Below are 72,089 nucleotides of genomic sequence, written 5' to 3'. Positions count from 1 at the left end.
GGATTCATATCATGTTTACGTTTCTTATCATTCAAACACAGCGTTACAATCTTTCCTCAGTAAACCCTGTCAGGACGATCAGATAGTATCACTTGGATTTATTAAATCCATTGGCAAATCACAGATATTGCTTCCGTTTCCAGGGCAACAAGAAGCTTTGCCCAGATGGGGGTTTTCTTGGGGTCAGGGACAAGCCACATCAATCAGGTCTCTTGGTACTCTTGGCAGAGACTTGTGTCGAGCAGTGACACTCGTTCCTGCAGAGCAGTGCCAAGACCCCATCCATCACAACCAAAGATTATGTGGCGTCTTTTCATTAGTGCAAAGTGCCTGAGAATTCAGCCAAAAAAGCACAAGTGTCAGACAGGATTGTTTCAACAAGAAAAGATGATAACAAAGTGTGATTAATTCATTAAGTTCTGGGAGTTAACAGGAGGTAATTAGGATTCCAATGAAATATAAATTGGGACAGGAGGAGAGTCAATACTTGTTTGACTGCCTGTTCACTGCTTGTTCTAATCACCTAGCTCTCTGTAAAGTAAGTTGCTATAAGAAATACCCCAAATAGAAGTAGAAAAAGGCTGAAACATTGACACCCGATATCATGACATACTGTAGCCCAGCATAGGCCGCTCTTTGAACAAACTTTTAATTAGGAATAGGAAGATCAATAGAATACATTACATCTTGATGGAGCTCGTTGAAAAAGGTCTGATTTTTTTTTTATTACCGTGGGCGCCTGGAAAATGCTGACCTATGCTGAGTAAGACTTTGAGAAGACGTCCGGCATTAAAAGTCATGTTTAACCTAAATAGGTGATTCATATTGCCATAATAAAATGATTCAGTCTAGCAGATTCATGGCATTTTTTTTAAAGGGACAATCTGGAATTGGCGCATACGTTTTTGGGCATTTAAATAAATGACATTTAGCCATTGATACTTTTGAAGAATATAGCCATGAAATGCCTCAGTCATGAGCTTAGATCAACTGTCTTACATCATCAGTTTTCCCACATCCAAGCTTATTTACTCCATTGTTTGAAAACAAACACCATACAGCTTCAAATCATGGTTACAACTATAATTCTGATCTCATAGATCCTCATAGAGTGACATTCCACATTGTGGCCACACCTCTCTATTGGGGTATGGAAGTATGGTTTCCAATGGGTTTTCCAATGCGTTTTCCAGTGGGGAACAATCGTCTTTAAACCATAATGCAAGTTTGCATGGTGTTGACTGCTAACTATTAACTACTAAGGACAGCCCAAACCCATGAAATTGAAACATAACAATAAAAAGTGGTAAGCTATTTGTAGGATCAATTCATAGCTTTCAGTCACGTGGTTTCTTCCCTAGCAACCACCAACCTGAAGGGCAAAAAGTATCATAGCAACATCGCTCAACATGGCTGCCTACTATTTAGACCACCTCACTCATGAAGAACTATCAAGATACACGACGGTGATAGGAGTGGAGGATTGACACCATTCAAATAGTGTTGGATTCCCTGTCTTCTACTCTATCCGGACACGTTGGAATTATTTTCCTAACCCCCGGAGAATCAAAGTTATTGACCTGCAAAGGGTGCCTCCTTGACCGGCTTTTCCCGTGAATAACACCGGTTATGGAGGTGGTACAAACATAAGACTATTATTGCTAAATTCACCATCAGTATACGGTCATTTTGAGCCCTTAACCACCGCGCTGACACCCCGAGAAGATATACTTTTAATATGAAACTCGATCAACCGGGCGTTCACCGGCTGCTGGACGAAACTCCCAACTCCAGCTGTCGGCGAGGGAATATTTATATCCGGGAATTCGCTCCTTGCTGTGTCCACGGTGATAGGAGTGGAGGATCGACTCCATTCAAATAGTGTTGGATTCCCTGTCATCTACTCTATCCGGACACGTTGGAATTATTTTCCTAACCCCCGGAGAATCAAAGTTATTGACCTGCAAAGGGTGCCTCCTTGACCGGCTTTTCCCGTGAATAACACCGGTTATGGAGGTGGTACAAACATAAGACTATTATTGCTAAATTCACCATCAGTATACGGTCATTTTGAGCCCTTAACCACCGCGCTGACACCCCGAGAAGATATACTTTTAATATGAAACTCGATCAACCGGGCGTTCACCGGCTGCTGGACGAAACTCCCAACTCCAGCTGTCGGCGAGGGAATATTTATATCCGGGAATTCGCTCCTTGCTGTGTCCACGGTGATAGGAGTGGAGGATCGACTCCATTCAAATAGTGTTGGATTCCCTGTCTTCTACTCTATCCGGACACGTTGGAATTATTTTCCTAACCCACGGGGAAAAAAAGTTATTAACCCGCAAAAAGTGGGTTTTGCCCGCAAAAAGTGCCTTTTGCCCGTCAGGTGGGCGTTTCCACTATGCTGTGACGTCACATGAAAGCTATGAATAGGGGAACCTCCGTACTTCAGTAGGGGCGTGGCTACCCCAGTAGAGAGGTGTGGCTTCAGATTTCTGCGATTTTAATTTTAATGTGAGTAACTATGGATGGTCAGTCAGTCTATGAAATTGAGAGTGATTACATTTCTGCATCTCCACACCTCAGCTGTTTATCAAAAAAGTGTTGTTGTATGATTTACAGATTGCACCTTTAATACCTGTGGAAAGATTGCCCCTAACCCTCCCAGCCCCAACTTCCCACTCCGGCCTGAATGAATATTTCCATCTTTTGAATTTCGTTTAAGGTAGGTCATGGATGCAGCTATTGCAATTTATGTTTTGTGTCGTTTTATCCTACTAAACACACTACTGAGTAATCCTATCAAAGGCAGGGAGTGTTCCAGAATAGGCATTAGTGAGGGCTTACTGAGTCAGCGAGCAAGCAAGGGAAAGTCAGGGAGCATTAGTATTCATGGAATTCCTCAGGACAGATGCTTCATTTTAGGGAAATTAAGTTGGGAAGCTTTCATGGAACAAACATACCCATCATAGTGTTAACTATGGCACACTGGATCTGGATCTCCAGGCTATTGGACGAAGACAGAATTCTCAAAGCAGTTACACAAATGTGTTCCCCAAATGTGTTCATCTCCTTTCTACCAATGTGAATTTTAAAGTAGTGAAAGTACAGAATAATGCTGTACTTTTAAGGTCAGAGTTTGTAAGTGTGTGTGTGTGTGTGTGTGTGTGTGTGTGTGTGTGTGTGTGTGTGTGTGTGTTCACCTGTCTGTCACCACAAAATCCGCTTTCTCCCCAGGCTTTCACACAACTTCCCTATAGATGCTTCCAAAAACGATTTCTATTCAGTGACGTGACATTTGAAGAAAGAGAAATTCATTAGAGTGTGTCAGTCTCCAGAAGAAGATTTTCAGACAATGCTCAGTGGAAATGAAATAAAGGCTATTACATAATTCAAGGCGTTTGATCTAAAACATGATTCAATCTTAGGGAAACTTCCTGCCAAGCAGAGCTAGAGCTGAATCTATCAAGTTTTTTTCAACGGATGCTCTAAATATCATGTATTTAATACATAATAATTAAACGTAATATTGATCCATCAAGTTAACATCCAAACAGTTGTATTGCAGCTATGTTGTGTGAAAAATGTTATGAGCTGAATCAGAGAGGGGGAGAGAGAACATAGGCATATTCATTTTACATTTGTTTTTACTTTTTTGGCATTTAGCAGACACCTTTATCCAAAGTGACCTACAACAAATACATGTAGTAAGTGAATCATCTATCCATCAGTCATTGCAAGAAAAAGTAACCGATGCTATGACCAAGGGCCATTGGCAGTTACAGTACAAGAATCAGGAATAATTATTATTATTTTATTTTTAAAATTATTATTATTATTATTTTAACTGAGAAACTGTATAGGAGGGGTAGTGGAGATGAGGTCTTTAGGAAAGACAGTTAAGATGTAGCCTGAAGAGATGGGTCTTTACAGAAGAAGATAGGCAGAGACTCCTGACAGCAGTGGGCAGCTCGTTCCACCAGCGAAACGGCAGGACAGTGAAAAGTCGTGACTGAACAGTGCGACTACTGCATCGACGTAGAGGAGAGAGAGAGAGAGGTGTATGTATATGTTGCTGAATATTCAGATCAGTTCAAAGGACCACAAATAAGAACGGATATGGCATGATGACTTGGGGTTCAGGCCTATCTAAGCTAAACCAAGAAGATAAACTACATGGGGAATGTTTGTGACTCCATACTGACATTCCTTGTGTCTTTACACACCAGGCATGAGTGAGCATGATTGCCTGCATTGATGTTTGTTTTCAACATTCCTATACCTGTGTGGGGCTGAGAGAAACAGCTGTTCTCGGTCTTTAGGGGGAAGAAAACACAGAAGATAGTGAGGAGAGTTCTTCCATCAGGACATCACACTGCTGACAGTACATGCAGGGATATTGAGCACAACTGTGACAAGCATAAGCACACTTGCAGGTTGGCTGAGCACGCACTCACGCACGCACGCACGCATGCACGCACACACGCACACACACAGTTATTATTCAATTTCCTGAAGAGGCTTATCAGATTAATTGCACAGCAATTCCAGCGAGAGTGACATTTTGGCAGTATCATTTCTGGCTTCTGGCAAAGCGTCTCAACAGTGTCATTTGTCATAAGAGTCTAACAAGCCATTGAGATGAGTTCATTAATTACTGTGCCCTTAGTTGATGACAGTCACTACATTACTCTCTTATTACAATCATAAGAGAGATGTTAGGAGCAATGACAGATCACAGTACCATAAATATACAGTGGATTGGATTTGTAAAACATGTTTTACAATGTGTTGTGAGCATACCATGTAGCCTAAACAATCCAATACATTCAATATATATCTAAAAAAGGAAGTAAGAGCATTGAAGTCATATTCAATTTACCTAGTTTTGATTTAAAATGTTGACATTATGTTCTTGTTTTAATCTGAGATGTCCATTATACTTTTCAAAAATGATTTGTCAGATACAGAGCTCAACGTTTTGTTACACTGGTCCACTAATGCTAAACTAAGACCTTCCGTTTTTCCGTTCGTGCATTTTCTTAAGGTGAACTTTTGCTTTGAGCGGAGAGGCATGAATCATTATTTTCAACCTTTCTCCACTTTCAGATACCACAAAACCACAGTTCCTTATTTCAAATATGATTGATACAGTACAAAATGAATACACATTATAGAGACAGAAATGTGTATAAAAAATAAAGAACAGCAGGTAGTACAGCAGAGGGGACTGTTTCATGCAGTGCTGATTCACTGTAATGGAAACAGCATCAACTCTAGCTCAAAGGATGATAAATGTAGGCAGAAAGAAGAACTGACTGGACAGAGGCAGACTATGGGGTGAATGTGGCATTCTCAAAACTATAAGCCTCATTCTAGAGTTATTCTATGATTGTTATTGCTTCCCCACAATCTGTATGTAGCATGTTAGCATGTATCATTGTTTGTGCATTTACACATGTGGACAGCTTTCTTATATTGGACAATTACAATGCTTTCGGCATGAAAACCCTGACCAGTTGTCTATTTACAGTGTTTTATGGTGTTTCTACACAACAAAACACAGTAGGATCAATAACCAAACACTCAATATGGACCTTGAGCCAGTGACAAATAGGTAAAATTAGGTGAAAGGGAGGTAAAGCGAAGGTAGTGATTTCTCTTCCCTAGGAATATGGGCTAGTACTACTGAATGAACTTGATGTCCAGCCTCATCAGGGAACTGTCTGAAGGAAGTGATGTAATGCTGAGAGAGACCTGGAGGTCTGAGGATCTGGCACACCACTCTCCCTGCATACCCAGTGGCGTACCGCAAAATCCCGGGGCCCTTTCGCAACGGAGGTAAAAAAAACGTGCGTTTTTTAGAGTCCGATGTGTTATTGACGTTGCGAAATTTCGCAATATGCACTCTACATTCTAAATGCTTGACTTAGCAAAAGGTACAAACAAGTGAGAGCAATAGCCTATAACTAAAACCAAATTGTAGACTACATCAGTAGAATGTATTATAAGTAGAAAAGTACAAGCTTTATTTCTTTTAACAAAGTGTGGTGTGCACAGCAGTGCGATATCTGTAAACATACAACCTGTAGTAGACTCTCCGCTAAGGGCAACCCTGTCTCCGCTGCATCAGAGTCTACTTGTTGCGCAAAATAGGCCAGGGTTTGTCAAATCCTTTGTTGGACATCTCGTTTCTTAAGTCCTGGTATATTGTGGCATTTCTTTACTGTTTGCCATCTGGTCTAGGAATACCCAGGGAGACGCAGACAGCAGAAGTAGAATAGAATAGTAGAATACAAAAAGAAACAGCTATAGCCTAACCATGCTAAATTACAGTACAGGCCAAAAGTTTGGACACACCTTCTCATTCAATGTGTTTCCTTTATTTTCATGACTATTTACATTGTAGATACTCACTGAAGGCATCAAAATTATGAATGAACACATGTGGAATGATGTACTTAACAAAAAAGTGTGAAATAATATATATATAATAACATATTATTATTAACACATATTATATTTAATATTATTATTATATATTTTATTAACAACAAAAAAGCAAAGGGTGGCTACTTTGAGGAATCTAAAATATAAGACATATTTACAGTTATTTCACACTTTATTGTTAAATACATAATTCCTATGTGTTCATTCATAGTTTTGATGCCTTCAGTGAGAATCTACAATGTACCAAATACAAATAGTCATGAAAATAAAGGAAACGCATTGAATGAGAAGGTGTGTCCAAACTTTTGGCCTGTACTGTATGTACTGACAGTCTGTGACTGTGAACCTGGCCGGACCCTACCCTTCTGCCTGAGTTTGAGTATGATGCTGCCCAAATAAATGTTATTGTTTAGTGCTGTACGCTGTCGTGGTATTATATGGAATGGAATGGAATGGACTTTATTTGTCATTGCTACAGTACAGGTACCAAACAACGAAATTTAGGAGGGGTGGCTCCCCTGGTGTTAGGAAAGGGGGAAAAAAACACATTTTAGAAAAAGCATAAAAGCATAAAATCACAAGAAGGTAAGGAGCTGGTTTACATCAATAAAGGCTATGTACACAATCCACTGTACTATACTGCACAGATAGTCAACTAGGGTTGTCATATTGCACAAAAGTATTTTTTCACGTTATTTTAAAGTGTCACAGTTTGCAGGCTTGAAAATGTACATGTTTGTGCCTCAGCACTAGCTGCCATACAATCCGTCCGGACTGTCCTGGGCCCAGAACTTAGGCCTTTTCTGTGTTCAGGGCCTTGACGGCCCTGTGGTAGAAGCAGTTCTTCAGTCTGTTTGTCTTAGCGGCCGGGGTCCTGTACCTCCTGTTCGAGGGCAGCCTGACAAAGTGTACGTGCCCAGGGTGGGTCGGGTCCCTGGAGATCTTGGAGGCCCTCCTGAGACAGCGTGTGTTGTACAGCTCCTCCAGAGAGGGGAGGGGGGCGCCGGTGATCTTCTGTGCTGTTCTCACGACTCTCTGTAGCGCGTTTCTCTCCGCTGTTGTGCAGCTGTGGAACCAGTTGCAGATGCCGTAGGTGAGGATGCTCTCCACTGCGCCGTGGTAGAAGGCCACCAGTATCTCCTGCTTGTTGTGTTCTTTCCTGAGGCATCTCAGGGTGTATAGCCGCTGTTGTGCCCTCTTGATGGTGCCTTTTGTGTTGTCCTTCCAGGCCAGGTCATCCCGCATGTGATGTCCCAGGAATCGGAGGGTTGAGACTCTCCACGCTCTCTCCGTCGATGAGCAGGGGCTGGATCTCGGACTTTTTCCTCCTGAAGTCTACGATGAATTCCTGGGTCTTTGACTTGTTCAGCAGCAGGTTGTTAACCTTGCACAGCTTGCTCAGTTGCTCTACCTCATCCCTGTACGCCGCCTCGTCCCCCCCCGAGATACATCCCACCACGGTGGTGTCGTCTGCAAACTTTACGATGTAGTTGCTGGGGTGGACGGGGGTGAAGTCGTGGGTGTAGAGGTTGTAGAGGATGGGGCTTAGCACGCAGCCCTGGGGGGACCCAGTGCTGAGGCTGAGGGCTGTGGAGGTGTGGGGGCCCACCCGCACCCTCTGGGGGCGGTCGGTCAGGAAGTCCTTGATCCACGCACATATAGAGTGTGATAGACCCAGTTCTAGTAGTTTGGTCACTAGCCTGTCTGGAAGGATGGTGTTGAAGGCGGAGCTGAAGTCCACGAAGAGCAGTCTCGCGTAGCTGTTTCCCCTCTCCAGGTGGGATAGAGTGGCGTGGAGAGTCGTCGCTATGGCGTCCTCTGTGGACCTGTGGGCTCTGTAGGCGAACTGGTATGGATCCAGGTTGGGCGGGAGGCGTGTGAGTATGTGGGCCCGGACTAGTTTCTCGAAGCACTTCATGATGATTGGTGTGAGTGCCACCGGGCGGTAGTCGTTTAGGCAGCTCACCGTGCTTTTCTTCGGGACTGGGATGATAGTTGAGGTTTTCAGGCAGGGTGGGACGGTGGCCTGGGACAGGGACTGGTTAAAGATGTTGGTGAAAACCCCGGCCAGCTGGTCGGCGCAGTCTCTCAGCACCCGTCCCAGGACGCCATCCGGCCCCGAGGCTTTCCTGGGGTCCACCGCCTTCAGTACACGTCTCACTTCATGCTCTGTGAGGGTGAGGCTGCTGAGAGCTGGAGAGAGTGGTGTTTGTGTTTCGGTTACCTCCGTTCGCCCCTCGTCGAACCGGGCGTAGAAGGTGTTCAGCTTTCCCGCCAGCAGGGGGTCGTCCTCTGCGGCTGTGAGCCTGTTGGCTCTGAAGTTTGTCATCTGCTGAACCCCCTGCACACATATAGCGGCTATAATGTCAGAATAGAGAATCTACCACCACCTAAAGAATGCTTATTGTACATCCATGTTGAGAGTGAATGACACAGGGACAGACAATCAGGCAGCAAGGTGCACCGAAGCGAACTGACGCTGAACCTAAAAAAAAGTTTGTATCCAATGTTAGGGGGCCCCCTAGTGGCTGGGGCCCCCCCGCGGTGCGTCGCTTGCGGGCCCGTCCGCTACGCCACTGTGCATACCCTATATCATCACAGCCCTGCTTAGTTTTAAAGTCGGTATTAAAAGCATCACTGATTTATAAACCTGTGGCATGCTGCTAATAGACAGAGAAGCCCTGTCTCTCAAAATCTATTTAGCTCAGACTGTGGCCTACTGTTTAGTGACAGGAGGTAAGCACCTCCATTGTATTCAGTCTTCCTCCCTCTCTCTCTCTCTCTCTCTCTCTCTCTCTCTCTCTCTCTCTCGCAAAATCTCTTTATGTAAGTGCTTGCCTGAGTAACTTACAGTACCCTTCTCTTACACAGTGCAGATATGCAACTTGTTATGGAGTATTTCTACCTCCTATTACTCACCCGCTTCAATGGACTGTGCCATCTGCGACTGTTCCATTTATGTCTGTCATCTATGTACAATGTGGGAAATAAGCATGAACACATACCAAAATAATAATCTACATATTTCCATTGCAGCTATTCATATGAAATTTAGACCAGACAGGTCTAAGTTAATACCAATATCTGGTCTAAATTTCACGTGAATAGCTGGAATGAAAATTTTCTTTTTTTTATGTGATGTATTGAATACTTCTCCGATCTCTATGTGCCATCTATGTCTGTATGTCTATTCCATGTATGTCTGGCATAGTTTAACTACCGAAAGGCCTTTGTCTGGTTTCGGAGCCTGTACTGGAAATTATTTATCTAATAAGACATTTTGTCATTGCTAAATCATTTAAACTGTCTGAGTAGATTGACACTTTACCTCAAGTCTGGTAGACAAGAGAAACCGGCTTCCTCTACTCAAGATTCTACAACCGATACACTTGAATAGCTCACCTCCTTTTGTATTCAATAGCCTGTCTTGACACCTAGAAACTCAATACAATGTTGAGGTACAACAGGGGATTGCTCAGCTTTTGAATTTTTAAATTAAATATTTCCCTAACAAGCCTCACTACTTCATTAATAATAATAATAATAATAATTTATTAGATTTATATAGCGCTTTTCCGAGGCTCAAAGACGCTCATTATCCAGCCATTGCACTTCAGGACCTCCACAACTATCCAGCCATTGCACTTCAGGACCTCCACAACTGCAATAAACAGTGTCCAAATTCCATGGTGGAGGATGCCAGACATGTGGTGGAGGATGCCAGACACGTGTGGTTAGTGATCCCAATGCCCAGCTGAATTCAAATCTCTGTATCCCAAAACTACACACACTCCCTCCACCTATTTCTGTATTTACTATTTTTAGCAATGCATTCTTCTCAGTGGTTTCTAATGTAATGTTAATCTTAATCTTAATGTAATGTTTATGTTAATGTGATGTAAATATGAGTTCATTTGTGCTAGACCCCAGAACTAATGCCTAGATTTAAGATCACAACTGGCAAGCTGACCTACTATTGGATTTGATACGGTTAAACAAGGTACAAACAAACTGGTCGGTTAGACAAGGTACATTTTTAAATGACACTGATGTTTACCTAGCTACTGCTGCTGTGTTATTGAATGACTTTGCTGCTCATTTTGGCAGAGAAGTGAGTAAGGTTAACAATTGATTCATGTCTTACACACACTAACAACATCAGTTGTCAGCCTCTAGCTCTCATACTAATCATAATGCTAATGGCAGGTGATGATGCTAAGGGCAGGTGATGAAGCTAAGGGCAGCTGATGATGATAATGGCAGGTGATGATGCTAAGGGCAGGTGATGAAGCTAAGGGCAGCTGATGATGATAATGGCAGGTGATGATGCTAAGGGCAGGTGATGAAGCTAAGGGCAGCTGATGATGATAAGGGCAGGTGATGATGCTAATGGCAGGTGATGATGATAATGGCAAGGAGGAGTGATGGTTTATGAACAGTTCTGTAACTTATAAATTGTTGATACATATTGGCATACCAGAACCTCATCTCGGTGATAGGATAGTAATCATCAATGATTTAGATTAGTGCCACATACACAATGTCTCTTTCAATTTCAACAAAATAACAATACTCAGGTAATCCTATTTGTGGGAGGAAATGTTATTGTTGTTGACATAAGGTCTGAATTTGAAGGAGCCTCAAGGAAATCTATGACCATTATTTCTAGATCTGAAGGGATCAAAGACCAGAAGCCTGACTCATTCTCTGTATCATCCATTCTCCTCTTCCTCTTGGATACAAACTAACAAATCCAGTCTCACTTGGGTTCAGATTAACTATATTACTTAGAATGAAGCCTCAGCAGAGGAACTGGAACATGATTTTGTGGCGGCATCACAAAAAAATAATGTCCAAAGAAAATCAATACTTTTTTTATCCAATTCTGATCCATTTCATCAAGCGTAATAAGGAAATGGCAGCAATTACCAGAGGCCTTATAAAACCAGTCTCCTGCATTCCAGGAAGAGCCACATATATTTTGTGTTGAGTCAGTGAGATATTCAAGTGTAAAATGGGACCTAACAGTCCATTTATACTGCCAGAAGTACTCTGATCTGCGGTCCAAAGCGTAATACAGCACCCATATGAAGCTTACTCACCCAGTGCTGATGGGAAGCCTCCGGCACATTTTGGGTACTCAGTGCCATCATTGTCATTATCGTGGTTAAGGCCGATTTACTCGCTCATCAATTTTTAAAAGTAACATATTGTAAGTGCATCGCTGAGTGTTCAAAGAGGCTAGGTAAGCCAAGAAAGGGGTTATAGTACATTCGCAAAGCAAAGTCTACACTGGGAATTTCAGTACAGGGTTTCTGAAACACCTGTGTAACAGGTTCGTGCACAGAGGGAGACAGACAACAGGATCCGGCGGTTATAGAATGGGTTTATTTTAACAGCACACGGGATTAGAGTCAGTTTGGCTGAGCCTCGCTCAGGGGAGAACGTCTCCGCTCGCTCGCTGCCCGACCCTTTCGGTCGCGGCTCTCCTGCAGCGCTCTCCGACGATTTCCCTTTACTGACTCTCCGCTGCTTTCTCCTCGCTTCCTGGATTCTCCGCTCACTTCGTCCTACTGTTCTCCCGGGGGAAAACAAAGCAACACATTAAGAGGGCGCTTTGATGAGGACCTAATTGGCATCATCCGGTGCCAATTACGCCCCCATCCCCTTCACCAACCGTCCTGTAGCTCCCCCTGCAGGTCGGAACGCGCCATGTTCCCCACACACCCCCACCACCAGATTAAGGCCGGGCGCGCCCGGCCGCCAGCCTACTCCCCCCCCCCCCTGAACGGGAGAGGAAGTCGGCCACGACCATCTGCGCCCCCGGCCTATGCACCACCGTAAAATTGAAGGGCTGCAGCGCGAGGTACCAGCGTGTGATCCTGGCGTTAGGGTCCTTCATACGGTGGAGCCACTGGAGGGGAGCATGGTCGGAGTAGAGGGTGAACGCGCGCCCCAGCAGGTAGTACCGGAGGGCGCCGACCGCCCACCGGATGGCCAGGCACTCCTTCTCCACCGTGCTGTACCTGCCCTCTCGCTCCGATAACTTGCGGCTCAGGTACAGCACCGGACGGTCGGCTCCCTCCACCTGCTGGGTCAGCACCGCTCCCAGCCCCCTATCCGATGCGTCCGTCTGCAGGGAGAAAGGGATGTTAAAGTCGGGAACATACAGGACAGTTTTACCACAGAGAGCAGCTTTAATACCTTCAAACGCCACCTGGCACGGCTCCGACCACTGGACCGGGTCTGGGGCACCCTTCCGGGTGAGGTCGGTCAGGGGGCTGGCCAGCTCCGAAAACCCCGGCACGAACTGCCGGTAATAGCCCGCCAGTCCCAGGAACCGCCTCACTTCCTTCCGGTCCCGGGCCGCGGGGCGGCGGCGACCGCAGCGGTCTTACCTCCCCACCGCCCAGGACGTACCCCAGAAAGCGGATCTCCCCCCGCCCGATCACGCACTTCGCTGGGTTGGCCGTGAGCCCCGCCCGCCCCAGCGACTGCAGCACGGCCGCTACCCGCTGCATATGCTGCGGCCACGTATCGCTGTAAATCACGATGTCGTCGAGGTAGGCCGCTGAAAACACGTCAGCGAACCTCTGTTGTAACTCGGCCACGTCCGCTCGCTGGGCCGCCGAAAGATGGTCTCCTAAGTGGGCCGGGGTACTAATTTTAGACTTTGGGACCTCCGGCCCGAACTCATCCTCAGAGTTACTGAGACCTCGAGGGAACGCGGGCGCACACTGGCTGCCGCTCCTCTCCTCTTTGACGAATATAACGATTTAATCTAGCGTTATTAATTGTGCCTTTTACGTGGCATTTATATCTTATGCAGATATCTTATGCATTTCTGCGTGTTCTGAATTTGAAATACAAGTTGGATTACGACGGATTTACCTACCTGCTGCCTTCTCCTCTCACACCGGCAATTAGCAGGTCAATCTCGGCCATTACTCGGCCACTACCCGGACACCCCCTCCTCTGTCCAGCGCTGCCACTGGGAGGTATACTCCGGGACAGCCTCTCAGCTGTTCCTGGTGCGGTTAGGCTTCGTTGCCTGGGACCGCTGCCTCCACAGCTAGTTGTTAGCTAGCCAGCCAACCTGCGACTGGGAGTCCTCGGCTAAACGGCTAGCGGCTAGCACCTGACATTCACTCTCCCGGCATGATGCTGAAGTATTCCATCACGCAACTGCACCACTCCAACGTTCATTCCAGACATCCAAAAACTTGGACTTCTACGCCGACCCCGCTACATTCACAGAAGCTCACGCCGAAAGTTTGTCTATTACCAGCCTGGCAACTTCATCACATCTATCTGGTCAACGGAGCGCACTGTCGCACGTCTGCCGCGTCATCGGAACACCGTCGCACCTGAAACTAGTAGCACACCGCTACACACCAAGCAGGACAGAAAACATGGAGTGGATTTCAGTCTGCTTCGGACTCTACAGAGATCTATCACCTCATCCAATGTTAAAATTGAACTCTTTAATGCACAATCTATCAACAATAAATCCTCCTTCATACAAGATCACATCATGGAAAAAGGATTAGACATCATGTGCCTTACCGAAACTTGGCACCAGCCTGAGGTTTATTCCGCTCTAAATGAAGCCTGTCCTCCTGGTTACAGCTATTTGGAGAAAGCTCGCAGTACTGGTCGCGGTGGTGGCCTTGCTGTTATACACCGACAGGAACTGGAGCTGTCCCCCGTCCCTCTGCCCACACAGTCCTCATTCGAGTGCCTTGCATTTAAATGTAAGCCCCCTTTCCCCATGTCCATACTCCTCATTTACCGGCCCCCCAAAGCTAACTCAGCATTAATCTCAGAGATGCACGACCTTCTCTCTACACTTTGCTCAACCTCTACAAACATCATAATCATTGGAGATATGAACATTCATGTTGACACCCCCTCCTGTCACCCTGCAGCTGAGTTCCTTCAACTTTTGGATTGCCTCAACCTCCGACAGCATGTTGATGTCCCCACACACTCTAGGGGACACACACTCGACCTGGTCATCACAAACTCTGCCCCCATTACCAACCTACAGGTCTACGGTCTGGGTGTGTCTGACCACAAGACCATCTCAATAGAACTGTTGTTCCCCTCCCCCCACACCAAGCCTAAGCGGCAAATCCACTTCAGGAACCTTAAAAACATCAATCCAGACGCCCTGACCCTGGACCTCCAACATCTCTCCTCTGGCTCTGATAATCTCCCTTCAGTCACTGAGTCAGCGGACTTCTACAACCAGTCCCTGCGCAGTCTCCTGGACCTCCACGCCCCTCTTAAATCCCGAACAGTGTCCTTCTCGCACTCAACCCCCTGGTACACCTGCGAACTGCGGAAGATGAAGACGGCTGGGCGTGTCCTCGAGCGGCGTCTCAAGGCCTCGGGACTGACTGTTCATAAACAGGCCTACAGAGAACATCAAAAGGCCTACGCTAAATCCCTCAGAGATGCTCGCTCACAGTTCTACTCTAACATCATCAACAATAGCCCTGGCAACTCTAAGCAACTCTTCACCACCATAAATCACCTTCTCAAGTCACAAACTCTCTCACACTCAGAAGCCACAGAGGAGAGGTGCAACAACTTCATCACTTTTTTCAGAACAAAAGTTGACAACATCCGCTCTCTCCTCTCCAGCTCTGTCGTCCTAAATGTCCCGACTGCCGACCCACAGCCTGGGATTGCCCAACCTCTCTCCTGTTTTTCGGCCATCACACAGCGAGAGGTTGAGGACATCATTAGGACGATGAAGCCTTCCACCTGCGCCCTGGACCCCTTCCCCACAGCCCTGGTGAAGTCCAATCTCTCCGCAATAAGTCCTCTCATCACCAAGATCATCAACCACTCCCTCCAGACCGGCCATGTCCCATCTGCGCTGAAAACTGCTGTCATCAGACCACTTCTCAAGAAACCCACCTTAGACCCAGAAGTCCTCGCCAACCACAGGCCCATCTCCAACCTTCCTTTTTTATCCAAGGTACTAGAGAGAGTAGTTGCTGCTAAACTTAAGGATCACCTCAATCAAAACCACCTCCTTGAGTTCTTTCAGTCCGGCTTCCGCCCTGGCCACAGCACGGAAACGGCTCTGGTCAGGGTCACCAACGACCTCCTGATGACAGCAGATACTGGCTCCCCATCCCTCCTCATTCTCCTGGATTTAACAGCAGCTTTTGACACCGTGGACCACAACATCCTCCTTCACCGTCTGCACTCCACCATTGGCCTCTCTGACACTGTCCACAACTGGTTCACCTCATACCTCACTGGCAGAACTGAGCACGTCACCCTGGGAAAGGCGAAATCCCACACCCACAACGTCACCTGCGGTGTCCCCCAAGGCTCGGTGCTGGGCCCCACCCTGTTCACACTATACATGCTCCCCCTTGGCTGTGTCATCCGCAGGCATGGAATGTCATTTCATTGCTATGCGGATGACACACAGCTCTACCTCAGAGTCAACCCCACCTCCTCTGCACCCCTGCCACTATCCACACTAACCACCTGCCTGGAGGAGATAGAGGCGTGGATGAAGCTCAACTTCCTACAACTAAACAGCTCCAAGACTGAAGCCATCCTAGTCGGCACACCACACCAGGTCCGGTCATCCACCATTACCAGCATCACCTTCTCTGGCCAGAACATTCCCCTCTCCTCATCTGTTACCAACCTGGGCGTCAAAATGGACCCTCACCTCACCTACGAGACCCACATTAAACATATATCCAAAACAGCTTTTTTTCACTTAAGGAACATTGCCAAACTCCGTCCTGCACTCACTCTGGCAGATGCAGAGAAGCTCATCCACGCCTTTGTCTCCTCCAGACTGGACTACTGCAACGCACTCCTCATCGGGATTCCTAGCAGCTGCCTCCAGAAACTTCAATACATCCAGAACAGCGCTGCTAGGATCCTGATGAGGGTGCGCAAATATGATCACATCACCCCCATCCTCAAATCACTTCACTGGCTTCCCGTCTCCCTCAGAATTGAATTCAAGGTCTCCCTCCTCACCCACCAGTGCATCCATGGAACTGCCCCCCCCCTACCTCAAGGAACTCCTCCATACCCCTCAGACCTCCTCACGCACCCTCCGTTCTACTGCCACCAACCTCCTCAAGACCCCCAGGACCAAGCTCCGCACGATGGGAGATCGGGCCTTCTGCTCGGCTGCTCCCAGGCTGTGGAATGCTCTCCCTGACCACCTAAGGGCACCACAGTCTGCCTTAAAACCCACCTTTTTAATAGAGCCTTTTTTTAGCCTTTTAATTGAATGTTTTTTTTTGTTTTATCTACTGTGTTGTAGCACTCTGAGATTTTATATGTAAAGTGCTTTTATAAATAAAATGCATTATTATTATTATTATTATTATTATCCCTCTCGGGAAGTAGCGTAGCCAGCGCGACAGGGATCACCTCGGTCCATTTTTTAAGGAGATTTACGTGATATATCTGCGTGCTATCCCCCCGATCCGAACGCACCACCTCATAGTCCACCTCCCCCACCCGCCGTGTGACCGCAAACGGCCCTTGCCACTTGGCGAGTAATTTAGAGCTGGAAGTGGGCAGTAATACAAGGACCCTGTCTCCCGGTGCGAAGATGCGAAGCTTAGACCCCCTGTCATACAGGCGCTTTTGTCGTTCCTGGGCCTGGTGCAAATGCTCCCGTGATATAACCCCTAACGTGTGGAGCTTTGCACGCAGGTCCAGGACGTATTGAATCTCATTTTTACTGTCGCTGGACCCCTCCTCCCAGCTTTCTTTAATGAGGTCCAGGACGCCGCGAGGCTTGCACCCATATAAGAGCTCGAATGGGGAAAACCCAGTGGAAGCCTGGGGGACTTCCCGCACCGCGAATAACAGGGGGGCTAGCCATTGGTGCCAATTTTGACTATCCTCGTGAACGAACTTACGGATCATTGATTTCAGTGTCCGGTTGAACCGCTCGCACAGACCATCGCTGGCCGGGTGGTACACGCTCGTCCGGACCGCTTTAATATTCAATAATCCGTACATCTCTTTGAGGGTGCGTGACATAAAATTGGTACCTTGGTCAGTGAGGATCTCTTTCGGGATCCCCACCCGGGAGATGACCTGAAACAACGCCTGCGCCACACTCTTCGCGGAGATGGAGCGCAGGGGAATTGCCTCGGGGTATCGGGTTGCGTAATCCATCAAAACTAACACAAACCGATAGCCTTGTGCACATCGCTCTAATGGGCCGATAATGTCCATTCCAATACGGTCAAACGGGGCCTCGACCAGGGGGAGAGGGTGTAACGGCGCCCGCGGGACGGCCGGGGGGTTGGCTAGCTGGCATTCGCGGCAGGAGGCGCACCACCGGCGCACCTCCGCCCGTATCCCCGGCCAATAGAATCAGTCCATTATGCGACTAAGTGTTTTATCATATCCTAGGTGGCCCGCCATGGGGTTATAATGTGCCGCCTGGAATATCGATTCCCGGCGGCCCCGGGGAACCAGTAACTGGGTGATATCCTCTTCCCTGCGAGTGTCACGACTCACTCTATATAATCTGTCCCTAACCAACGTAAAATATGGGGGAGCGAGCGCCGCGTCTGGCCGTACCCGTGCACCATCAATCACCATCACCTGGTCATAGGCTGAGCGTAGGGTAGCGTCACGAGACTGTTCGAGGGGAAAATCTCCCGCCCGTCGTGCATGCACCCCTGTCGTCCCCGCTACTGCCCGTGGGAATCCCGCCCAGTCTAGACCCAAGATTAGGGGGTGCATGAGGCTCGGACTAACCGCCGCCTTGACTCTATATTTTCTCCCATTATACTTAATCTCGATGGGGACCACCGGGTATACGTGAACATCCCCATGCACACACAGTATTGACACCCTCGATGCCCCTGCCAATGCCCCTGGTCGCACCAGGCGCTGGTGGATCATAGACTGTAGGCAGCCCGAATCCAGCAGCGCCTTGCACGTACCCCACTGCATCCTTACCCGGATGCGGTACACCTCGCTCGGGTCCGGGGGAGGGGTGACCTCGGCGGCGGTGATGTCAGCCCGGCATAGCCGTGCACTCCCGGCGGAAGTGGCCAGGCTGGCCGCACCGCCAGCACCCCTCCTCTGCCGCCTGTGGGGCTCTCTGTGGGGTGAAGGCCGCGCCCCCCAGCATTGCCTCCGGCCACCTGCCCCGGGGAGTGACCATCGGCCTCTCACGCCGTGTCCCCGCCACGGGTCCGGTCCGGGCAGCCCCCCCCCCCCCTGGCGGCGGGGAGCTGGGACCGGGACCGCGGCGGGTCCCGCCACCCCCAGGTCTGGAGAGGGCAGGTGGTTCTCGGCCAGCCCGATGGCGGTGGTGAGGTTGGCGGGCCGGTGGTAGGCTACCCAGGCAGCGGTCCGCGCCGGCAGGCCACCCACGAACCTCTCCAGGGCGACCTGCTCCACCACCTCCGCCGCCGATCTCTCCTCGGGCTGCAGCCACCGCCGCGCCTGGTCCAGCACCCGCTGGCCGTACAGAAACGGCCTCCCGACGGCCTCCAGGGTCAGGGCACGGAACCGGCACCGGTGCTCTTCCGGGCTCAGCCCGAGCCGGTCCCGGATGGCCCTGACCGCTGTCGGGTAGTCGGCCTGGCTGGCCGCCGGGAGACTAGCCAGCGCGAGCTGCGCCTCCCCGATCAGCAGGGGCCGGAGCTGGTGGGCCCACTCGTCCTCTGGCCACCCGCTTCTCCGGGCCACCCCCTCGAACATCTCGAGGTAAGCCTCCGGGTCGTCCCCCTCCGTCATCCGCTGCATCCGGACTCGGGTCCCACCGCCTGCCACGCGGGCCATGTCCATCAGAGCGTCGTGGCTGACCCGTGCCATCGCCGCCTGCTGCTCTTGCAGCTGTGCCAGGTGGGCGAGTACATGTCCTAGGGGCAACTCCATGCCCCCGCCTGTCCGTTATTGGGTGTTGGGTCCGCCCATCCTCTGTGCCCCCACGTTGGGCGCCACTGTAACAGGTTCGTGCACAGAGGGAGACAGACAACAGGATCCGGCGGTTATAGAATGGGTTTATTTTAACAGCACACGGGATTAGAGTCAGTTTGGCTGAGCCTCGCTCAGGCGAGAACGTCTCCGCTCGCTCGCTGCCCGACCCTTTCGGTCGCGGCTCTCCTGCAGCGCTCTCCGACGATTTCCCTTTACTGACTCTCCGCTGCTTTCTCCTCGCTTCCTGGATTCTCCGCTCACTTCGTTCTATTGTTCTCCCGGGGGAAAACAAAGCAACACATTAAGAGGGCGCTTTGATGAGGACCTAATTGGCATCAGCCGGTGCCAATTACGCCCCCATCCCCTTCACCAACCGTCCTGTAGCTCCCCCTGCAGGTCGGAACGCGCCATGTTCCCCACAACCTGTCTGTGTCTTAACCCGGTGTCTGCTCCGCACTGCTGGAGTTGGTCCCTGAAGCTGGGTCTTCTTTAGCAGAAGGACAGGTTTGCCTACTAATTGCCAGAGATGCATGAGGTGGGATCCGTTTGGCCAATGAGGTCACAACCCCTTCAGCTGACCCTGAGAGGAAGGGAGAACAGGATAAGAGGAAGAGGAGAATGGAGAATTCAGAGAGGAAGACGGATGAGCTGTCAAGGCTGTGGACATGATTAGTCTAAGCTGGGATCTGCAGAGAGAGAGGGAATGAGAGGGCAACCCCCCACAACCCATCTGGCCATCATCCCAAAACCATTTGACTAATTAAATGAATCTTGTATACATTTGATGCTAATGTAATGCCTAACAAACCAATTAGAAAAAGAAAAGTTTTCATCGCTTGCAGTCTACTCAAATAACCACGCGAACCATCTTGTGACAATTAATACATTTTAAAAAAGAAGATCCTTCTGCTCTGAGGCTCCACACCTCTAGGATGAGCTACCGGAGGACGTCAAGACAGCCCAGATGTCTCCTCTTTCAAATCAGGCCTAAAACCTACTGTAGTCTTGTTTGTGTTTCTGTTTTTAATACACTCAATTGGAATTGTATTACTGTTAATATTATTATTATTAATTAGTCATTGTGCGGTGATGTTATGAACGACTGAATTCCGGGTTGACCGTACATGGATGGACACTGTAACAAAAAGGAGCTTAGAGTTCCATCTATGAATTAGGAGTGCTGTTCACAACTAACAATACCTTATTATTCTGAGATACACCAAAGACTGACACAAATACCATGTTATCTGTGTATGATCCATATTATGCATGGAAGGGATTGAGAGAGATGAGCCATGGGTCAGACCTAGTTTCACCTCCGAAGCCAGATATCAGAGCCATCATTGGTTTCCTTGACAACACTAGACATCACACTTCAGCCAAAACATATCCTCCCTTTCTTTCACTGTGATTTAATGAAACACCGCAGCCCTTTCCACCTGAAATGTTGGATTAAATGAAAGGTTTCTGTAAAGTTTTGAAATCACTCATCCAACACAGTGATCTCAGTTTGAGTCTCCAGGCTTACATGACAATTCCTGCTATCATGGCTAAATTAGCATCACAACTAAACAACTCGCGCTGCTTCTCTCTATATCATAACAAGTGTGTCTTGCTCTAGAGGAGTAAAACATATAGCGCCCTCTGTAGGTCGGAACTAAACATTATCAACTCAGTGAATAGAATGAACATAATGTCGACTGTGAACCAGACATTACAACCCTCCTTTCCTTACATTTCTTTTCTTTAACAATAACTATACATCACTTGAACTCAACAATGTATTTTTAACATGCACATTTTGCACATTATTCAAAATCAGTGAGGTATGACGGTGGTCTTCTGCTTTCCCTAACTGGGTACCTGTGAACTGTCCCTAATACCTACGATCCAAGATGGCTGCGCGCTTAGTCGCTGCGGCTGGAGTGGCTTCAAAACTGGTGTTTTTTTGTGATTTTAAGTGCATTTGCATTTTTATGTACATTTTTATTTTAGTACTTATAGGGAACGGTTGTGTAAATAGTACCTACAGCAGGCACGACTTATTAGAAGTTGGCACGCAAAACGAGAAGACAGTTACAGCGGAGTTCCTGAAGCAACATAGGATTTATCACGAGATCGCCCGTTTACCGGGAGAACCTTGGTACTCAGTCCCTTCCCTGAGGCGCAAACGCCGGCGTAAGGACCGCAAGCAACGACGGGGCTGCAGAGCAGGCCTGCTAGCTAGGCTAAGGAGGAGCCCAGACAAACCTGCTTTGCCGAGTATTTTCCTATCCAACGTCAGGTCCCTGACGAATAAGATGGATGAACTGAGACTACAAGTTGCCAAAAATAACATCGTGGGAGATAGCTGTGTGATTATTCTTACTGAAACCTGGCTAAATGACACTATCGTGGACTCAGCGATTAGCTTGGAGGGCCGCACTCTACATCGCGCTGACCGAACGCAGCTCAGCGGCAAGTCCCGCGGGGGTGGGATCATAATATCGACGAAGAATAGCTGGTGCTTAAACACGAAAACTGTAAGTAGCCACTGTTCCCCAGACCTGGAATACTTGACTGTTAAATGCCGACCCACATACCTCTCGAGGGAATTCAACGCGGTGTACATTACATGTGTTTACATTGCGCCTAGCGCGGACGGTAGCCTAGCACTGGCGCGGCTATATGACGTCATCAGTGGTCAACAAAGCACAGACCCACAGGCAATTCACATTATAGAAGGAGATTTCAATCATGTCGACCTGAAGGCAGTACTACCCAAGTTCTATCAGCATGTGAAATGTGCAACAAGAGGAGAAAAAACACTGGACAAGGTATACACCAACATCAAACGTGCTTACAAGGCTAGTCCGCTAGCTCATCTAGGCATGTCTGACCATGTGTCAATCCTCCTGATCCCAGCATACACTACCATGGGGAAAAGTGCTCCCATCACCACGAAGACTGTCAGAACCTGGCCAGAAGGGTCCGCTCCACTGCAGATCTGCCTAAATGACACCCCATGGCAGGAATATGAGCATGAGGACCTGGAACAGTACACGTCGTCGGTTCTGAACCACATAGTGAACTGCACCAACTCAGTCACCGTGGACAAACGGGTCCGGGTCTACCCCAACACGAAGCCATGGATGACTGGGAAGGTCCAAAAACTGATCAACGAGAGGGACAACGCCTTCTTCGCAGGGAAGAGCACACCGCTGTACAGCACCACCAGGGCTAACCTAAAGCGCGGAATCAAAGCGGCCAAGGCAGACCACAGAGAGAAGATTGAGGAATGCCTCCTGAGCAACGACTCCAGGCGGATGTGGCAGGGGGTTCAGCAGATGACAAACTTCAGAGCCAACAGGCTCACAGCCGCAGAGGACGACCCCCTGCGGGCGGGAAAGCTGAACACCTTCTACGCCCGGTTCGACGACGGGCGAACGGAGGTAACCACAACACAAACACCACTCTCTCCAGCTCTCAGCAGCCTCACCCTCACAGAGCATGAAGTGAGACGCGTGCTGAAGGCGGTGGACCCCAGGAAAGCCTCGGGGCCGGATGGCGTCCTGGGACGGGTGCTGAGGGACTGCGCCGACCAGCTGGCCGGGGTTTTCACCAACATCTTCAACCAGTCCCTGTCCCAGGCCACCATCCCACCCTGCCTGAAAACCTCAACTATCATCCCAGTCCCGAAGAAAAGCACGGTGAGCTGCCTAAACGACTACCGCCCGGTGGCACTCACACCAATCATCATGAAGTGCTTCGAGAAACTAGTCCGGGCCCACATACTCACACGCCTCCCGCCCAACCTGGATCCATACCAGTTCGCCTACAGAGCCCACAGGTCCACAGAGGACGCCATCGCGACGACTCTCCACGCCACTCTATCCCACCTGGAGAGGGGAAACAGCTACGCGAGACTGCTCTTTGTGGACTTCAGCTCCGCCTTCAACACCATCCTTCCAGACAGGCTAGTGACCAAACTACTAGACCTGGGTCTATCACACTCTATATGTGCATGGATCAAGGACTTCCTGACCGACCGCCCCCAGAGGGTGCGGGTGGGCCCCCACACCTCCACAGCCCTCAGACTCAGCACTGGGTCCCCCCAGGGCTGGGTGCTAAGCCCCATCCTCTACAACCTCTACACCTACGACTTCACCCCCGTCCACCCCAGCAACTCCATCGTAAAGTTTGCAGACGACACCACCGTGGTGGGATGCATCTCGGGGGGGGACGAGGCGGCGTACAGGGATGAGGTAGAGCAACTGAGCAAGCTGTGCAAGGTTAACAACCTGCTGCTGAACAAGTCAAAGACCCAGGAAATCATCGTAGACTTCAGGAGGAAAAAGTCCGAGATCCAGCCCCTGCTCATCGACGGAGAGAGCGTGGAGAGAGTCTCAACCCTCCGATTCCTGGGGATGCACATGCGGGATGACCTGACCTGGAAGGACAACACAAAAGCCACCATCAAGAAGGCACAACAGCGGCTATACACCCTGAGAGTCCTCAGGAAGGAACACAGCAAGCAGGAGATACTGGTGACCTTCTACCGCGGCGCAGTGGAGAGCATCCTCACCTACGGCATCTGCAACTGGTTCTCCAGCTGCACAACAGCGGAGAGAAATGCGCTACAGAGAGTCGTGAGAACAGCACAGAAGATCACCGGCGCCCCCCTCCCCTCTCTGGAAGAGCTGTACAACACACGCTGTCTCAGGAAGGCCTCCAAGATCTCCAGGGACCCGACCCACCCTGGGTACGAACACTTTACCAGGCTGCCCTCGAAAAGGCGGTTCAGGACCTTGGCCACAAGGACAAACAGACTGAAGAACAGCTTCTACCACAGGGCCGTCCAGGCCCTGAACACAGCAAAGACCTAGGTTCTGGGCCCTGGACAGTCTGGACGGATTGATGGCAGCTGCTGGACTGAAAAAAAAAATCAGGTGTAGTGCTGAGGCACAAACATGTAAATTTCAAGCCTGCAAACTGCGACACTTTAAATAAATGTGAAATAACACTATTGTGCAATATGACAACCCTAGTCGTCTATCTGTACAGTATAGTATAGTGGATAGTGTACATAGCCTTTATTTATGTAAACCAGCTGCTTCCCTTCTTGTGTTTTTTTTAATTTTTTTAAGTGTTTTTATTTTTTTCCCCCTTTCCTAACACCAGGGGAGCCACCCCTCCTAAATTTCGTTGTTTGGTACCTGTACTGTAGCAATGACAATAAAGATCATTCATTCATTCATTCATTCATTCATTCAACAGGTGACTGTGGTCTAGGGTTGTCAGGGCGTAAGAGTTCAGCTGTTTGCTGAGGATTTATTTCAGTCCAGTCCATCACATCTTGCATGTCAACTGATTGAGAGTGGTGATCGTCAACCTTAGGTAGAGTCTTGAAGTGGGATGAGTTTCTGGTGATCATATGATTGTTGTTTTTGGCTGTCACCATGGAGTATTTGATCGCGATGATCTTGTATGGGTGGGGATTGTAAGCAGAGCACAGCTTCCCTTCCTTCTTTTGACGACAGAGAACCCTATCACCAACCTTCAGAGCCAAAGGAGCCACATGGCGCCTCTTTTCCGCATTGTGTTTCATCCTGTGCTTTGCCATCGCATCTGCTCGTCGTAGTTTTGCATCAGTCTGGGACTGACAGGGGCGCAGGTAGCTTGATCCGTAGGGGCCTACCAAACAGCACATCAGCTGGAGCCATCCCAGTGGAGCAGTGTGGCGTGGCACGGTAGTTCCGTAGAAATGCATACAGAGTCTGTTTCCATGGACGACCTTCAACATGTGTAGCACGTATAGTCTTTTCCAAGGTGCGCATGAATCGTTCTGCCTCTGCATTGGCCTGAGGCCACAATGGAGTTATCTTCCTGTGTCTGAAACCCAGATATGTTGCAAAGTCTGCAAATTCTGAGCTCTGAAAGGGGGGGCCATTATCTGTTTTGACCTGTAGTGGAATTCCCAGAGTAGAGAATATCTTGTCGAGTTTAGGGATAGTGGCTCTGGCTGACGTGGACTGAAGAATCTCCACCTCTGGGTATCTTGAGTATTCATCAACAACAACCAAGAGATAATCACCAGAGGGGAATGGACCACAGAAATCAACACTAACCTTTTCCCATGGTGACGATGGCAGCTCAGACATGCAGAGGGGTTCTTGTGTGTGGTTGGGCACAACAGCCTGACATGGGACGCAGCCAGCTATCATTGCCTCCACTTGCTTGTCAATGCCAGGGAACCAGACTTTCTCCCTGATCAGCTTCTTAGTCTTAACTATCCCCTGGTGACCTTCATGTGCAAGCGATATTGCTCTGACTTGTACTGTTTGGATAATCATCGTCTTGATCTCTCTGTCAATTTCAGAAAATTCACAGGTTGCTGCTAACTGCCGCAGCCTGGTGTGATAGGAGTCAAGACTTTCTCCAGCCAATTGTTTAGCTTGTCTGAATATGTAGGTCTCGTATGTGACATTGAGTTTAGGGGGAAATACTCACTCAGTTTCTGTTTTGCTTTGTTATAGTCCTTTGCATCCCCTGTGTCAGATAGATAGATATCAAAAATATCCTGTACACCAGGGGTCGGCAATTAGGTTTGGCCTCGGGCCAATTTTTTTTTGAGCCACTAGATGGCGGGCCCGAACTTTTTTTTTTTTTTTTTTTTTTTCTTTCCTAACACCAGGGGAGCCACCCCTCCTAAATTTCGTTGTTTGGTACCTGTACTGTAGCAATGACAATAAAGACCATTCATTCATTCCATTCATTCATTCATTCATTCATTCATAAGTAATTGATTGTTAAAAAATGTGACACGTTCTAATGCTTTTACTTTTCTTTCGAAAAATGTACACATCGCTAGTCAACTAACACAGCTTGTTTTGTGAGCCTGCTAACAATGTAAAGTAGTGTTGTAGTTAACTAGGTAACAATGTAAAGTAGTGTTGTAGTTAACTAGGTAACAATGTAAAGCAGTGTTCTAGTTAACTAGGTAACAATGTAAAGTAGTGTTGTAGTTAACTAGGTAACAATGTAAAGTAGTGTTGTAGTTAACTAGGTAACAATGTAAAGTAGTGTTGTAGTTAACTAGGTAACAATGTAAAGTAGTGTTCTAGTTAACTAGGTAACAATGTAAAGTAGTGTTCTAGTTAACTAGGTAACAATGTAAAGTAGTGTTGTAGTTAACTAGGTAACAATGTAAAGTAGTGTTGTAGTTAACTAGGTAACAATGTAAAGTAGTGTTGTAGTTAACTAGGTAACAATGTAAAGTAGTGTTGTAGTTAACTAGGTAGCAGTCCAATCCATTACATTGCAGTATTTTGGCTTGACTAGCAAGTTTGTGTTGTGATTCTCAACAACGTTGAAATGTAGTTTCACCCTTTTCCATAGTTTTGAATAATAAATGTGTGGACTGACGATGTAGCGCAGCCTAGCTTATTCTAATAATTATTTTACATACTTTCATTCTGAATGATTCCCCCCTCCTCCCAGACAAGGTCACATTATTATTGGATTGGTTGTTTGCCTGCCGGGTGAAGTTAGCTAAACATTTAACCTGCTAACTAGCAAGAGAAACATCATGTCACTCTCCAAAGGTGTAAAGAGGAAAGTTGACGGTGAAAACAGGGCATTTAAAGAGGAATGGACAGCGAACTATAATGTTCATCCTACCTGGTTTCATCAACGCAAAGCCGTTGTGAGACTCACATCTTCCGTGCTCACAATGTTCCCTTTCTATACATGCGAGTCGTCCTTTTCCTCAATGAATGTGATAAAGACGCACGAGAGGAACCGATTGATGCAAAAAAAAACTTGAGAACTGCCTGCGGATTAAAGTGACGTCCATATAACCAGATATCAAGCAAATACTGACCGATGGGAGATGCCACTTTTCACATTAAGTGAGTACCAAGCCTGTCGTTATTGTATTTAATAACCTAATTGTATTTTGTATATTTTGAATGAATGGCTCATTGTAATTATTATCCCTAATAGCGTGTTTGCTCTGTCGTTTCAGGAGCATAGGCCTATGCACCACCACCCCTCGCATAAGCGGATTACTTTTCTTTCTTTTCTTTTTTTCACCAATTTTGTTGTCAATGTTTTTCAGAATATTAAACTGAATTTGCTTTGTTACTGTTCATATGTGTGTTGCAGTCACATATACGTAAACATTACGTTTGAATTATTTACTGAGCTGGTGTTATTTTTTTCAAACCACACACGGCTATTTCAGCACTACACGTTGTCCACCTACTTATGATTCACTATGAGGGGTTCAGCGTCAGTGCGCTTCGGTGCACCCCGCTGCCTGATTGTCTGTCCCTGTGTCATTCACTCTCAACATGGATAAAAGTACAATAAGCATTATTCAGGTAGAGGTAGATTCTCTATTCGGACATTATAGGCGCTATATGTGGGACTGTCGGTCCGATATTGTAAAAAAAAAAAAAAAAGAAAAAAAAAAAGTGAATTCTCAAAATATTCTGCTGGGCCAAATATTATTGGTGATGGGCCAGCAATGGCCCGCGGGCCGCCTATTGCCGACCCCTGCTGTACACGTTCTCCTGCATAATGTAGGAGCATTGCACGTCGTCTTGTGTCATCCTTGACATCCAAAGCAATGATGATGTTTTCAAAACGCTGTAGCCACTTTTTCCACCGGATAGATGAGCTTTGGTCATCACTCGTATCAAAGGCAGGGAACGATGGTAATGCAGCAGCCATGTTTATAAAAAATTAAACTTTTAATCCTCGTCTCCAGTGTAAAGTTTTGAAATAACTCATCCAACACAGTGATCTCAGTTTGAGTCTTTAGTGAACGTTTCCAGGCTTACATGACAATTCCTGCTATCATGGCTAAATTAGCATCACAACTAAACAACTCGCGCTGCTTCTCTCTATATCATAACAAGTGTGTCTTGCTCTAGAGGAGTAAAACATATAGCGCCCTCTGTAGGTCGGAACTAAACATTATTATAGGGAACTGTTGTGTAAATAGTACCTACAGCAGGCACGACTTACTAGAAGTTGGTACGCAAAACGAGAAGACAGTAACAGCGGAGTTCCTGAAACAACAAAGGATTCATCACGATATAGCCCGCTCACCGGGAGAAAAATGGTACACAGTCCCGACCCTGAGGCGCAAACGTCGGCGTAGGGACCGCAAGCAACAACGGGGCTGCAGGGGAGGCCTGCTAGCTAGGCTGAGGAAGTGCCCGGACAAGCCAGCTTTGCCGAGTATATTCCTATCCAACGTCAGGTCCCTGACTAATAAGATGGACGAATTGAGACTACAGGTCGCCAAAAATAACATCGTGGGAGATAGCTGTGTGATTATTCTAACGGAGACCTGGCTAAATGACACTATCCTGGACTCCGCGATTAGCCTAGAAGGACGGACCCTACACCGGGCGGACCGGACTTTGCTTAGCGGAAAGACCCGCGGAGGTGGGATCATTATATCTACGAAGGATAGCTGGTGCTTAAACACGAAAACTGTAAGTAGCCACTGTTCCCCAAACCTGGAATACTTGACTGTTAAATGCCGACCCACTTACCTCCCGAGGGAATTCAATGCAGTGTATATTACAAGCGTTTACATTGCACCGAATGCAGATGGTAGCTTAGCATTGGCGCGGCTATATGACGTCATCAGTGGTCAACAAAGCGCAGACCCACAGGCAGTTCACATTATAGCCGGAGACTTTAATCATGCCGACCTGAGGCAGTACTACCCAAGTTCTATCAGCATGTTAAATGTGCAACAAGAGGAGAAAAAACACTGGATAAGGTATACACCAACATCAAACGTGCTTACAAGGCTAGACCGCTAGCTCATCTAGGCATGTCTGACCATGTGTCAATCCTCCTGATCCCAGCCTACACTACCATGAGGAAAAGTGCTCCCATCACCACTAAGACTGTCAGAACCTGGCCAGAAGGGTCCGCTCCACTGCAGATCTGCCTAAATGACACCTCATGGCAGGAATATGAGCATGAGGACCTGGAACAGTTCACGTTGTCGGTTCTGAACCACATAGTGAACTGCACCAACTCAGTCACCGTGGACAAACGGGTCCGGGTCTACCCCAACACGAAGCCATGGATGACTGGGAAGGTCCAAAAACTGATCAATGAGAGGGACAACGCCTTCTTCGCAGGGAATGGCACACTGCTGTACAGCACCACCAGGGCTAACCTAAAGCGCGGCATCAAAGAGGCCAAGGCAGACCACAGAGAGAAGATTGAGGAATGCTTCCTGAGCAACGACTCCAGGCGGATGTGGCAGGGGGTTCAGCACATGACAAACTTCAGAGCCAACAGGCTCACAGCCGCAGAGGACGACCCCCTGCTGGCGGAAAAGCTGAACTCCTTCTACGCCCGGTTCGACGAGGGGCGAACGGAGGTAACCACAACACAAACACCACTCTCTCCAGCTCTCAGCAGCCTCACCCTCACAGAGCATGAAGTGAGACGCGTGCTGAATGCGGTGGACCCCAGGAAAGCCTCGGGGCCGGATGGCGTCCTGGGACGGGTGCTGAGGGACTGCGCCGACCTGCTGGCCGGGGTTTTCACCAACATCTTCAACCAGTCCCTGTCCCAGGCCACCATCCCACCCTGCCTGAAAACCTCAACTATCATCCCAGTCCCGAAGAAAAGCACGGTGAGCTGCCTAAACGACTACCGCCCGGTGGCACTCACACCAATCATCATGAGGTGCTTCGAGAAAGTAGTCCGGGCCCACATACTCACACGCCTCCCGCCCAACCTGGATCCATACCAGTTCGCCTACAGAGCCCACAGGTCCACAGAGGACGCCATCGCGACGACTCTCCACGCCACTCTATCCCACCTGGAGAGGGGAAACAGCTACGCGAGACTGCTCTTTGTGGACTTCAGCTCTGCCTTCAACACCATCCTTCCAGACAGGCTAGTGACCAAACTACTAGACCTGGGACTATCACACTCTATATGTGCATGGATCAAGGACTTCCTGACCGACCGCCCCCAGAGGGTGCGGGTGGGCTCCCACACCTCCACAGCCCTCAGACTCAGCACTGGGTCCCCCCAGGGCTGCGTGCTAAGCCCCATCCTCTACAACCTCTACACCTACGACTTCACCCCCGTCCACCCCAGCAACTCCATCGTAAAGTTTGCAGACGACACCACCGTGGTGGGCTGCATCTCGGGGGGGGACGAGGCGGCGTACAGGGATGAGGTAGAGCAACTGAGCAAGCTGTGCAAGGTTAACAACCTGCTGCTGAACAAGTCAAAGACCCAGGAAATCATCGTGGACTTCAGGAGGAAAAAGTCTGAGATCCAGCCCCTGCTCATCGACGGAAAGAGCGTGGAGAGAGTCTCAACCCTCCTGTTCCTGGGGGTGCACATACAGGATGACCTGTCCTGGAAGAACAACACCATCAAGAAGGCACAACAGCGGCTCTACATCCTGAGAGTCCTCAGGAAGGAACACATCAAGCAGGAGATAATGGTGGCCTACTACCGCGGCGCAGTGGAGAGCATCCTCACCTACGGCATCTGCAACTGGTTCTCCAGCTGCACAACCGCGGAGAGAAATGCGCTACAGAGAGTCGTGAGAACAGCCCAGAAGATCACCGGCGCCCCCCTCCCCTCTCTGGAAGAGCTGTACAACACACGCTGTCTCAGGAAGGCCTCCAAGATCTCCAGAGACCCAACCCACCCTGGGTACGAACACTTTACCCGGCTGCCCTCGAAAAGGCGGTACAGGACCATGGCCGCAAGGACAAACAGACTGAAGAACAGCTTCTACCCCAGGGCCATCCAGGCCCTGAACACAGCAAAGACCTAGGTTCTGGGCCCTGGACAGTCTGGACGGATTGATGGCAGCTGCTGGACTGAAAAAAATCTGGTGTAGTGCTGAGGCACAAATATGTAAATTTCTAGCCTGCAAACTGCAACACTTCAAATGAATGTGCAATAACACTATGTGCAATATGACAACCCTAGTCGTCTATCTGTACAGTATAGTATAGTGGATAGTGTACATAGCCTTTATTTATGTAAACCAGCTCCTTCCCTTCTTGTTTTTTTTTCTTTTCGTTTTTTTTTTCTTTCCTAGCACCAGGGGAGCCACCCCTCCTAAATTTCGTTGTTTGGTACCTGTACTATAGCAATGACAATAAAGACCATTCATTCATTCATTCATTCATTCATTCATTATCAACTCAGTGAATAGAATGAACATAATGTCGACTGTGAACCATAGACATTACAGTTTCAACTTCCAGATGACTCATTTTCTTCTTTAGATAGCATATTCACTCAAGTGGCACAGATCGAAAAGACAAGACACAATATATTTTGACCATTATTTTCACACCACTTGGTGGCAACAGTGGTTCATCCTGTCTGTGGAGACTCACAGAACTTGAGTGGACTGGACTGACACCAGTGGACTGGACAGACATCATTGTAACCTTCTTTGATCCCTATCATAGGGTGTTAGTGAGGTTATGGGAAAGGACTGTATAAGGTGAATAGTTCAATGAGAGTATGCTCCATTCGCCCCCGGGGCGTCGATCAGGACACAAATGACAGGAGATTGACTTTGTGTTCAGGTTTCTTTAGTGGGTTCAGGCAGGGTACAGTTCAGGCATGGGTAGAATGATTGCAAACACTACAATGGGTGTATGTGTGGTTCTGCAATAAACAGAAAGAGGTATTACAGTACACATGTTGTTACTAATCTGAATTATAACACCAACTTAAGACAGTACTCGAATACTGCGGCGTGAACTGCGCCAAACGAGCTTCATTGAAGAGCACGCAATAGCGGCGCCCATAGAAAGCACATGGCCAGACTAATTGCTAGTGCTAATATAGAGTGCAGAAAACGGCAGTATCCAAATCAACACAACAAATATGTACAACCTAAATACTGGGTGAAACATTGTACTTACAGTAGTTCAGTGACGCACATTGACACTGTAATGCTGCACAACGATGCTAACTGATTGGAGTTGTAACATGAGAAACTTGTGTGGTACTTTCAACTTCTCCGATCTGAATCAATGCGGTCCAGAATGCACTGCGCACTTAAGGTGGCAGGTGATATTACGCACAGCTTAGCTCTTAAGGTGGAAATGATAACCAAATATAATAATCATGAACTTAGAATATTGGAACCTTTCTAACTGGTGCCGGTTCGCGTTCGCGTTCGAAAACCTCCGAACGTTGGCGCTGTCTGGCGAACGAGCCGGCGTTCATACCAGTGTATCGTTCGCCAGACAGCGCCAACGTTCGGAGGTTTCCGAACTCGAACGCGAACCGGCACGGTTCTTTGCCGGTGTGAAAGCCCTACAGAGATGTTGCATCACTGTGGCTATTACCACCAACAGTGACATGTTAGATTAGATTGAGATGATTGATGGATGATTGCAGAAAACTGCATCATCTTACATGAGCGGATGAAGTGAGTTGTGTGCTGGTAATTCACACATCACTTTCAAGATCTCTTGAAAGTTATTGGAATTATATAATTGACTAAGGAATGAGTTTGTTTAATTGTAACATACTTTATGAATCACTCTGTCACTAGAAAATACTTACATTTTTGTGGTAATTAACACCAGGTTCCCTACACAACACCTAATCACATAGGAAATATGGTGATTCCAGGTTTCTATATTGATCACACATCTAATACAGTATGTGATTAGATCTGTATAACAGATTATACAGTATGATCTGTTGCTACAAACCTCAATGAGACAACATGTATAAATAAAGGATAAAAGAAATAGATAAACATGTACTGTAAGAACAGTACATTTGAGATCTTTATGGGGAAAAGCTCTGCTTTCACACTCTGCACATTTTGCTGCAATCCTACACATCTGACTAATGGAACACAGATGGCTGGAGGTTAATTCCGCAACTAATGCATATTGAATGAATATGGACAGTGAAAATATGAGGTGAATTGGATGAGACTTGAAAACAAGTCAGGGGATAGCAAGACATTTCCATATTCAAAACCACCGATCTCACAAACATGGGAAGTCCCAGGGGTCCACCCCTGAGGTCTACAGTGCACACACATGCGCAAGTTGGCATGGGTTCAAATCTGCCCGTTGCCCTCTTTACATACTGTCTTTCTCTACTATCTACATTTAATAATGAAATTAAAATATGAGACTACCCAATCAAAAAACCTTTAAAAATAAATACTCTGACACACACGATTTTACTTCATCATCATCATCAATTTCATTGTCATTATTTCACTGCATTTATCTCATTCATCATTTTCTTTTCTTTTTCTGTTTTTCTCTCCTGTGAAGTGTATTACATAAAAATATGTTTACGAAAATGTTGATTGAATGAGTTTGATAATCACCATCACAACCACCACTATCATTATTATAATCATCATCATCTGTCTCTCTCATTCATCTCTCGTGTTCTACTTCTTGATTAGTTGACACCAGTACAATACATGAATAGCACCAAAAGCACATTACAGTACACGTCAATCCCCAAAGAGATCCATTGTAGACTGAGGCTTCTGGTAAATCGGTGTGGTCTACGTGGGGGTTATGTGGAGCATCCATCCTGTTCTCCAACGACGACTGCTTGGCTGTGACTGGTCAGCTAGCCCTGGACCTCATGGCCAATCCTCTGAATCCCTCATACCCTGTCTATCCTGAGGTGAGACCAACATCCATCTAATATTATAACCACAACATGACCATACCGTTTCTCACACTGTCCATTATTGTCCATCTCCGTCAGGAGACCCTGTCTATCCAGGCCATGCTGGTCCAGAATGTGAGGCGGGTCCTGGAGGTTGTCAACGGTCTTCCAGGGATTAGCTGTCAGCCAGTGGAAGGGGGAGCCTTTATGTTCCCTAGGCTGCATCTTCCCCCAGCAGCCATTGCCAAAGCCTAGGTTAGTCTATGGTTGCATCTCAATAGTCTTCCCTTTATTTCTTGCATATTCCTTGCATATTCTCTCCTCTCCCCTCCTCAGAAAGCATTGGAGAATATCTACATTGAACATGCTGATAGAACATCAACATGCTAAAAACACATTACTACACATCATTAGATGATCACACAGTCCTTGCTTTTGAACACATCCTAAAACTCAGTATTCAACACCATCATCCCCTCCAACCTGGTCACCAAACTCAGTGACCTTGGTATCAGCACCTACTTCTGCAACTGGACCCTAGACTTCCTAACCAACAGATCCCAGCTCGTCAAGTTGGACAACCACTCCTCCTCCACTCTGACCGTGAACACTGGCATGCGGCATGCCACAGGGCTGTGTGCTGAGGCCTCTCCTCTACTCCCTCTTCACCTACGACTGTTTGTTTACAAGCCATGTATCACTAACCCAGTAGCCACGAAGTAGGATGGAAGATGATACAGAAAATCCAATTCACAAATTTAGGGTTTGTATTTAGTGATCCTAAAACTGTTGTTTGTTATATTGAGTGTGCTCTTCAACACTTAAACTTTCGTAATATGAAAAAAAAATGGAAAAAACTTTATTTTTTATTTCTACTTGAGAATTGCCGGCATGTGGACCTTTTCACCGAACCGTGTCACATTTGTCCATCAACAATACTCATTTGTTCTCTTGTTCTCTTGTTTGACCCTTTCATCCCTAGGCCTTCTGTTAAAGCTTATGTTTTTGGAGGACTTACAGTAGGCCATACGGGAATGGACAAAAATCCCCAGACCTCAGTACAACCATCATTCACATTCACTTTACTTTAGAGGCCATCAATGGGAAAAGCTGATTAATTCTGTATAGGTTCAGCACCGGATGCAAGCTCACAGATAATGGCAAAAAAATTGCCAATACGAAGTGTACCCAAGGGTTCTTCTAGTACAATTTAATTGAGCAATTCATGAATTATTTGTATACAAGCCCCCTAATTTGCCTGGACTTAAGACACCCAGTCTTGTTTTGGGGCAAGAATGACAATCAATTAAACAAAATAGGGTGGAATAATATCTTTACTAAATGTCCAAGAGGAGACATTATTATGTCCCAGCTGAGCAGTTTGCATTCACAATTCAAAATTCTCAACTCCTCTCTATAATAGTCAATATAATTGACGGTGCTGGTCAAATTCCTCGGATGCATTGGCCTCCCAGGGCCACTTCCATTATTCCATCGGAGAGTCTGACTTAGTGAGACTACGTAGTATCTGTGTGTCTAGCTAGTCGTTCTAGAACACACCCCAAATGTTAGATAAACCAGCTCAACACCTCCCATGACACACAGTCTGTCATCCACAGCTGGTATAAATATCTTAGGGAGCCACAAGACTCCCCCAAGTACTAACATACACGACAGCAGAGACAGATTGGCACTCCAATGATTGCACCAGCTGGTACTATTACTTTGACAAAATCATTAATGTCTTACCCGTTCAGTTTGCCCTTAAGTGAGCAGCATGAAGCATATTGAAGAACTAATAGGGGAACAACATGTTTCACTTATTTTAACGCTATACTTGGCTGGCAAGTTGATTGTGTGTGTTGTTTGAAATTGGAGGTGTGATTATTTTCAGACAGGTCGGCTTGTGATTGGGTAGGTTAGACTTTATTTGGTTGCGTTTAGCAGCATTAGTTACAGATCAAAGCATGCACAATGGCATTACTCCATAGAGATGTGGCCTCCCAATGGAAAGACGTAAAGCTCAACCTTTGGAATTATTCTGGAAGAAGTATGATCACTTTTCCATACTGCACCAAATGGGTTACAACAGAACAGGCTGCAGGCCGAAGGTGATTTTGAATACTTGAGTCCATTACAATTTAGTAAATCGAAATTGTCCATTATGTACAATGTGGAATTTTCATGTCATGAATGACTTCCTGAATCGATACTTGCAGCTTGAGGTGTGAGGGAGGTACAGCTGTTTTGGTCCTAAGACACTATGTAACAGTCAAAGGGAATGAAATCCAAGAAATATATCGATTTACTCATTACCTCTGAATAACATCCTCTCCCTCTGTATTAAATGAAAACGACCCACCATGTCTAAGGACAAGGAGTCTTCTTCAATACAAATTAGAAGCATCACAAAAAGAGCATGCCAGATTAATTCATTGAGGCATTGTGACGCATAATCAGCCATAATTCCCGACTCTGACAGCCTAAGATGAAGGGAATGAAAACATATAAATTACTGAATCAATTGGATTCCATTCAGCCATGTTTTTCCCCCCCAGCCCTATTGAATATCGCCAGAGCGTTGCTCCCCTTCCTGAATACATTATCCTCAAATAGCCATGGAGAAAACTAATTAGTCACACAAGGTTATGAGATGCTCTCCATAACCATGTTATAAATGTCATACTCCGAATGGGCCTGTTTTTTATAGTTAAAGCCAATCAGAGCAGTGGTACAGAAGGAAAGGATTGGAGGAGAGAGCGAGAGAGGGTGACTTATGAAGACATTAGACCTGTTGACTGTTCTTCTGAGTTTAGAAGCACTACATAAATGTGCCACTAATTTTAATGATCAAGTCATTGACCTTTTCTGTGGATTATTGTCTTTCCTTTAGTCTGCTTCCCCAGTGAGGAAAAGGTCAGGCCATAGAAAAGTTATCAGAGCATTTATTTATTTAAATGTATGACAGAACACTGACATCAGGGAGGAGATTTAAAACCCACTTAACCAAATTATTGGTTTATTTATGAGACAATAATTTGGCATTTTCAACTCATTTGCTATTTGTGCTAAAATATTGTTTCCATATCAGCCATATTTATGATCATCTGTTTCCTTTGTTCTTACCTCTGCTAGACTTGTATGGTGCACTTCACTGGCGGACTCAGGGGGGGGGCAGGGGGGGCGACTGCTCCTGGTGCCCCCACGGTTGAAAAACGTCTCTCTTAAGTGCCCTTTTGAGTGGCAAAAAAGCCCTTTTGAGTGGCGAAAATGAGAGGACGTACCCTATTGGTGCCCCTCCAATGGTCTAAACTTGACCATGTGCCCCCACAGTTGAAAAAACGTGCCTAAAGTGCCCTTTTGAGTGGCAAAATTAGAGGATGTGCCCTATTGGCTGCCCTTCCAATGGTCTAAACTTGTGTGCACTGATGGGGTCCCATGTTTTCGCCCCTGCCCTTCAAACACCCTGAGTCCGCCACTGGTGCACTTCATGTTTACCTACATAAATTAATAGAGTAGAAGCCGCACACTCTGAGACTCAAGACTTGACAAAGGCTATACGGCCGAAACCGTTGTCAATTAAAATCTTCACTTTTTGCATCTGGAACTAGAGTGTGCGGCTTCTACTTTATTCATTAGTATTCTGCTCCATCGCCAGCACCTCGCCTACGTTTTCTGCTGTGTGCGTTCTCTTCTTTTTCAATTACCTACATAAATTGCCTCTTGTGGGATAAATGAAGTATTTAGAATTTAATAGTTACAGCTTTCTGTACACTAGAGGCCTGTTATGGTACAATTAGCTGGATGTTTACTACTGTCTCTACTTGTTTCTTAACTGCAATATCAGCTTTCAAGGGAATTATCACTATTGCAACACAACAGGATATAGTAAGACTTACTGTGCACTGCTGAAGCTTCTCATGAGGAATGCTTTGACTGGCTCTACAACAGGCTCGTTTGGCCAAAAACACAATTCTTAGCCACACTCCCGATAGAGAGAGAGAGGCTTAAAGAGGATGATGGCATAGTTACACTCCTTCTCCATACTGTACCACTAAACTGACCCATGCTGGACATCAGAGGACATGGAATTCTACCATAAGGATGCCCCCAAAAGTGCCCCCTTGCAAAAAAGAAATGTGCTTGAATAAACCCAGTCTCCAAGCACTTCTAGTTTGTACTTTGTTATACAATGTTATGATAATGAAATTAAGCCTAACGTTAGTTAACCCATCTGTATACTGTATGCAAACATTTCAATATATATTCAATATATAATCAGTACTCAGACCCGTCCTCAATTCACCTTCCACTGCTCCATATTATTAGGCCCAGCATAATGGTTGCCACAAGCACTGGCAGGGGAAAGAGAGCCAAACTTTGGTTTTTGGCTCTTAAAATGGGGGTGTAAGCTCTTGAGTGTGCATAAATCAAGTCAACCTGTTATGTGAGTCCCAGCTCGGTTTTGAGGCCAAGCATTGTCGTTTTCAGTAATGAAAACGACAATACTACAACATCAGATTCAGAGAAGTTGCACAACTCTTGGTTCAGACACTTGTGATCACACTTGTGATCTCTGGCCGGGCTCGAATGGGGATCCTAATAAATCAAATCAAATCAAACACATAATCACAAGGTTTTTGGCCCACATTCTGTGGTGTGGATTTAATTCAAATCCTGTATTGTTTAACCAACATACTTTGATTCCGTGAGCAACATGAAATATCAAAACAAATATCAATGTGTTTGTTGCACATACTGTATAGCAATAGCAGTAATAATACATGTATTTTGTATAGTTTTTGTATCGGTACCCAAACACACTTTACATTAAACAAATAAACAACAGCAATAAACAAACAAATACAATAAAACAATAGTACAACTATGAGTGTTGGAGCCAACTAAAGAGGCTACTCAGGAGGCAACTAAGGCAGCAAAGAATATTGTAATTTCCATGGTAACTAAAATATAGCCATTTAGCTAGTCTGTTGAGAATGATAACGATTTAATTTGATATTTAGAGATACGTATAATGGTCTCTACAGTAAGTCGCTTACATGAGTCTGTAAGATACTGTACTGTAGCTAGAAAGTCACATGTTTGTTTCTCAAAAACAGTGACCAATGATTACAGTCTCAAGTGTGATGAAACAATGAGACCCCATGATAAGAGATCACATCATAAGATCACATCATACGTTTGCTTATCATAGAATGACATTTGTGATACCGTTTGATGAAAAGGTCCTCATGTTGGGAATTGTGAAACCTCGCAATCGAGCCAAACAAGTCTTGTGATTTATTTATTTTTTACGGTTTTTGGCATAGGATGAAAATTGAAGCGATGAAGAACCCACTCAATATCATAACCAAAAGTTTAAATACCTACAGTTAGTTAGCAAAGTCGGGTGGGGGGTATTAGTGTGGCAGTGTGTGTAGCCACAACCACACCCCAGCTGTATTTAAGTAGCCATGTGTGTGTGGACCTGTTTGTTGACAAGTTAAAAGATGGATGCTAACGCTCTTGCTAATGCTATCAACAGAATTTCAGAAGCCGGTAGAAATATCGACAGTGGGCATTGAAGCGATGAAGAACGACATGAATGAACTCCTTCATATTGGACTATATACATAACGGGAACTCCAAATCTGACGATGACGAAGAAGACAATGGAATTTCAGACAATGATCTCAACATCAGTTCACTATTCATGACAGTCGTATGCAGACAGACCTTCTGATGTGTTCTTGGGTAAGTTTTAGTGAGTTACATGTGTTGTTTACTAGGATTTTGTGTTGTTTACTTAGGATAGCCAAACAGTTATTTGTTATTTTGTGAGTAAGGTAGATAGTGCCTATGTTAGCATCAGCTATCAAACCACTGAAACGGTGTGCTCACCACAACTATGCCTCCCCCTTTACTTATTCTATGAAACTATTAGGCTAGATGGTGGGAGGAAGAAATAGGTTGTCAAAGATAAAACATAATGTATAAATACATTTGTTGCAGACTTACTAAACATGCAACATGCTGTACAGTATGTTTCATGCACCATTTTAGTGTGTGTGTGTGTGTGTGTGTGTGTGTGTGTGTGTATGTGTATGTGTACTATGCTAGCCAAACAAGTGTTAGCTTGTTAGCTAGCTTTGTTAGAGATAATAGATTATAGAAAAGGTAAATGCTTTTGTAATGAACGGTAATGTTGTGTGGATTCAAAAATAATGATTAATTCATTGATTTGTAGATTTGCTGTAGAATAATACTGTGGATTGAAATTATTTCACTAGCCTACTTCTTACAGTACACTTACAGTACACTGAGAGTCTATGGAAAACATGCAAGCCTACACTATCAAAGTGTCCACACCTCTGACCTGAAATTTGTGTTAAATTATTATTATTATTAAATCATGGTTACTGGAATTTACTGGGCACTTGAGCATTAAGGTTATCATCCTGTCAAAATCTCCCATCATCCCCTTCGACAACTAAACATACGATGTGGCCACTCTGAATGGTCATTGAAAAAATCCCATCTCCATTTAGCTCCAGTGTTACATTTCTAACCACTCTGTCTATTACATTTATCGACTTGTGCATCAGAGTTACGCTCTCCCTGAGATGTTAGCCACTAGGGAGGGAGAGTGCAACCTCCTGCCTATACCAACTCTGTCAGTAGATGGAAAACCAATTGAAACCATGGGTGTAGTGCAACAACTAACCCTAACAATAAATAGGGGGGAATGAAATAACACAAAAACAACCAGGGATTAACCAAGGGTAGGAGAAGGGAGGGAGAAGGACCATGTGAACGGTGTCATAAAAAACAACAAACACAGCCCTATTCTTCCCTACACCTCCGACCTACCTATGCCACATAACCACTATCTAACCTACCCAGAACCTAAACTACCTGCTACAGAAACTACCAGGGGTGACACCCGCTCGCTACTAATCTAGTGTTTTTAGACAGTGGTTACTTACATGTTGCAAATGTATACCCCAGGGCGGGGGTCTGCAACCTGCGGCTCTAGAGCCGCATGCGGCTCTTTAGCGCCGCCCTAGTGGCTCCCTGGAGCTTTTTCAAAAATGTATGAAAATGATTATTATTATTTTTATATGGTTTCTGTAGTAGGACAAACATGACACAAACATTCTTAACGTTTTCCAATGCTGTAAAAATGTGCAGAATAAATATTACATTTCAACATTTCTGTCAACGAAGATTTGCGTCATAGCTGTGGTGCTATTGTTATTGTGTACAGGCCACCGTAGTCACGGTGCCAGGCAGGTGGCTGTTGCGAACAAACCGGCGGGTGTGTGATGGGCCATGGATCCCAAAGGGAAAAAGAGAAAGATCGCTGAGGAGAACAGAGGATTCAACAGTTCTTGGACCGAATCATTTGCTTTCATTGCCAATGCGGAAGGATTGCCTGCATGTTTGCTCTGTAATGAGAAGTTGTCAAATAACAAAAAAAGTAATTTGGAAAGACATTTCCAGGGAAGGCATGCTACATTTGCAGCCGAGTACCCAGTTGGGAGTCAGAGAAAAAGTGCGATTGCATTACTTCTGGAGAAATTAGAAGAGCGCAAAGATCGATTTAAGAAGTGGATTGCATCTCCAAACTCCACTACTGCTGCTAGTTTTGTTGCAACCCGGGAGATAATAAAGCGTGGAAAACCGTTCACAGATGGTGACTACATGAAGGATTCATTCATTAAAATAGCAGAGCACCTATTTTCAGACTTCAAAAACAAAACCGAGATAATACAGAAAATTAAAGACATGCCTCTCTCCGCAAAGACAGTGAAGGAAAGGGCCATTCAAATGGCAGGCAACATCACCAATCAGCAAATCAAGGACATTAATTCAGCTCCAGCATACTCAATTGCCTGTGATGAGTCGTGTGATGTGATCGATATTGAACAGACAGCGCTGTTATGCAGGTATGTGAACTCTGATGGGCCGCAAGAAGAAATGATCTAATTAATACCACTGAAAGGCCAAACACGGGGGAGGACATATGTGAGGCTGTGCTGAAGTGTTTAAATGACAATGGAATAAACACCAACCACCTGATTTCAGTGGCTACAGATGGGGCGCCCAGTATGAGAGGATCACAAAAGGGGTTTGTGACTTTACTACAGAAAGCGTTGGGTCGAAATCTGCTTGCATTTCACTGCATCTTGCACCAAGAAGCACTGTGTGCACAAACATTCCCGCCGGAGTGTATGGAGGTGATGAAACTTGTCATCGAGATGGTGAACAAGATAATTGCAAAAGCATTAAACCACCGTCAGTTCCGTGCATTGCTAGATGAAGTTGACAGCGAATATTCCGATCTCCTGCTACACAACAAAGTCCGATGGCTGTCCAGGGGTGAGGTTTTGCGTCGCTTTGTTGCTTGTTTAGAACACGTGAAAACATTCCTGAAAAGCAAAGACCTGAACTACCCGCAACTTGAAGATACCGAGTGGCTGGAAAAACTGCACTTTATGGTGGATATGACAAGTCACCTAAACATGCTGAATAAAAGTCTCCAGGGGCGGGGAAACACTGCACTGCAAATGCTGGAAGCTGTTTTGTCATTCAAGCGCAAGCTGACTGTATTCGCCAGAGATGTACAGCGAGGCACGCTCTCTCACTTCCCCTCCCTGAGAGAGTTCAAAGAAGCCCACCACGATCACACACTCAACGGTGATTATTTACAAGGTGCTATCGTTGATATGCAAACTGCATTTGGGAGCAGATTTAGCGAGTTCCGAAAGGAAAAAATGTCACTATCTTTCCCTGTCACACCCCTGGAGATTGACCCGTCCTTATTGAACACATTCCCAGGAGTAAATTGTTGTGTCTTGTTGTTCTCTCTGACTTACAAGATACACTTTATAATAATAATGACTCTGGTCTCTGGAGCAACGTTCAACGTGCGTCTTTATTCACCATTCCAACAACAACTAGACCACACTAGTCAATCGATGATAACATTGTCAAGATGTAATGCTACGGAGGCAATAGCAATCAATCCCAGATCTATGCTAAACATAGCAATATACTACATCCCCCCTTTTAAGCATTAAAAGTCTCTCCTGGGTCAACTGAAAATTAGTCTCTGAAAAGATGAAACAGACAATAAGTGTCACTGGGCCTTATGGCTTCAGTCGATGGATTGATCTTCTTCTTTAAGAACTGTACTCACTGTACTCACTACTAATGTATATGATCTAAACAATAACAGTGCAGACCTGACTATAACTTGTCAAGTAACTTGTGAACTTTCACTTGGAGTAAAATCAAACTTGTAAACATACCACACTTTCTAAATGTGTCCAACTATCATCTAGTAACTAACTAAACTAAGGGTCAGAGGTCACCAGTACTTAACCCTGGTGGAGCACAACCTTCAGCGTTGGCCCATCTCAAAGTCTTGATACCTTGCCGGAAGCGCCACAGCTCTGCCACTTCTGGTGCGGCAGGTAGGAGTGGAGCTCTCGCCCTCACAGGAGGACGGGTGCTGAGCTGGATGATCCGGTGACTCTGGGGGTCCTCCCAGCGGGCTCACAGGTGCAGGCTGCTCCAGTGGCTCAGGATCTCTCTCTTGATGCAGACTTGGATGAATACGCCTGAGATGACGTCTGTTCCTTCTGAAGACAACACCAGACGGGCTTCTCACGTTGTATGACCGTGGCTCTTCTCGTTGGTTTAGGACTCTGGCTGGCATCCATCCACGTCTCGTTTCCATGTGAACCGTTGCACCAGGAGCAAACTCAGGTAAGGGCTGTGAGTTGCGGTTGTAGTAGTGCTCCTGTCTGGTTTGGAGATCTTTCAGCCTGGCATGAACTCCTCTCGGGGTAGCTGGCTGTAGAACAGCTGTAGAGCAGGGCAGCGTGCTTCGTAGTACTCTTCCCATAAGCACCTGAGCTGGGGAAACATCTGTGCCTGTTATTGGAGTGTTTCTCAATGCTAGCAGGGCTAGATGGGGGTCTATGTTGGTCTGCAAAGCTTTCTTGAGTGCATGTTTGACCGTCTTCACCATCCTCTCTGCCAGACCGTTGGATTGAGGATATGCAGGGCTGGAGTGAATGAGCTGTATTCCCCAGGATGCTGCAAACTCCCTCATCTCTGCACTTGCAAAAGGAACATGGTCGCTTACCAGCTCTTTTGGGATCCCGTGCCTCGCGTAGACTGCTTTCATCTTGCGGATGACTGTGTGAGCGGTCTTGTCAGGTAGATGGAGCACCTCTGGGTACTTGGACAGATAGTCCACCACGACAAGGTATGACTGGCCCTGGAGCTCAAAGATGTCAGCCCCGACCTTAAGCCATGGTATCTCAGGGATATCATGTGACATGAGGGGCTCTCTCTGGTTCTGTGGTTGGAGTTGTTGACACGGAGAGCCAGGACACGGAGAGCCAGTACACGACTTGTCGGGCCTGTGCCTTTGTCCTCTGGATACCTTGATGTGCGAGGTGTAGTCTCTCTAGTATCACCTGTCTGGCGGCTTGAGGAATCACAATTCTGTCGCCGGTCATCAGTAGTCCGTCCCTGATGTGGATAATGTGCCGCTGAGGCCAGTATTGGTAGAGACTGGCGGGCACACTACGTCGTCTTTGGGGCCAGCCGCTGCGGTGTCTTTCAGCCACTGCCTGTAGTGTCTCGTCAGCTGCTGTGGCTTCTTTGAGCATCTTGAGCATGTCTGAGCTCATGGCAGCAGTAGCCTCCATCGTGTGGATCACTCTCTCCTCGAAGAGGTCCTCTTTTCCACTGTCGGCCTGTTCGGTGACAAACGCGCGGGAAAGGGTGTCGGCGACGTGCATGTCTTTTCCTGGCGTGTATGTTATTTTCAAATCATACCGTTGAAGCTGGAGCAACATGCGCTGTAGTCTTGCTGGGGCTTTGCTCAGGTGTTTCTTAAAAATCACTTCAAGTGGCTTGTGATCAGATTGGACTGTAACAGTGTTGCCGTAAACATACTGGTGGAAGCGTTTGGCTGCGAACACTATCGCCAGCAACTCCTTCTCTATTTGGGCGTAGTTTCTCTCAGCTTCTGTGAGAGCTCGTGAGGCATAGCACAGCGGTCTCCCCTCCTGGAGAAGACAAGCTCCCAGTCCATCTTTCTACGCGTCAGCCTGTATGGTGAGAGGCATGGCTTGGTCATAGAACTTCAGCACAGGGGCGTTGGTGAGGGCTGACTTCAGCTTGATTAAAGCATCATCATGTTCATGGTTCCACTGCCAAGCTGCATCTCTCCTCAGCAGCTGTCTGAGCGGGGCAGTCACTGAAGCTTCATCAGGGATATACTAAGCCAAATACCTCGTCATCCCCAACAGCCTCTGCAGCCCTGTCTTGTCCTCTGGTGGCGGCATGTTGTTGATGGCCGTCACCTTTGTGTCATCCGGTTTCACTCCCTCTGGTGTAATGACGTGGCCCATGTATCTGACGGTGTTGATTTTGTACTGGATTTTTTCCTTGTTGAACTTGACGTTGGCTCTCTGTGCCCTCTCCATGACCTTGTGAAGGATGCCATCATGTTCCTCTTCTGTGGCGGCGGCGATTATCATATCGTCTGCGATGATATGGACTCCTTCGATGTCTCCAAAAGCCTCACAGTTTTTCTGCTGAAAAACTTCGCTGGCGGACTTGATGCCAAAAGGAAGTCTCTTAAAGCGGAATCTTCCCCACGGCGTACTGAATGTGCACAGCATAGATGATGGCTCGTCAAGTCTCACCTGCCAATATCCGTCCTTCTCGTCCAGGATTGTGAATATTGACTTCCCAGAGAGCTTGCTCTGGACTTCCTCCGGGGTTGGTATCGAGTAGTGCTGCCTCTTGATTGCCTCATTCAGATCACGAGGATCCAAACACACCCTCAGTGATCCGTTCTTTTTCTCAGTGATGACGAGGCTATTCACCCACTCGGTCGGGTCTGTCACAGGTGCTATGACGTCCTTTTTTACAAGCTCTTTCAGGGTTGTTTTCAGTCTGTCCACGACACTGACTGGGATCTTTCTGCATCCGTGGACGACTGGGGCCACACTTGGGTCTGTGTGTATGTGGTGCACACCGGGGAACTCACCCAGGCCACTGAAGACAGATGCGTACCGCTCCACCAGCTCCTCTTTTGTAGCTGGTGCCTTGACTGCAAGCGTCTCTATTCTCCTCACGAGCTGCAGTGTCTCGCACGCTTCTCTGCCCAGGATGGGCGTGGTGGACTGTGCAGTCACAAAAAAAAATAGATTTGCTCTTGCTCTATTGGGTGTCTCACACGTGAATGTCACTGTTCCTTTCGGTTTCAGGCGTGCTCCTCCATAGGCAATGAGAAGTGTCTGTGTAGGCTTTAGTCGTGGGGGCCCCGGTATCTCCTCGAAAATGCACATTGGAAGCACGTTCGCCTCCGCCCCCGTGTCCAGCTTGAATCTGACCGGGGTGTCTCTGAGGTTGACTGTGGTGTACCACGCGTTGTCTGTCTGCTGCGTGATCTTATCTACCCTAACACAGAACACTGAGCCTACAAATAAAGAATCTACCTCGCTCTCAAGTTGACTGACGTCCCTTGCTGTGACTGTCCCATGCTGTGGTGCGCCACACACTTTGGACCAATGGTTTCTCTTGTTGCATTTGTGGCATGTGGTCCCGAAGGCAGGACATTGGCGGGGCGGGTGTGTCCCTCCACACTTCCCGCATGTGTTTGTGCTGTCCGTCTGCTCATTTGCTCTTCCTGACGATCTTTGTTTTCTGTATCCTCTTCTCATCTCAGAGTAGCTAGTAGTTCCTCTGGACAGTGCTTGAACTGGGGCGTCTGCGTGCCCTGTCCCCATAGCTTGCAGCTGTGACTTGGCAGCTTCTGCAGCTCTGCATATGGTTAGTGCTCTGTCCAGGGTTAGGTCTGTCTCTCTCAATAGTCTCTCTTTCATGCGAGGATCAGTTAGGCTAAACACCATTTTGTCTCTCAATGTGTCATTCTCACCTGCACCAAACTCACAGTCTCTGCATTTCTGACGGAGTTCAGTCACAAACTTGTCGACACTAACTCCCTCTGACATAGAATGGGACCAGAATTGGTGACGTTCAAAAACAATGTTCTTTTTGGGGATACAGTATGCTTCAAATGCATCCATGATCTCTTTCATTGTCTCGTATGCTGGGTCTTCAAAATCAATGGTGAATGTGTTATATACCTCTAATGCCTCTTCTCCTATGGTGTGCAGCATGATGGCTATTTTCACATGCTCATCTTTATCATCTGCACCAGTGGCAATCATATACAGTTCAAAACGTTGTTTCCACCGACGCCAATTCTCACTCACGTTTCCAGAGAGCATGAGCGGCGCGGGAGGCTTGAACTGTTCCATGCTTTGCTTTCACTCGCTAGCTACTACGAACGAACGTCGCACAGGGTCGATAGCTAACTATAGTTCTCCACAAAGTTTCTGCGTAGATCGACGGCGCCTCGCAATTCCTTATATTTGTGAAGAAGTCACATCTTCTGACACCATGTTGTGTCTTGTTGTTCTCTCTGACTTACAAGATACACTTTATAATAATAATGACTCTGGTCTCTGGAGCAACGTTCAACGTGCGTCTTTATTCACCATTCCAACAACAACTAGACCACACTAGTCAATCGATGATAACATTGTCAAGATGTAATGCTACGGAGGCAATAGCAATCAATCCCAGATCTATGCTAAACATAGCAATATACTACATAAATCAAGCTGACCTTGAAATGGAAATGGCCGATATAGCGGACAAAGATTTATGGGTGTCCAAGTTCAAAAGTCTGACAGCCGAGCTTGAAGACGTCACTCGCCAGAAAGCCCAGCTTGCCCAAAGCCACAAATGGAGCGAAATTGAAAGCCTCCCAACACCCGAGAAACTTGTGTTTGAAACATGGAATGCTCTTCCTGACAGTTATAGGAACATGAAGAAATATGCATTTGGAGTATTATCCATATTTGGATCAACATACCTGTGCGAGCAGATATTCTCAAACATGAACTACATCAAATCCAAATACCGCACCCGCCTTACAGATGAGAGCTTGCAGTCCTGCGTGAAGATTAAGGTTACATCTTACATGCCCGATGTTGAGAAGCTGTCCAGTGATGTCCGAAAACAGAAGTCACATTAAACGGGTAAGAACACAATCCTGTCATAGGCACATATTTAGTAACAAAGTGGCTGTTTTTATAAAGTGATTTCAGATTTTTGTCAGTATATATTTGGAATGACACATAGGGATATTATTGTGTTTTGTTGCTCAGGTCCGAGGATGGCTGCGTTGTATTGTGGGGGTCATCCCTATGTTCCCCGGGTCCTATGTTCCCCGATTTCTTAGAAGAAGAAAAAAAAAAGGGTTCTATGTTTTTTTTATTATTATTTTAAAAACAACATACACAAATACATAATCATACTGTTTTTTTTTTTTTTTTTTTTAAACAACATACAGAAATACATAATCATACTGTGGATTACTAATTGATAGACATTTACAGGAAATTGCAGGAACTATTATACATAGGAACACAATTATTATGTGTACAACATTATTATATGAACAAAATGATTATATGTACAAAACCTTTTGTAGGTAGGACACTATTGGACCTCGGCCCAAATCTAGTACTGAAGCTTCCATGCTAAATCATTTGGAAGTACAGTATACTAGGACTCCAATTCAGACACACTGGGGGGCTGTCACAAATCTACTAACTCTAATCAGCCTGGTCTCACACGGCAGACGTCAGAATTCGACGTTTATGGACAAACGTGGAATTCTGACGTGAGATTGCATCCAAACGTCGAATTCCGACGTGACATTTGCATCCAAACGTCGAATTCCGACGTGACATTGGGGTATCTCTCAGGATTATTCAATTTTCCAGGGGACAATGTTGCACTCTGATATTTAGTGTGTCTCTGTGCTGCTTGAGGCCCGTCTACTGAGGCTGAAAGGACAGTATATGCAGGGCCTCAGAGATCTGGCTTCGTACTGGAGGGCTGTCAGCCGTAGCGTCCGTATGGGCTAGATCTTTTTGATTTTTTCATTTTTCCACATTTATTTTGATAGCACTTTGGCCTATGTTGTTGTTATTATTATTGTTATTGGCCTAATTTTGTTATTGTTATTATTATTATTATTATTATTATTATTGTTATTATTATGTTATTGTTATTGTTATTGGCCTAAATATTGTTATTGTTATTATTGTTATTATGTATGCACAAACATAGTCAATTTTTTTGGGTTGGTTGCAATAAAAGCCTATATTTTGGATTGATATCTCTACTGTATTTATTAGATTCCGTTTGACAAAAATATAGAAACAATATTTAATAATGTGTATATACTGTATATATATCACTGGTGTTCTTTTAGGAATATAAGATGTTCAATTCCATCTCGAAAATGATCTATCTAGGGAGTTATATAAAATGCTGAGACAATACTATGACATTGATTATTACATAATATATATTATGTATATTGATACATATGATTATGTATTTGTGTATGTTGTTTTTTAAATTTCAGATTTCAGATTCAGATTCATTTATTTATTCAAGGGACAGTGCATATTAATAAAACAAAAATAAATGGTAAATACGCCAGAGTTAGCCCGAAAGCTAGTTTTTATCCGCAGTCCCTATGCCATGATGTTGTATACGGCTCCCTGGAGGAAAAAAGTACATTTAAAAGATAAAATATAGGTAGACCTAGGCACAAAAAAGTAGACAGGACAAGCATTTAGCTTAAGGGCATAACATAGGGGATTAAAAGAGCATACATTAATCATAGGCGGTTAAAAGGAGGGTACATATAAGCAGAGGGTTAAAAGAGCATACATTAATCATAGGCGGTTAAAGGGAGGGTACATATTCGGTAAGCAGACTAAAAGCAAGCAACATATACGCACGGTAAGCAGACTAAAAACAAGCACACAGACTGTACAGGTAAGACATGTTAGGCGGTACACAGACAGGCGGTACACATGACATACAGGTATAGGACAGGACATTTCAATGTTGGCAGGTGTGTGTGTTGATCATCCACTGTTTTAGGTGCTTTCTAAATGATTTAAAGGTGCCTAATTCTTTAAGGTGCCCTGGAATCAGGTTCCATTCACGTGCCCCTCTAACTGACCAGGCAGACTGACTAAAGGCACTCCTCCTAAATGGGATGGTGCAGTCCCCTCTGGTGACACCCCTTGTGGTGCGTGCTGTACTTCCTGGTCGTGAGATGAAGGTGTTAAGTGGTGGTGGGGCTAAATTGTGGATAGTTTTATAGACAAGGCAGAGGTTTGTGTAGGTTTTCAGATTGTCCCAGCTTAGAATGTTGTGTTTCTTCAGTATTGTGCAGTGGTGAAAGTGTCTTGGCTAGTGTCTTGTCTAGTGTTTTGATTGTTTGTTTGTATAGTGACTCCAGTGCTTTGCAGGTTGTGGGATTTGCTTGTGACCAGCTTGTTATGCAGTAGTTGATGTGTGTGAAGATCATGGCGTGGACATACATGGTAGCTGCCTCTGTTGACATGTAGTCCCTTATAAAGCGGAAGTTGGACAGATTGAACTTGACAATTTTACAGACCTTTTTGATATGTGCCTTAAAAGTGAGGTTGGAATCTAACAGCACCCCAAGATATTTGAACTCGTTCACAACTTGTAGTTGTTCCCCTGAGATAATGACATATGCTTCTTCAGCAGAACGGTTTGTTTTGGTAAAAAACATGCTGACCGTCTTGGAAACATTAAGTTGGAGACGACAGTGGTTCAACCATGTAGTCACCTGAGCCATAGATTTGGTAAGTACAGCAGCTACCTCCGTCTTGGTCTGACCATGTACAAATAGTACAGTGTCGTCAGCATACATTAGTGTATCAACCTCAGGACATTGATATTGATATTGACATTGATACATATGATTGACATTGATACATATGATTATGTATTTGTGTATGTATTTGTGTATGTTGTTTAAAAAAAAAAAAAAAAAAAAAACGGGGAACATAGAACCATTTTTCGGAAGCGGGGAACATAGAACCCGGGGAACATAGGACCCGTGGAACTTTTGATTGATTGATTGATTGAAAACTTTATTAGAAGATTTGCAGAAGTAGGTACATGAAAGTACATATTACATACAAGGTCAACTAACAGGATAAAAACCCAAGAAAGCCACTGGCTTATTTCAATTGGGGTCCTTGATACTCAATTAATCGTTACATGTAAGACAGACAAAAAAACTAGTACTATCTACAAGATAATACAGACAAATAACTAGTACTATCTACAAGATAAACATACATCCAACATGGGAAGAACAATACAACAAAACGTAAGGTATGTACAGCAGGTAGGACAGGTGGGGACATACACCACAGGTGGGGGCGGGGGACAAAACACAAAGTATGTACAGTGGGTAGTTCGGGCAGGGGGACAGACATATAATATGTACAATGGGTAGTTCGGCAAGTATGTACAGTGTGTGGTCATGGTGGGGGGGTGGGGGTACAAAAACACCAGTAGATTTAGGCGTTTGCTCAGAGTGTAGACCAGGTAGGGGGGTGAGGATTGGGGGATGGGGGGGGTTGTCCATTGTTCCACGGTTTCGGTAGAGAGTCTCCGGGTGGTGGGGGAGGGGGGGTCGTCGCCGGGTGGGGGAGGGAGGGGGGAGGGGGGGTCGTCGCCGACTGAAGCCTTTGGTCGTGTAAGCCTGTCTAACCTCGCTGCAGCTCCGGGCTTTCATCTCCCCTCCAGACAAGGACAGCAGCACAGAGAAAGTGAACCACAACACCACTTGTATTCTCCACATCGCACACGTCGGTAGTAAATCCCATATGTACATATGTGAACATAGGTACGCTCCCGTATTGTGCGTGTCAAAAGAGAAGAGGATGCTGCTGTGTTTTACCCTTGACTAGTAGTTCTGTTCAGTTCACTTCACTTCAGTTCTAGCACTGACTTACTTGGCATTGGCAGAAAACTAAAGAGAAGAGGATAATGCACAGAAATCGAACTTAAACTGTATTATTTAAATGTTATATACTTTACCTTTTCAAAAGGCTGCTGTTTTATTGTTTATAATTGCAGGCTGCGTTTTAACTGCAGGCTGCGTTTTATTGCACTGTTTGCCCAGATAAGGGGGAAAAGAGAAGAGGATTCGACTTATATGTTGTATTCGTATTGTATTATTGAGGGTTGAAGAGGACTGCATTTTATTCCATGGGGAGGTCTGAAATTACAGGAGGCCTATTATGCACGTTCCATTTTGTTGTTGTTTTTTCGAATCCTCAAAATAAAAATCACATCAAAAATGTGATTTCTTTATTGTTATTCTATAATTTCATCAATGCAACGAAACATAATACATTAATATTGTAATGGAAGTTAAACTTAAAGCACCGTCGTACAGCAGAGTAGTCACGTGGTGCGTCATTCTCTCCAGGGTGCGCTGCAGCGAAAATAAACATTTAATCATGAATGCTCATTATGTATTTGTAGCCTACCTAGTCATTTTTTTTATAGTAGGCTAATATAGCTAATATAGACACTTACAGCATGTGTTGCCTTCATTATAAGGCTTATATAAGGCTTTAATTTTTTTGCGGCTCCAGACAAGATTAGTTTTTTGTTTTTTTGGTCCAATATGGCTCTTTCAACATTTTGGGTTGCCGACCCCTGCCCCAGGGTATCTTACTAGCTCTTCTCCTGTGGCGAGGAAAAGAGAAAACCGGGGTCCACCATCACACCAAACAACAAAACAACCAAACAACAAACAACTAAACAATCAACTAGGAACAAAAGAAACAACTTCTGTGAACAAACTCTAAACAAAAGTTAATCAAACAAAAAACCACCCCTTCCCTCTCTCACTACATATGATATAACCAGGGCTGGACTGGGACAAAAATTAGGCCCTGGCATTTTTGGCCCAGACAGGCCCACCCCAATCGGTCGGACCACACCCACCAGCACAAAAATACTTGCCTTATATACTCGTCTTATATACTGTGCTGTACAGTCATATGACAAACTGTAGTATTCCCCCAAACCACTACAAAGACGACTACATGCAGTAAGCAATGGTACCAGTGCAAGTAGACCAGTGTACTCAGTGATCAGATTCCAGAGCGAATTTACGAACGCAGCCTTGTTGTTCTAGATTTTTTTTTCCATTATCAACCTATCATTGCGCTTTAGAGTAAAACAAAGCACGCAACTGTCGTCTATCTTTTCATGGCAACTCTACATTGTGATTTACAAGGGATATTACCTAATATTAAGTAATATTATTACTTGGTTACATTTTGCAATTGATCCGCGGTACACATGCGTGCCGAACCGTGGGGGGCGATCCGTTACACCCCTAACAGCTACCTATATTTTCCTTACCGGGTCAACGGTTACAGGCTGACTCGGCCCCGCTTCTTCTGTATCCTCTCTATCCTCTGTATCTGTACCCTTCTCCCGCTCCTCCCTGCTAGCCTCCTCTTCAACCCTAACCCTAACCCTCTGTATCTGTACCCTGCTCCCGCTCCTCCCTGCCAGCCTCCTCTTCTTCTGTATCCTCTCTATCCTCTGTATCTGTACCCTGCTCCCGCTCCTCCCTGCCAGCCTCCTCTTCTTCTGTATCCTCTCTATCCTCTGTATCTGTACTCTGCTCCCGCTCCTCCCTGCCAGCCTCCTCTTCAACCTGTTGCTGTTGCTGCTGTGGTAAACTTGAGGGTGCAGCAAACATGTCCCTAATGTTTACACATTTGGCAGCATCTGCCTCGAGTTTCTTTTTGTTTTTCTCCCTAAGTTTTTCCCAGCCTCCCTTCCGTTTTAGTGTGCTTTTGCGCTCCATCTCTCTCAGTATCTATCTAGTAACTACACAGGCTAACTAAATTTATTTTGCCGGCCGGCTCGGCCCAAAACTACCGCGAAACTGAGACGGAGGTCTGGTGCTGCGTGCGTGCGTGACCCCTGACCCCCCCCCCCCCCTTCTCTCTGTTGATTGGGCCAGCCCAGTGTCTGTATAGAAAATGGACCAATGGGCCGCTGTCCCTGATTTATGGGCCGTTCAATGGTAGTTTTCGATTTATGGGCCGTTCGATTGTAGCTTTCGGCCGGGCCGGCCGGCTGGTAAAAAAATAAAATATATATATATATTTTTTTTAAATTATTTTATTTTGCCGGTCGGCTCGGCCCTAAACTACCGCGGCCCACCGGGCAAATGCCCGGTATGCCAGATGGCCAGTCCAGCCCTGGATATAACACACATTAAGTAGAAGACAGATCTTCTGGGATTGGACGACAGGGGCTGGTAGATGATTGAACACAGGTGAGGTCTTACGGGACAACGACGATGGACCAGGACCCAATGACCAACAGGGGAGGAACCACATGCACACCACTTCACCTAGGGGGAGACATACAGAAGAGTCTGTAACAATCAGAGACAATGAAATATCAAACATGTATTAATATTTCATAGGGAGTCATACCACCATCAGAAGTTCATACAGTAGACAGCATTCCTAAATCCTTTGACATGACAGGAATTGTGTCTCCTCCGGTACTTCCATGGTGTCCCAAACTTGGAGGAAAAGATCAGGAAGGCATACGCACATGAACTTTCTGGCGAAAATGTATGTAGTGGCTTTACCCTAGCTGGTGTAGAACCAGCTCCTGATTGTGCTTAGACATGACAGTTGGGCCTATTGCTCCATCTGTTTGCTCTCTGAGGAACCATCAATGATATCCACTCTGCTGAAAAGGTCATGTCAGCAATTCTCAAGTCATATAAATGACCAAAAATGAAATAATAATTTGCATATTACGAAAGTTGAAGTGTTGAAGAGCCCACTCTATATAAAAAAACAAATACTTATAATTTGTGAATTGGATTCACTGTATCATCTGCGTAGGCTACTGGGTAAGTGATACATTACTTGTGTGATGTATGTGGCTGTGTTTTGTTCACTATTCCCACTCCTGCCGCTTGGGGGCGAGCACTGGTTATTGCGTCATTGTGGCCGTTCTTGCTGCTTGTTGTCATTCCCGTTTAGTTCATCAGAAGGGGCCGATGCTCATCAGAGACTAGTAGGAGGTACCTGTCGAGGGTAATCAAGCCTCCTGACCGCCTCACATTGTGAGCGGTAGTTCTGACAGACTCGAACGGTGGGGGGAGCCTACCCTCCGCCCTGTTGGGTTATGTGTGTGATTTACAATTTAGCAATTCTGCTGTATGTTATGCAGTGTTGTTCAGTTGAACATCCTTCAGCACTTTAAGGTGCCGGGTTTAGGGGTGGGGACAGCAATACAATTAAGTGGGGAGGAGTGTGATGTATGTGGCTGTGTTTTGTTCACTATTCCCACTCCTGCCGGCTGGGGGCAAGCACTGGTTATTGCGTCATTGCGGCCGTTCTTGCCTGTTACGATCAGATAGGGAACCTAGGCGCAGACACAGACCAGAGACAGATGTAGAAAAATATAGTATATTTATTAAGGGGGTTAGGCAGAGAATGGTCGTAGGGCAAGCGGAGGGTCAGGCAGGGGGCGTAGACAGCAGGCAGGCAGGGGGTTAGGCAGGAGGGGTTGTCGGCAGGCAGGGGGTTAGGCAGGAGGGGTAGTCGGCAGGCAGACAGGGGCTTAGGCAGGAGGGGTAGTCAGCAGGCAGGCAGGGGCTTAGGCAGGAGGGGTAGTCGGCAGGCAGGGGCTTAGGCAGGAGGGGTAGTCGGCAGGCAGGCAGGGGCTTAGGCAGGAGGGGTAGTCGGCAGGCAGGCGCTTAGGCAGGAGGAGTAGTCGTTAGGCAGGCAGGGGTCAGGCCGGTAGGGCAGGCAGGCAGAAGGGCAGGCAGGGCAGGCAGGAGGGCAGGCAGGCAGGAGGGCAGGTAGCAGGAGTCCAGTAGGGGTACTGGGGGTAAAGGCAAAACAGGGGTAAGTAGGAGGCAGGTACAGGCAGGGGAGTAATTAGGTAGGGGAGCTGGAAGCGTATCATACGGTAAACTGAAGCTACGATCTGGCAGTGAAGTGAAGGCTGGAACGGGTCTTTATGCAGGGCTAACGATGTGGTAATTGTGAACAGCCGGACAAACGCACACCTGAAGCCACTCCTGCCAATTAGAGGGAGAGAGGGGGAGAGAGGGAAAGAGAGAGTGAGGCACTGCCCACTACCTAGAGGTAGAGGGTGTGACAGTACCCCCCCCCTCTACGAGCGCCACCTGGCGCAACTCTAGGGCGGTCTGGGTGCTCCTTGTGGAAGGAGGTGATGAGCGTAGGATCCTGGGGCCGGATTCACCAAGCGTTTTTAAGAACAAATTTGTTCTTAAGAACAACATTTGTTCTTAAGACAAAACTTAAGAAGATTTGGTATTCCCGAAGAAAATCTTATCTTAACTTTAGTTTTTTCTTAACTTTCTTCTTAAGATTTTTCCTAAGATAGAACTTAAGAACAAATTAGATTCTCCAAAACAAAGTTCTTAGATTTCTTCTCAAATGTCTTCTTAACTTTAAGAGAAGCTCTCACCTGTCTTAAAGCAGCTAAAGTGAAAGGTAAGTCTTACTTGAACAATTTTGTATTGCATTTATTTGATTTTATTAATATTTAGTTTAGCCCTAGACAATGTGTTAACACATATTGTTAATTCAAGTTGGTCAGAGTACTTTTGTGTGAATGTTTTGTGTGAATGTGTGAATGTCTATCACATGTTTGTATGTTTGAGATATAACTGAAATGGGCCTTTCAGCCTGTGTCACATGTAGGCCTATTCCTAGATTAAACCACAATGTACTCAGAAAGTAAATCAAGGAGGCAGTTGTTGTATTTGATGTATACTACTTAATTAATCATTATGAACATGTTATTTAAGTAGGCCAAGTAACTGAAACAATGTCCTTACTATTATTTATTTTATATTCACATTTTAGATGGAAGTTCTTCATAAGTTCAAAAGAGAGAGAGAGAGACACACAGGTGTAAAAATCACAGTTCAAAATCTAAGAACTTCTTAAGTGAGAAAACTAAGAAGTTCTTAAGACATAGGACAATTCTTAAGAAAAAAATGGTGAATAGCGTTTAAGAACATTCTTAGGAACATCTTATCTTTTTTCTTAAGAATTGTCTTAAGAATTATCTTAAGAACACTTTGGTGAATCCGGCCCCAGGAACTGACGGCGAGGAATCCAGGGCCCAGATTCACAAAGCGTTCTTAAGAAAAAATGTGTTCTTAAAATTTGTTCTTAAGACAAAACTTAAGAAGATTTGGTATTCATGAAGAAAATCTTATCTTTTCTTTAGTTTTTTCTTAACTTTCTTCTTAAGATTTTTCCTAAGATAGAACTTAAGAACAACTTAAGAACAAATGAGATTCTCGAAAACAAAGTTCTTAGATTTCTTCTCAACTTTAAGAGAAGCTCTCACCTGTCTTAAAGCAGCTAAAGTGAAAGGTAAGTCTTACTTGAACCATTTTGTATTGCATTTAAAAAAAAAAAAAAGGAATTATTTGATTTTATTAATATTTAGTTTAGCCCTAGACAATGTGTTAACACATTTTGTTAATTCAAGTTGGTCAGAGTACTTTTGTGTGAATGTAGCCTATCACATAAAGCATGTTTGAGATATAACTGAAATGGGCCTTTCAGCCTGTGTCACATGTAGGCCTATTCCTAGATTACACCACAATGTACTCAGAAAGTAAATCAATCAGGCAGTTGTTGTATTTGATGTATACTACTTAATTAATCATAAGTAAGATCATAAGTTCAAAAGAGAGAGAGAGAGAGAGAGAGAGAGAGAGAGAGAGAGAGAGAGACACACACAGGTGTAAAAATCACAGTTCAAAATCTAAGAACTTCTTAAGTGAGAAAACTAAGAAGTTCTTAAGACATAGGACAATTCTTAAGAAAAAAATGGTGAATAGCATTTAAGAACATTCTTAGGAACATCTTATATTTTTTCTTAAGAATTGTCTTAAGAATTATCTTAAGAACACTTTGGTGAATCCGGCCCCTGGTACACTCCTCCGGGCCGTAACCCTCCCAATCCACCAGGGGCCTCATTCATAAAAAAGTACTTGAACGTCATCTTTGACTTTCACGTAAGCACAGTTTTCTAAACGGACGTAAGCATTATTTATAAAATGGGCTGAGATGGTTTAAAGTTGCGTACGTGCTTCCTTCTATAAATACCAACGCAGGTAAAAATGAACGCAGGTGAATGAGGTTTGTATTAGCGCCCTGTGATAGAGGCTGAATTATAGCGGCTGAATTAAGACAAGTGCTATAATATAGGGTAGGCGTTCGTCTGGAAGTGGGAGAGGGCAGAGAAGGGTCGCTTCTCGGTAAGTTGCATTTGTAACGTTTGATCATGACAACTAACCAGGCACACAGGCACATGCTTATACTCTACTCAAGTTGTAAAAGAAAATCAGGGGAGGTGGTGGATTTTATCATAAGAGGACAATTTTAGCATCCCCTCGCCAGTGACTTCAGTGTCAGTAACTGTCATTGCATGTGTGCGTGCCCCCTCGCACCTTGAAATAGCAGTAATACCACGTTCATTGATAAAATGACATTAAGTATGGAAAGAGGGGGGCGATTTTGACTGTTTTTATTTCAGGGGGGATGCCATCCCCCCTCAACTCGAGTGCTGCTTATACTGTAATAATATAATGGTCTTATTCTTATCAGGTGGTCTTATTCTTATATGGCTGCTCACTCCCTGACACCGGAGAAAATCCAGTATAATTTAGAGGGCTGGTGGTAACCGGTTTTATCTTGGAGACATGGGCCCGGATTCACAAAGCGTTCTTAAGAAAAAAATTGTTCTTAAGAACATAAAATCTAAGAAGTTCTTAAGTGAGGGTTAGGGTTAGGGTGAATTCGCATGGAGCGGGGCAACCAGAGGCGAACAGCAGAGCGGGTGATAATTCTGCTGATGGGAAAGGGTCCGATGTATCTGGGGGCTAGCTTGCGAGACTCTACTTTGAGGGGTAGGTCTCGGGTGGAGAGCCAGACCTTCTGTCCAACCTGGTAGCGGGGAGCAGGGACACGATGGCGATCAGCCTGGTGCTTATACCTGGCCACAGAGCGGACCAGGGTAGTCCGAGCCTTCTTCCAGGTCTGGCGACAACAGCGAATAAAATGTTGGGCCGAGGGTACCCCGACCTCTTCCTCCTGGTCAGGAAAGAGAGGGGGTTGGTATCCGAGGGCGCACTGGAAGGGTGAGAGAAGCGTGGAGGAGTTGGGAAGGGAGTTGTGGGCGTACTCCACCCAGGGCAATTGTTGGCTCCAGGTAGTAGGATTGGAGGAGGACAGGCAGCGCAGGGCGGTCTCCAGGTCTTGGTTGGCCCGCTCCGACTGTCCATTGGACTGGGGGTGGAAGCCTGATGACAGGCTGAGGGTGGAACCAATGAGACAGAAAGCCTTCCAGAATTGTGAGGTAAATTGTGGGCCCCGGTCCGATACGATGTCTGATGGTAGTCCGTGAATGCGGAAGACGTGAAGGACCATCAGCTGAGCCGTCTCCTTTGCCGAGGGCAAGTTAGGCAGCGGAATAAAATGAGCAGCCTTGGAAAAGCGATCTACCACCGTCAGGATGGTGGTATTTCCCTCGGACGGTGGTAGCCCGGTGACGAAATCCTTTGAGATATGGGACCAGGGGCGACGGGGAACCGGCAGGGGCTGAAGGAGACCAGTGGGAGGCCGGTGCAGGTTCTTGTTTTGGGCGCAGACGGGGCAGGCCGAGACGAACTCCCGAGTATCCCCCCCCATCGTTGGCCACCAGAAGTGTTGCCGCAGGAAGGCCAGGGTGCGGTTTACCCCCGGGTGGCAGGTCAGGCGATTCAAGCTGTGCACGGCGCACCAGAGAATGGATCTCCCAAGTAACCGCTGCCACATGGCAAGTGGGAGGTAGGATGGGTTCCGGGTCTGAGCAGGTCTCGTCCCCCGTGAACTGACGGGAAAGCGCGTCAGGCTTGATGTTGCGGGACCCAGGGTGGTAGGTAAGGCTTATGGTCAGTCCATACAATGAAAGGGACGACCGCACCCAGCCAATGACGCCACTCTTCCAAAGCCAGTTTAACTGCCAACAACTCACGGTTGCCCACATCATAGTTCTTCTCTGCGGGGGAAAAACGGCGAGAGAAGAAAGCACAGGGATGCAACTTGCTGTCAGCCTTAGGCCTCTGAGAGAGAACAGCTCCCGCACCTGTGTCCGAAGCGTCCACCTCCACAACGAACTGTAGGTCAGGGTCCGGCTGGATGAGGACAGGGGCGGAGCTGAAGCGCTCCTTGAGGTCCTTAAAGGCTCTCTCAGCCTCCTCAGTCCACCGAAAGGATACAGCGGTTGAGGTGAGGGCTGTGAGAGGGGCAGCGATGCGGCTATAGTCCCGGATAAAGCGCCTGTAAAAGTTGGCGAAGCCCAGTAACCGCTGCAACTGCTTCAGAGTGGTTAGGGCGGGCCAAAGAGTAACCGCGGTGACCTTGGTGGGGTCCATCTGAACCTCGCCCTGGGCAATAATGTAGCCCAGGAAGGAAACCGAGGGGACGTGGAACTCACATTTCTCCGCCTTGGCGAACAGGCGATTTTCCAGCAGCCGCTGAAGCACTTGGCGGACGTGTTGCTGGTGGGGGGAAAGGTCCTTAGAAAAAATAGAATGTCATCCAGGTAGACAAAAACAAATATTCCAATCATATCTCGAAGAACGTCATTTATGAGGTTTTGGAAAACCGCGGGGGCGTTGGTAAGGCCAAAAGGCATGACTAAGTACTCGAAATGATCTAGGGGGGTGTTGAAAGTCATCCCCTTCACGGATGCGGACCAGGTGGTAAGCGTTGCGTAGGTCCAGTTTAGTGAAGATGGTGGAGCCGTGAAGGGGGGCGAAGGCAGAGCTAATCAGAGGCAAAGGGTACTTGTTCTTGACAGTGATGTTATTCAGGCCTCGATAGTCAATACAGGGCCTCAGGGTGCCATCCTTTTTCCCCACAAAGAAAAACCCAGCACCCACAGGAGAGGAAGAAGGACGAATAGCACCGGCAGATAATGAGTCCTGGATGTAGGTCTCCATGGCCTCACGCTCCGGCCGGGACAGATTGAACAGCCGGCTACTAGGAAGGGGTGCGTCGGGAAGGAGGTTGATGGCGCAATCATAAGGGCGGTGGGGGGGTAGTGACTGGGCATGGTGTTTACTGAACACCGGGGCGAGGTTGTGGTACTGCACAGGCACAGAGGTTAGGTCAGGAGGCTCATGAAGTCTTGGTGGGGGCTGAGCTCCGAGCAGCACGAAGACAATGGGTAAGACAGTGAGGGCTCCAAGAACTAACCTGGCCCGTGGGCCAGTCAATCTGCGGATTGTGGATCTTGAGCCAAGGATAGCCGAGTACCAAGGGTGTGAGGGGACATACAATAATATGGAAACTCAACTCCTCCCGACGGTTGCCTGACAGGAAGAGGGTGACAAGGGGGGTTTTAAACTCAATTTGGGCTAAGGAGGTGCCATTGAGTCCCTTAGCTTTGAGAGGTGTTTCTAGAGGGACCAATTCAATCCCCAGCTGCCGTGCCACATCTATATCCATAAAACTCTCATCCGCCCCGGAGTCAATAAGGACAGAAAAGGGCTGGGATTGGCCATGCCACAAAAGATGAGCCTGAAGTTGGGGACGAGAGAGAGGGGACATACAGGTCTGGCTCGAACGTACCTCGTCAACTACGGTCGAGCCTGCTCTTTTAGCGGACGGAGAGGACAAGACGACAGTAAATGCCCCATACGCCCACAGTATAGGCAAGCATTGGAATTAACTCTGCGAGTACGTTCTTCTGCTGTTAAGCGAGCCCTACCGTGTTGCATGGGCTCAGGCTCGGCCATCTCCGTCCGTACTCGGGAGGATCCGGCATAGGACAGGAGAGAGGATCGGGACGGGGCTGAGGAGGAGTGGGCACTACCTGGTGTTCAGACCGTTCCCTACGGCGCTCCCAAAACCGGTTGTCAAGACGAATAGCCAAGGTGATGAGTTGTTCCGGATTATCTGGTTCGTCCCGGGAAGTAAGTTCGTTGTTAAGTCTGTCACTAAGCGCTTGTGCAAACGAACTCTGGAGAGCCTCGTCATTCCACCCGCTCTCCGCCGCGAGGGTACGGAATTCGATGGCTAGTTCAGCCACACTACGGGTCCCCTGACGGAGGGAGTGAAGACGTCAGGCGGCGTCCCGACCAGCGACAGGATGGTCAAAGACCGCCGCAGCCCAGTCGAGAGCGGGACCCTTCAATAGTCCAATGAGGTACGCAATACGAGTGCGGTCCGAGCTAAAAGCCTGGGGTCGTAGCTCGAACAGTAAGGAGCACTGTAGTAAAAAAGGGCGACAAGAACCGAGGCCGCCACCATAGCGCTCGGGGAGTGGAGTCGTGGGTGGAGAGTGGGACGGTGCGTGAACGGGCATAGGAGGACCAGGGGAAGGAGCAGGGGGGCTGTGAGTGGTGTCGGATCCGATGACCGTGGAAGTGAGTCTCTTAAAGTCTTTGCTCATCTCCACAACCGCCTCCTGTAGCCGTTCCAGGCGTTAAGTACGGGTAGAGAATTGCCCTCCCAGGGCCATAAGGGCGTCTGAGTGTTGCCCCAGCAGTTTGCCCTGTTCTGTGAGGGCTCGTAGGACTGATGCTGTGTCTGCTGGGTTCAGTTCCATGGCCAGATCGTACTGTTACGATCAGATAGGGAACCCAGGCGCAGACACAGACCAGAGACAGATGTAGAAAAATAAAGTATATTTATTAACGGGGTTAGGCAGAGAATGGTCGTAGGGCAAGCAGGCAGGGGCTTAGGCAGGAGGGGTAGTCGGCAGGCAGGCAGGGGCTTAGGCAGGAGGGGTAGTCGGCAGGCAGGCAGGGGCTTAGGCAGGAGGGGTAGTCGGCAGGCAGGCAGGGGCTTAGGCAGGAGGAGTAGTCGTTAGGCAGGCAGGGGTCAGGCCGGTAGGGCAGGCAGGCAGGAGGGCAGGCAGGGCAGGCAGGCAGGTAGGGCAGGCAGGCAGGAGGGCAGGTAAGGCAGGCTGGCAGGAGGGCAGGTAGGGCAGGCAGGTAGCAGGAGTCCGGTAGGGGTAAAGGCAAAACAGGGGTAAGTAGGAGGCAGGTACAGGCAGGGGAGTAATTAGGTAGGGGAGCTGGAAGCGTATCATACGGTAAACTGAAGCTACGATCTGGCAGTGAAGTGAAGGCTGGAACGGGTCTTTATGCAGGGCTAACGATGTGGTAATTGTGAACAGCCGGACAAACGCACACCTGAAGCCACTCCTGCCAATTAGAGGGAGAGGGGGAGAGAGGGAAAGAGAGGCTGTGTTCGGAATAGCGTACTAGCATACTACTCATACTAGATATGACATAGATTTTGAGTATCTAGTACGTTCGAACTGTACAGTATGCGAGATTTGAGTATGCGAGAAATTTAATTTAATTTTAATTTTTCCGGTAAAATTTAAGTCGGTTTTGATGGACACTAGCTCGGCTCCTATTTCCCAAAATGCATTTCGCGTCCAGGGTTGCAGAGTTGCATCCAGGGTTACCGCCGAATGGGCTACTTGATTTTGAGGTTATAGAAAGTTTAGGCTGTAAATTGTCAATCCCATCTGGCAACCCTGTGCGCTTTCAGCCTCGTCAAACTGCGTCATACAAACTTGTCATACAGCTTTTGTTTACATTGTCCGATAGCCTGGGGACCGAAAGCTTGCAATAAACATAGTTTTTTTGCACAGATTTTAGTGTGCAGATGCTGCTTTTTTGCACTCTATTTGATACTCTTCAGCTGCAGCACCAGGCACGTGCCGTGAGCTTTTAGATTGGGTAAGCATAAGATATAGAAATACACATAATTACACATACACACTATCAGTGAACGCAGTTTCAAGGAAATGCAATTTTGATGCCCTAGAACCCGCTAATAAACTGTAGTGTCACTTTGTGATCAGATTACCAAAAACAAAAAAAAAAGTTGCCATTTTCGACTATATCAGGGTTGCTCATTGTTCAATCTTTTTTGAACCAAGATCTTTTCAAGTAGCCAGCCTGCTGAAATCTACAAGTCCAGTTTCAACATCGCAAACGCACACATGCACAACACAGACACACACCGTTTCCATCCTCCATAGTAAACTCACAACACTCTTTCTTTTCACACTTTGTCACACAGGCACTTAGCTCTCGGCATTTAGCCAGTAGTTGTGTTTTTCCAGTCCAGTCCAGTCTACGAAATCCCTTTAGGTCGCTGACAGTAATGTCCATATTCACAAAATCAAGCAAGTTATCCTCATTAATTTAATTAATTAATTAATTTTGCCATTTAGCAGACGCCTTTATCCAAAGCGACTTACAATTACGAATTACAGGGACATTCCCCCTGGAGTAACTGAGGGCTAAGTGCCTTACCCAAGGGCACACTAGTAGTGGTGTGGCTTCAGGCGGGATTTGAACTCACAACCTTCCGATCCCAAGTCCAACTCACTATCCACTAGACCACCACTACCCCCTTATTGATTATTATTATTTAGATCGTTTGAGCTAGCTAGCATAAGCTATTCTGCCGGACGAGAGGTGAAATGTTAAGTGAACTTGAAAGTGATGAGAGCCAATCAGTAGCTCTTATCGGAATTAAAGAACTACTGATTGGCTGTAAGCATGCTTACCCTGGCCACATTAAACAGCGGGCTGAGGCATCGGAAAAAAATAAAAAATACATTTTCACACATTCGAATGTACGCGAGGGAAAGCAGAGATAGAAGTGCTTATAATGCAACGCAATGCAGGCAGAGTAGGGAGTGCTTACTCCTGCAGGTGGCGCTAAAATGCAACGTCAAAATGAATGACTCCTGCTGCCCTGGGACCTAAAATACGACTCTTTTAATGAAAACAAACAAACGGTTACATGCACTTTTATTTAAATATTTTCACGGTCCTTTTTTTTTCCGTTGGGTAAGCACCAGTGGCGGCTGGCCGATAGAGGGCGCTGGGGCGCCGCCCCCACCTTCACTTCCTAGTTGCGATTTGTAAAAGTATTTTTTTTAAATAAACATTGTTTATTCACAAAATGCGGCTGATATTCTGTCGGCGCCTATCAGCATTCATTAAAAATCCTCCAATACAATAAACATTTTTATCTGTGTGTGTGTAAAATTCACTGTTAAAATACATAGGGGGAGGACGCGGGGCGCCGGTCAATGCTAGTCTATGGCACTGCAAATACATTTTGCTTACACGTGAGCTGTAGCAGCGCTCCAATTGGCTGTCTCTATTTCTTGGCCGGGGCGCAAAAATGTGCGTCCTGAATATCCTGTTGTATATCCAGCATAAGATGTGGTGTTTGGGGTTTGCCATCTTTCATTTGTCTTCCACTTCCTACTTCCGGTGGCGCTGCTCTGTAGCGACTCGGGCCGGTGATAGTTTGCTTCAAGTGTTTTTATTTGTTTTGTTCGTTTTGTGTTTTGTGTAATATGTCTATTGGCAACATTCTACTGCTGGTCTTAATTATCAGCGACCGTCTCCGCTGCCGTGCGACCAACACGCAGGGGGAATATGGAACTATACAGCAAATCACATACTCCAGGGAAACGCTGCTGTCTCTCCGACCACCCCAGCCACTACCGGACTTTGTAAACAAATTGAACAAATGGATTAGAAGGAGGCATCTTTTGTTCCCAACTTGATGATATTGCAACTGGACCTATTACCGAAGTCAAACTTGTGTAAGTAAGTGAATCATCTGTCCTTCAGTCATGATAGGAAAACCAAATCGATGCTGGAAGAAGGAATGGCAGACTGTATTCTGATTGTATCTTCTATGCTCTTTGTATGTTTCTATGCTCTTTGTATGTTTCTATGCTCTTTGTATGTTTCTATGCTCTTTGTATGTGTCTTGGTGTAGGAGAAACGTAGGACCACGTTGGAAACAAGTGTTTCGGTACACGTTGACGTGTAGAAACTGTAGAGAGAAAATTGTAGAAATTGTAGAGAAAACTGGGGGGGTAGAGGTGATGAAGAGGTCTGTACAGGGGGGGTAGAGGGGATGAAGAGGTCTGTACAGGGGGGTAGAGGGGATGAAGAGGTCTGTACAGGGGGGTAGAGGGGATGAAGAGGTCTGTACAGGGGGGTAGAGGCCATGAAGAGGTCTGTACAGGGGGGTAGAGGGGATGAAGAGGTCTGTAGAGGTGGGTAGATGGGATGAAGAGGTCTGTAGAGGTGGGTAGAGGGGATGAAGAGGTCTGTACAGGGGATGAAGAGGTCTGTACAGGGAGGTAGAGGGGATGACGGGGTCTGTACAGGGGGGTAGAGGGGATGAAGAGGTCTGTACAGGGGGGTAGAGGGGATGAAGAGGTCTGTACAGGGGGGTAGAGGGGAAGAAGAGGTCTGTACAGGGGGGTAGAGGGGATGAAGAGGTCTGTAGAGGAGGGTAGAGGGGATGGAGAGGTCTGTACAGGGGGGTAGAGGTGATGAAGAGGTCTGTACAGGGGGGGTAGAGGGGATGAAGAGGTCTGTAGAGGTGGATAGAGGGGATGAAGAGGTCTGTAGAGGTGGGTAGAGGGGATGAAGAGGTCTGTACAGGGGGGTAGAGGGGATGAAGAGGTCTGTACAGGGGGGTAGAGGGGATGAAGAGGTCTGTAGAGGTGGGTAGAGGGGATGAAGAGGTCTGTAGAGGTGGGTAGAGGGGATGAAGAGGTCTGTACAGGGGATGAAGAGGTCTGTACAGGGGGGTAGAGGGTATGACGGGGTCTGTACAGGGGGTAGAGGGGATGAAGAGGTCTGTACAGGGGGGTAGAGGGGATGAAGAGGTCTGTACAGGGGGGTAGAGGGGAAGAAGAGGTCTGTACAGGGGGGTAGAGGGGATGAAGAGGTCTGTAGAGGAGGGTAGAGGGGATGGAGAGGTCTGTACAGGGGGGTAGAGGGGATGAAGAGGTCTGTAGAGGTGGGTAGAGGGGATGAAGAGGTCTGTACAGGGGGGTAGAGGGGATGAAGAGGTCTGTACAGGGGGGTAGAGGGGATGAAGAGGTCTGTACAGGGGGGTAGAGGGGATGGTGAGGTCTGTACAGGGGGGTAGAGCTATTCTCATGCTAAAATCGACTGTAAATCCAGATTTTAAAGTTGATATTCTTCCCCGTGGAGCATGCCCCCATAACCTGTGCCCCACCCAAACATTTTAGCACCAGCCGCCACTGGTAAGCACTGCTTACTCTGCTTATATGGACGGCACGTCCCTGTGCAGCACCCCAGCTAAGTCTGATCACGGATGAGCGGTGGTATTTTCACTATACTGGGAATTAACATGTATTAACAATAATTAACATTAACATGGTGAAATGCATTCTTAGACATGACTACATCGTCATGATTACAAATATGCCACTTGAAATGCATGAAATCCAAGTTTATTTGTGTCTTACATACATGTTCACCTAGTATTTGACTGTTTGTAGCCCAATCACGAATGATCCCAGTATTGTAGCTTCAGACGGACAAGTTGGTTGTAGTGCTTGCCCACGATATGTTATTGCTCATATATATTTATTTTAATCATGTTATTTTCAGTGATGTGAATAACGGCGTTAAAATAAACGGCGTTACTAACGGCGTTACTTTTTCAGTAACGGGTAATCTAATTAATTACTATTTCCATTGTTATAACGCCGTTACCGTTACCAGTAATTCAATGCGGCGCGTTACTACTGAAGCTTCTCATTGTCATCCGACCTCAGTCACAGCTGCAAAGGTGTTTTTTGTTTGTTTGTTGGGGAGGGGAGGGGCGAGACAACCGCTTAAGTGATCATGATTGGCTATGGTAGAGAACATTTCATGGTAAACCAACCATAAGCCAACCATAGTTCAGTGTCAACACTTCATATTGGCTAGGATGGACTTTGTCGTGTTTGGTAATATAAACGCGTGAGACAACTGTTAACTAAATATATCTCGTACTTTATTAAGCATCCAGTTCCACCATTCAATCCAATCTGCCCCTTTCCCACTGCCATGCTCTCCCCTCTATCCCCAACTCATTCCCATTGGTCTACAGCAGGGGTGCCCACACTTTTTTGAACCAAGATCTACTTTTCAAGTAGCCAGTCTGCCAAGATCTACCAGTCTAGTTTCAACATCGCAAACGTACACGCACGTACTACAAACACACACACACACACACACACACACACACACACACACACACACACACACACACAGTTCCCAGCCTGCATAGTAAACTCACAATACACTTTCTCTCTCTCTGTCACACAGCCACACAGGAGAAGACAAACCCTCCCTCTTTGCTATTCTCACTCACACACACACACACACATTCACACACACACACAAACACACACACACACACACACACACACACACACACACACACACACACACACATTTGCCAGTCTGCATAGGGAGCCATAGCACAAACCCTCCCTCTTCCCCCCCCCCCCCCCCCTCTCTCTCTTACACACACACACACACACACACACACACACACACACACACACACACACACACACCTCAATTTCTCTCACTCACACACTGACAGCCAGTCTGCAGTACCAGTATCAGCCAACTACTGATCCAACAAACACAAAAGTAAACCAGATACAAAACAGGTAATTCCCTAGTTTGAAAGGAGTGAAATAAATGCATTTCTCTACCTTAGTGGGAGACCTGGCACTGGGAGGAGGCAGCTAGTTTCTAGTAGTCAGGGCTGTAGGAGCTGGTTGCAAGGTGTAGGCAGGCTTGCAAGGTGTCATCAGCCACTGTGGATCTGTCATCGAAAAGGCAATCTGCAGCCTCGAGAAACGCTTTTTTCACAATTTCGCCGTCTTTGAATGACTTCTTGTGTTTAACAAGAACGTGACTGACGCGATAAGAAGCTATCGTTGCAGCCGTACGTTTTCGCTCTTTTGCCACATTTCCCTTCTTCGAAACAGCCATCGTAGATTTGCAGATCAGACAGACGCACTTCCAATATCACATCGTGTAAAAAAGTCCTCCTCCCATTCTGGATGGAAGTTGTACGTTATTGGTTTCTTACTTGGTCCAGCTTCCCAACTCATTTGTATACCCTTTCTTTAGTATTATATAGTAAATAGTAGAAATTGGAAGGCTAACTAGTTAATTAGTCTCGCCGGTATTTTGTAGTTGGCGCTGTTGACTGCGCATGCGTGGTGAACCGTGTGTTAGGTGAAAAGATCAGATCTCAGACTGGCTTACCTGTACGTCAATGAAGTGGCAAAAGCCATAGTGAGGATGGATGATCCTCACAACCAGAAAGAAAAAAAAGAAAAAAAAGAACTTTTTTTCCCCTCCTTTTGGGTTTTGTTCAATGCCATGCGATCTACCCATACTACCTTTGCGATCGACCGGTCGATCGCGATCGACGTTATTGGGCACCCCTGGTCTACAGCATAAGCGTCACACCATATATTTATTATCATTATGTTCTAACTAACATAATACCACATCTCCCCTTTCTAGAGACAAAGGGTAGACTGCCTTTGCCTCGTCAGACCTTAGAGGATTATTCTGCCTCTTTTGTTCTAAAGGTCTGTCCCTGTGTAAATCCTGAACATAAGTTATAACTATAGCGGTTTGTGATCCATAAATCTCAAAACTAACAGGGCTACTAAAAGTGCTCAAACTAGACCCCATCCAATGTAACATGGAATAACTTTTCTTTAAATACAACAGTAACATTACCCATATACTCTTAATTTTTTTTTTTTTTAGGGTAAACAACTTATAAAAACACTTGTCCACATTTCTCAGTTACATGTCAAACCTCCTAGGTTTAACCACTGCTCTCCCCCCCCTTGTTCTGAGCGTGGGAGTCTCTGCAGGTGGGGCCTGTGTTCCGACTGCAGGTGACATGGGAGCCTGCCCAGGGGTCGGGTCTGGGGCCGGCTCCGGGGCTTGTTGCTGCGGCGGGGAGCCCCTGTCTTGTGTAGGTGTGTGTAGGGGTATCAGATGCTGTCGTTTGCGTCTCACCACCCCCTGGGGCAGGCCCACCAGGTAGGACCTCGGAGTAGAGTGGTTTCGGAGCACAGTTCCCGACGTCTTAGCATCCGTGACCCATACCTGCTCTCCCGATGACAGGTCACAGAGGGGTCTTGCACGGTGTCGCCGGTTGTAGTTTACCGCATCCGACCTCCCTTTCACCTCCTCTTTCTCACGCGTTTATATTTACCAACTGTTAAGACAACAATATAGTAAGCTAGTAGCAGTATGCCGAGCAGTGTCGACATCGATGGGGGTCTCCAATCGACTCCATTCAAAGTGATTTACGATCCCGCCCCTCTCCCCTGTCCGGACACATTTGAATTTTCACCGTAAGCCCCGGTAAAGCGACGTTATTAACCCGCAAAGAGTGTGCCCCGGGCACCGTATTTGTCCGTGAATAACACCGGCTAGGAAGGTGGTAAAAACACAATACTACTTTGTTAACTCCACCATCGCTATACGGTCATTTTGAGCCATCAACCAACCCACTGGCACCCCGGGAAGTTATGTTTCGAACCCCGAGAGCATGCATAAATGTCTATCCGAAAAGAGTGCACTCTTCTCGGCCGCTGCACGCGCCTCTCCTCGGTAACGCGGAGGAACGAAAAGCTTACAGCACCAACCCTGCTTAGCTTCCGAGGTCGGACGAGATCGGGCGTATTCAGGCTAGTATGGCCGTGAGCAAGAGGACCATGACCCTAAGCATCCATATGCCTGTGCCTGGAGCACTCTTGTTCATGGAACTTTATTATATAAGCACTCTATTTGTGGGTAGACTATGCACAAGGTGTCCTGGATGAAGGGAGAAGTTAAAATCGCTCTGAGAGCGCCGGAGCGCACACTGGGTGCAACGTCATAAAGGGACCAGGTAATTTGATTGGACAAGAGGCATTCCATGAGTGCTGATCATATTTCCAGGGCGAATTTACGAACGCAGCTAGCGAACAGAAGACGCAGAAAATCGTCAGATCAGATATATAAACGGCAGTGTTTCCTCTATATGCATTTATTGGTGGCGGGCCGCCACCAAAGAATTTCCTCCGCCACCAAATGATTCAGACAGTCCACTTTGATTCAGGCTGTGCAGAAAGGCAGCGAGTTATTATGACCGGAGAACAGAAAAAAAGCAGATTGAAGCTAGATTTAGGCCGCTTCCAGACCAACATTTCGTTACGATTTAGCGGTAGTTATTTACAATATGTTACAATGTTGCAATTAACCTCGTCGTTTGTGTTCGCACTGCAATCGAGACTCTCAACAGGCGCGCGGCGCGAGGCGACGCACTTTCAAAACAGTTTTGTGATTGGTCCGAATTTCGCGGGACATTTGGATTTCAGGAAATCCCTCTCCTCTCTCTCTCTTAGCCCGTCACCGGTGCCTTTAATCCCGTATCCTAATCGAAAACAGAACATCATCAGCGACGACTGTGGGTTATTGCATTTACTGCTGTTCTCTGGTTCATGTTCTTATACCAGTGCTCAGTATAGAGTATTTTAAATGAACATTCGTAATGTCTGTCTCTGATGTTCATGGTCAATTAAATGCGGTGGTAGCTGACGTCGGCACGTTGCGCCGTTCTGAGCGGCAGCAGGTCTCGCTGCTCTGTTTTTAATGTTTGTCGTTTTTTTGTTGTATAATGTCTAATGTTACAACCTCAGCCAGAGTTGTTTATACCAGAAGTGCCCTCTTTGCACTAAGAGAGACTGCAAAACATGAGGGTTTCAAACACTCATTACCGAAGGAACTACGGAAGAAATACCGGGGGTGCAAAGCTGGAGCGAAGCTAAAAGCTAAATCGAGGAGGCGGTGGAGATACAAGCCGTTTCTACCATCAATCGTAATGGGAAATGTTAACTCCTTACCCAACAAATGTGACGAGTTGGAGGCACTCGTGATGCATCATTCAGTGTATCGGGAGTGCAGCCTGATGTGCTTCTCTGAGAGCTGGCTAAATGACAACATCGCCGACTCATGTGTGGAGATCGAACTATTCATAGCAATATGCGCGGGGCAAAAATAATCTATTGACTCT

Source organism: Nansenia antarctica (assembly GCF_963989245.1).
Source record: "Nansenia antarctica genome assembly, chromosome: 3".
Classification (NCBI taxonomy): domain Eukaryota; kingdom Metazoa; phylum Chordata; class Actinopteri; order Argentiniformes; family Microstomatidae; genus Nansenia; species Nansenia antarctica.
Note: the sequence above shows the minus strand (reverse complement) of the source record.